Raw genomic sequence first — 72,089 nt, forward strand, 5'->3', positions numbered from 1 at the left:
AAAGTTTCAAAATTTTATGTCTATTTTGTATAACAAAGCATAATAATATGCCCTTAGACTACTTGTTAAACATGTCTTACACAAACGTATGGCAAATATCATCAAAAGCTAAACGAGTTAAAAATATTTACTATAACTTTTTTCTACTCCCGCAAGAAGTAAATTTAATGTTGTTCATTACAAAAATAAGATACTTATATTTTTAATTAAAAATATCTGTTTTAATACTAGGTACTACATACAATACTGGAAGTATAACATTTAAAATGAAAATAAAGCAATGATTTTATATTTTTATGATGCAATAATTTTATTGCATCTATAAGTAAGAGTCCTATGATGGATACATCTACACTAAATTTAAAATTAAGATTCAGTAGAAATAAACAAATCAAGACAAGTTATATACTACTATTAGGAGCACTCCCGAATCATAATTTACAATGTATAAACTTTGGAAATCATGATTTGGGATTTACAATGTATATACAGTAGACTCCCTTAAGTTCGGCCACCTCGGGACCGGACCCTAGGCCGAACTTAAAAGTGGCCGAACTAACCGATGCTTATCTAAAAAATGCCCATTTATTGTTTGTATGGATCTAGCAAAAACAAAACACTTGTACATTAAGTAGAAGACAACACAGAGGAATACTCTGACATATTTAACACATTTGAAAAGATAGACCGTTACAAAAATACTATAAAGCAATACTTACAGAACTCTAGGCCTAATAAAATTTAAAAATATTGCACATTGGTGGTTTGGCTTCTTAAACACTTAAAAAAAGTCAGTAATTTTTTTCTGAATTTTCTTTTCTAATGATTTTTGATGTGCAAAGTGTGTGACTAATGCTCAGAGAGCCGGCCGGACTAAGAGGAGACCGAACTAACCGAGGCCGAACTTATGAGAGTCTACTGTACATTGTAAATTATGATTTGGGAGTGTTCATAGTAGCATTTAACGTGTTTTGGTTTGTTTATTTCTACTGCATCTTGAATTTAGTATAGCATATTTCTGTAAATATTTAGGTAAATTTAAATACCAAAACAAAATATAATGTTATTACCACTGAATGTAAAAAAGATTTAAGTACAGTGAAAACTATTAAAACTGTCTATTTTGTGAAAAGTTACTATTCACAAACTTTATTTAGCAATAATGTATCAAACCCGGTATTACCACATCTGCGAAAGACAGTACCTCCGTAGACTAGGGTAGGTTTGTGACTATGGCCACTACTGTAGACACAATGAAATTCCAGGCTAATGTATGTAAGTGTACATAATATGAAATGGAGATTTATTATTTTTATAACAATACAATAATTTCAATGGTTAAACAGATTAGGTTAATCTTCATTGTACAGATCTATTTATTCTTATGAGATCTTTCCTTAGAACACTTAGAAATGAAATGCACATTGTTTCTCAGTGGCCCTGGGAATAAAAATTATGGTTACTATTGATTTGTACACCAAGTTACTTCAGGCAGGTAATATTTTATATTAACCATATACTTTGTTTCTATAAATGTTTAGATCAATTAAAAATGGTCTTCATTTGCCAATTTGTTAACATTTTTTTCCACTCATGTACTGAATGTTCCATTAATTTCACATCTTCCCTAAAACAATATCAATGTAAAATCAAAAATATTCCTTTCATGATTGCATTTATTTTTGGAACTTTACATACCTTATACTTACATTTAGCAAGAGTAGACATGTTTACATTTTCCACTATTTTCTGCTTTACAAGAACATAACATTTGGCTAATGCTCATGCCATTTGTGAAAGATAGGGTTCCTTTAATTTCGTGGGGATTGCACCTTACTGAATGAATAAACCATATATTTTGATGGTATGCTCAGAACTTTCCTCTATTTTTCCAGCCAAAATAAGATGACCAGAGTTTAAAACTTGTTTTCCTTCTAAAACTTCTTGAATTTTCAGTACCCAAGAACTTCAAATATCCCACGATACTACTTAATGTACTTAACTTCATGACTAAAAAATAGAACCAAATAGAAAATAGAACTTCAACAATTTTGAAAACAAAACCAAACAAATTTGTTTTTGGCAGAATGACTTGAATGACAGACGATTTGTGACGGAACGGAACAGTAAATTAGGCAACATTGTATTCCATCAGGGCGAGTTTTAACCGCAACTTATTTAACGGCTCGTTGTAAACTTTATAATTTGAGTTTGACAGTTGACACTTGACAGAATAAAACACTACATCATATAGTTTGTTTACTACAAAAATACGATTACGTCATTCAAGATTTTTGACGTCAGAGCATTGCCGAACCATTTGTCGCATTCCGGAGATGAAAAAGTGGGCTTCCGCAAAATGTGGGGAATTCGTTCTCTGAATATGGCGCTACTGGCGGAACGTGTTACGGAACGGTTACCATGACATTGGGAACTTTTTAATTCCGGTCCCTCTGTCCAACGTATGCTACTTTTGTGAATTTGTCAATAACAGACTTGTTGAAAGTGTCGTCAAGTACTAAATACTAAATATCAGTTGGAAAATAGCGCCGACGGTAAGTGGTGGCTTTCGGTCGTTTGGTTTATAGAGGATCTCATTAATTTATTGAGAGATTTGCAAATGAAGGATAAGTGGCTGTATTTAATGATTTTAACCGTATGAGTTTACATATCAGATTTTAAAGATTGTATTTTTTGTTTTAACCAAATTTTGAAAAAATGTGAAAACTTTGAATTATTCACGTCCGTCTGTCCCTCTGTCTATCTCTCTGTCTGTCTGTGATCACAACTCCTCCGTCATTATACTAGGTAGGATGACAAATGAGGTGTCAAATGAAAGCTTATAATCCAAGGATGGTACTAAATTTGAGAAATTTAACCTAAACTGTCTGTCCGTCGGTCCGTCCGACCGCGAATATAACTCCTCCGTCATTATACCAGGTAAAATGACAAATGAGATGTCAAATGAAAGCTTTATAATCCAAGGATGGTACTGAAGATGAGAAATTTGATCTAAACTCTCTGTCCGTCGGTCCGTCCGACCGAGAATATAAATCATCCGTCATTATACCAGGTAGAATGACAAATTAGGTGTCAAATGAATGCTTATAATCAAAGGATGTTACTAAAGGTGAAAAATTTGACCTAGGACTTCCGGTTTTAGAAATACGACCAGAAGTACTGTTTTAAAGTCACCGGAATAATATAAGCGATACATCATTTGATCAGCCTTAGCAAGATAAGAACAAATGTAAAATTTTGGTTTTATGTCATTTCCGGTTAAAAAGTTCTAACCACAAGTGTCATTATAGTCTCAGAAACCATGTAACACATCAATCAAAGCGTATTGAAACTTTGAATCTTTAGTTCCGGTTTTGAAGTGATTTCTGTTTAAACAATGATCACCCAAAGTTTAGTAACAATGACTCAAAATTAGTAAAATCGTATATACATAGGTATCAATTGACGCAAAGTTACACGAAGAGTTCAAACATCGACTTCCAGTTCTACTTTCCATTACTTTGGGTGAAAACCTAGGACTTACGAAGTGCAATTACTTGTTAACATTAGATTTATTAAGATTTTAAACAGAATTGGATTTTTTGTAATATTTCCGCTATCTCTCTGATGGAGTCTTGTTTCCGATGTTTCTTGTTATATTTGGAATTTCTCTGGTCCCATAAATTTGCATGTCTACGATATTCTTCTATCAATATAATGATTTCATCTTTGGGCAATTCCATTTTCGATAAATAATAACAATAACAAATACCGATAAATAACAATAAAAAATAGCACGTTGAAATAGAACAAATGTAATCTCAATCAAACTAAAGTTAAGTCGATTCGCTAATCTGAGACACAACTGTCTAGTGACGTTGGTAATTTATTTTTTGGGAAGTTAGGTTGCTAGACGTGACTGAAAATTACTACACAAGCAAACATACCCAGTCATAGCCAATATTACTAATAGTAAACAACAGACATAACTAACATAAACCTTACGCCAATCAATAATAATTATTTATTTACAACATTATAATGTATCGATAACAAATGAGAAAATATTTGTGTCAAAATGAATTTCGGCTGAGCGAATTCAGTATATATCCACCCTTTTCCTACCCTTCAAGCTCTGTTCTCATTATATGCTTATAATACACTGAGCGTCGAAAAAGAGGCCACCTAGAATTTTACAAGTATTTTTCAATAGGGCTTTTTAACGATTCTCATTTGTTTCGAGCTTCTGTCATATGTTGAATAATCCGTGTATATTATTATAATATTAATATAAGACATAGGTATGACAGAAGCTCGAAACAAATGAGAATCGTTGAAAAGCCCTATACATATTTTAAATTTATACAATTTATTCTATTGTAACTAAACCACACTAAGCTCCCACAACACAATGCAGAAACACTTTTAAGTTAGGCACCTCCAAACAGTACCGACAGGTTAATTTATTAATGTTAATAAGTTTGCAGAATTATTGATGTCAATTTTAGTAGGTACTTCGGATAATGCACGTCTTGGTTGTACCTTATTTTTCTCGGAATATGGCTGTTCTGGTTTTCAAAAATCTTTCTTTAATGTACCTTACAGTTGTTCAAAAAGTAACCTTGTGAATTTTTAAATTTAAAACTATGGATGAGAGATTTGCTCGATCTGATCAAACTGTTACTCTTATTCATAATGGCATATGAGTTAGAGAGAAATGGCCAGACAGCTTGGATTCAGTTGTCGTCTGGTTCAAAAAACATACAAACGATTCGTAGAGACTGGATCTCATAAACGGCGACCAGGATCAGGCCAGAGAAAAATCACGACGTCCAGAGAAGACCGTTCTTTACAACGAATTTCTTTGCAAAATCGGTTCTTTACGGCTAAAGCAATCCAAAACCGTTTTCAAAATGCTCACCGGTGGACATTAAGCACTTCTACCGTGAGAAGAAGGTTGAAGGAATTTGGTCTAAAGGCTCGCTGTCCAGCAACAGAACCTTTGTTAGCAGCAGCACATTGACAATGCCTACAACATTTTGCTAGAGATCACGAGCATTGGACGATAGAAGATTGGAAAAATATTTTATTTAGTGATGAGTCCAGTATGGTTATATGTCTCGCATCAAAACATACAGAAGACGTGGGGAACGACATGCTGCTTGTACTGACAAGCACGTGTTGCTTTTGGATGAGGTGTGGTAATGTTTTGGGCATACGTTTCATTCGAAGACCATACCGATCTCGTGTTTATTGATAGAGGAGCATTGAATGCTCAAAGATACATTACTGAAATTCTATACGAGTATGTAATGCCTTTTATACTGCTTTACTGGGTTTGTGGGCGAAAACTTCATTTTCATGCAAGACAATACACGACTACACGTAGCCTGGATGGTAACGCAATATATCTAAAAAAGGTATGTGTGCCAAAAATGATTGTCCGGATCAAAGCCCTGATTTGAACCCGATTGAGCATGTTTGGGATCAACTCAAAAAAAGAGTAAGAAACGAAATATCTGCTCCAAGAAATCGTGAGAAGCTTCGGTTGGAGTTCATGCATGGAAGAATGTGAAGCCTTTCCTGAAGGCAATATCCAGAATTTGATCAATTTAATGCCATATCGAATGAGGAGTGTAATTCAAAATAGAGGTGGTAATACAGAATATTAAAAATCACGACTTTATTGTAATAGGTCTGGATCCCGCGTATGAAAAAAAAAGTTGATTAATAGCAAGCTGAAAATTTGTTAGTAGCTTAAGGGTGTCTAGTCGGACAAACTTTGATGTATGGGAACACTGGAACAGGGGTAGTTTTAATTGTGGAAGAGGTTAAAAATTTGGAACGTCAGATTACGAAAACGTCCCATGTATTTTGTCGTACAGAACATCCAATTGATTTGTTACCCACATTCATTAAACTCTCATGCAAAAATCAGACTGCTACTACTAACCAACATGATTCCTGTCAATTGACATGTGCTTCGTGTTCCACTCATTAAAATGCCCAGTTGGTGATAAACACTAGTCTGATTTCCCTAACTATGGAAACAATGCGGAATAAAACAACAATATCCCTCCCTTTCTATGCTGCATTTTATTGTTGCATTTCATTAGGTACTGCATTCAAATGTTTAGTAGTTACTTGACATCTAACGATAACGTAAAATAAATTCGCGGTTCATTATCAAAATGAAACACAAGATAGTTGACCTACACCAGATACTTTCTAATAAACTTAAAGAATATGAAATAATCGACGAAAAAATCGGCACACTCACAGCACCAGGAGAACATTATGGATCCGTCATAATAAGCGTCGACTTAAAAGTGAAATCAACATATAACGGCCACGAAGAAAAAACAATTATTCTTGTTGCTAAACTGCTGCCCGCGAATGAAATGCTAAGAAAAGTGTTTGACGTGTTAGTGACATTTAAAAAAGAAGTTTTTGCATATGCCGTAGCTGTTCCCATTCCGGTTGCTTTTCAAGAAGAGTACCAAATACCAGCTTAGAAATGTTATGGTAATCTATTTCCCCAGTGCTTTGGTGCTCGTTTAAGTCATTTAAGTGTAACCTGTAACCTAAACCAGACCGACAATCTCTACAACCTACTTACTCTTCCGTAACCAGACAACCAACCGCTAATGTTTCTCCGTCAAGAAATCAAGCAATTGTGTTCGACGCAATTGACAACACCAAAATTGAAGATTACCTTTACAGTTTAAGTCGAATTATTCGACAAATGAATATTATTTTCTGTTGAAAGCTTTGTAACAACAGAATGTGCATTTACTTAACAAATGAAAAATTAGTGGATGATGTTCTTACCATCCACGGAAAAATCAAAGTTAAACAACAACTCTTACAAGCTCACGACTAATCACACCCAGTCAACGACTAGTACTCTCAAACGTATGTCCATTTATTCCACACTCAATCTTAGAATCCGAACTGCAAGTAGTATCCGTACTGCAAGTACTTGGTGTCAACCTTTTGTAACCCTTATCATTTCTACGTATAGGGATTTCCAAGTCCTGAATTCCAGCATATATTCAGCTTCAGGCGACAAACCTAAATATCCCCTTTAATCAACCATACCTTACCCGATTCTTTCATTATTACTCATGAGGAAACATCATATAGAATATGGTTATCTTTAGACAACAGGACTTGTCAAATATGCAAAAATTCCAAGCATTCAGCAAAGGAATCTGTGTCAGGCGACACCACTTTAATTCCTCACAATACAGAAGCAGGTGAGAACTCTATTGAAAGTAGTAACAATCAGGTGACTGAAGAAGTAACTAGTGACATCCCACGAAATTACACCGAACTGAACGATCAAGTTGTGCAAAATGAAACACTATAACGATCGGATGGACAAGGGGTCATGAAGGCTGAACCAGAGGGATCAGGACGATATTATCCTTAGATGGAATAAGGAATGACCGAAGATGAAAAGATCCAATCGCTTACATTGACGAAACAAAGGCCACGTTGCTCAGTCGGAAGAGATGTGGGCGTGGTTCTTTGGGTTGGGCTTCTGTTACAATGAAAGTTGTTAAATGAATAAAGAATGATATGCTAATAGGGCTACAGAAAAAGGTAATAGACAAAAGATGGTTAGATAACATTAACTGATGGTTTGACACTTGGATTCAAAGAAAACGGAAATACTGAATACATCAAACTAAAAGTCAGGCGCCAGGAGTTTTGACCGCTAAATTCTCAAAGGAATAATTAACGAAACTTAACACAACAATAGAAAAATTAGCAACACTGCTACGACAAAACACCAATGTTCTAGTCTTGAGCTGTAAATAATAATTAAATAAAATACAACATCGTACACTTTAAGACACTTATTAAAATTCTCAATGAAATCTCTCGATATTTACACAATCTTATGCAGTGTAAGACGCCAACAACAAAATTAAACATTCAAAAAAATTGAACAGTTAATCGGTAAAATAAATGTTGGTGAAACAAACAATCCTCGAATACATATTGTAATAATTTTTACTGTATATAGTTGGGTGTATTCACCAACACAGTAAAACCAAAAAAATGCGAAATGTAAGTTAACGAATATAAATTAGGTCCGGTCTTTTCACCTCCGAATAAATATTTATTAGGAAGTTTATCCGGCAGATTACATGTAAATCTGTCAAATAAACCTCCGAATAACTTTTATTCGGAGGTGAAAAGACCGGGCCTTATTAACTAAAAAAAAAATGAACTGAAGTTACTCAAAAAAAATAAAAAAAATCGATATTCTAAATAAAATCTAAAAATCTTAACGTTCACTTACAACGAAAAAAATGAAAGAGCTCTTTACTTAGATCATAAATTAATACTTAACAGTACTCTTAATATAAATTTATATAAAAAAATCTGAAAAGGTTACGCATATTAAACTCAAACTCAAAATGTCTTTAACTTACATGTTCATCTACTTTGAAATAAAAGGATAGTCAATATTCACGTAAATCAAATGAAACTGAATGTCCCGATAAGATTTAACCCTTGTCACAAAATGTACACTAAAATATTTACTAACCTCCCTCACTTTCAGAAACAGGCAATGTTCGACCATCTGGCAAGGTCGCTGGCCTCTCAGAAACATGAGGCCATGTCCACACAGGGCAGAAAAGTGACTGCAAAACATAAATCGGCACCAGCTTAGCCGGTACAGGTAACCAAAGATAGCGTGACAATAGGCCCCCACCGAAGCAAAACGGGGTGTAGATCAGCGTAATAGAATAAGAGGAGGAGGTGGTAGATCGACATGGAGTATGATGCGATCTTAGGTGAACCCTTTGAAAAATAGAAAACGCAATTGTACATACCAATAAACAATAATTAATACTATTACCTGCCTAATCGGCGGGGCCCACTATACACGATCACACTTGATCTCACATAATGACTAACTCTATTAAAACTCAACTTTATCTGAATCGAAGCGTCCTGACTTCGGACGTCAACAAAAAACTATTGAACTACTTAACTGCTCAAAAACTACACACACAATGCCAAGATTTCACAGATTTCTGCTTAAATAGGAACTGATGGCTTGGGTACGCGACTTCATCAACGGTCCTGAGAAATATGCAAAAAAGGGCCATAGTCGTCCAATGTCTCAGAACCATAATTCTCAAATTAGTTATGGCCATTAGTGGATTAAGTATTAATGATTTTTCAGTTCTCGATACCAATTCCCACATTGAATGAGAATAGACGGGTTTCATGGGGAATATGGCATTCGAATGCACATATGTTTTTCTGAGAAATACACGGCCCCAGAGCTTCTAAAATCTGTAGATTAAAATAAGTTAAAAACCGTGAAACGATGGGGACTGTATTAAAATCTACATTCAGAAAACTTAAACGTTACAACACTAAGCACAAAACTCCAAACTAACCAAATATAAACAGATCCAATATGACAAAAACGCACAGTTTCTGAGCGTTGTTCAACTCCTTCATCAGAACATGTTTTGAAGTACCAAAAAAACAAAGAGAAACATACTAAATTAAACCAAAACAATATACCAAAAAAGACGTTAGAGGAAATGCTGAAACCTACAGAAGAATTATATAGAGACCAAAATTTCAATTATCCCTTAAACTATGATCAACTAATAGATTTCTTCAATTATTTCATTCATAGGAGATTCTGACCAATAGAAAGCTACAGAAATCTGAATTAAATCGATAATTTTTGATAATTTCCCGTCGTCAAGTATATTACGTCAGATGCCCTTCGTTGCTACAAAAAATACATTCAGTGACATTAATGACCATTAATTAAAAATTATAAAAGTGATGACTTTCAACCGTCAAATTAATATTTATAACAACTGTTTGTTTAATTGTACTAATTTGTACTTACATAAATAAATTACAATAAAATTTTGGTTTTGAACAGTTTTATTCATGAAATAATCGCAACAAATTGCACTCGATCTCTAAAATTAATATAGAATTTTTGCCCTCGTGACATTTTAACATAATTTCACTCGCCTTCGGCTCGTTAAATTAAAACTGTCAAAGTGTCACTCGGGAAAAATTCAATAATTTTAGAGCTCTTGTGCAATTACTACTGATTATTTCATTCATAGGAGATTCTGACCAATAGAAAGCTACAGATATCTGAATTAAATCGATAATTTTTGATAATTGCCCGTCGTTAAGTATATTACGTCAGATGCCCTTCGTTGCTACGAAAAAATACATAGTGACATTAATGACAATTAATGTTGTAAAAATTATAAAAGTGATGACTTTCAATCGTCAAATATTTATAAAAACTTTGTATTTAATTGTACTAATTTGTACTTACATAAATAAATTACAATAAAATTTTGGTTTTGAACAGTTTTATTCATGAAATAATCGCAACAAATTGCACTCGAACTCTAAAATTAATATAGAATTTTTGCCCTCGTGACACTTTGACATAATTTCACTCGCCTTTGGCTCGTGAAATTAAAACTGTCAAAGTGTCACTCGGGAAAAATTCAATAATTTTCGAGCTCTTGTGCAATTACTACTGAAAATTGTATAGGCCATAGGCTATTCAGACCCACTAAGCATTGCAAATATGCGTACTAATGAAATTTCTGGAGTACAAAAATATACCCTAAACTTATTGACCGAAAAATTAAAAGTAGATGCACCCGAATAAGAAATAAAATTCTCCGACAAATTGATCCAGACTTCCATACCGAAGCAGAAAGCGACACTTCTACGGACACACATTCCTGTGTCTGACATGTGTAGAAGTGCCCTTACCGTAAAACATTGTTTATTTCAGTGTCCGAAGTATAAAGAGCAACGGAAAAGGTACAACATACCGGGAGTCAATTCTCGAGAATGATCGTTCCCTGAGCGTACACGCTCACGAACGGATGAAATTGAACGTATTGGCTCCGTGCGTCTCCCCTCTACTTACAGTCACGTGACACGCTGTCAGATTTTGTAAGGACGTTTTAACATTGAGTCTTATGGGATTATTTTGTTAAACTTGAATATTTTATTTTGTAGTGATAATAACCGAAAAAAATTGTTAGAATTCATTAGTTATTAATTTATACTGTAATTTATAGTGCAACAAAAATATTTTCTTTTGCGTTAATAAAGATTTATTGACATAAACTGCGATAGTGAGGTTATGTATACAAAATCGAACTGATAATCAATATTGGAAAGTGAACAATTTATATCAGATTAAGTGCGTTTTTATTTTCTGTTTATATTAATACATAATATCACTAGCGTGACACGGCATTTTTTTTAAATGTCTCATTTAAACATACACAAAGCGTCCTTATAAAATTTCAAAAATCCGCCACCATGAGCAGGTCGGTCGATTTTGCTTTGACACTTTGTTAACGCTCGGGGCGAATAGTTCCCGCAATGTTAATTCTCGATGATATTTTTAACTACTCGCTCCGATGAACGTACTCGCTCATTTTAACAGATCTATAGATTTGGCATCGTGGTAAATATTATTGAAAAGTTTGTGTTCCATGTGATAAAACTGTTTCGGTGTTTATTTAAAACCTGATTTGTCACATTCATTCACCAATATTGAAATATATTACATTATGAAAATGGAAAATGGTTTCAGTTTAATAATTAGCAAAAGTCAGTAAATTTTCAATTTATTTCTTGAATTGTGAAAATAATTCATAATAATATAACAGTACTAATTAAATCTTATTCTACTAATTCAGGGTCAATTCTCAGGCCATACCTTGTGGTATATTATAAATAAATTCTGACCTAATAGGTAAAACGACCTTGATCTTCAAAAAAGATTTCGTGGCACATTTTGGTAGTTGTAGTGTTTCCAAATAAGTTCATCATGTGTAGCGCCTGGATAACGTGTATTTACATTCATTATCTTATAATTACTACGTAGAACCCCGTAAATCCGAACCCCGCGAATCCGAACTTTCGGCAAATCCGAACCAACGGAAAGTAAAAAAAATTTAAAAATTCAAGACAAAAACTTAAAAACATGTTTATTATACAGAGTAAAGCCAGAAAATTGGACAATGTAGGATTACTAGCACTTTGACATTTAAAATTTCTTAAAAACAAATATTATACTTTAATATATAGGTTTATAAAGGTTAAACACAAACTTATTTTGGTTCTCTCGTAGTCAACTTGAGTCCAAAAATATTGTCCACACGCTTGCGAGAACGTTTGGCTTCTCAAAATCACAATGAAAGCTTTGAACTACTAGTTAAGGCTAACTTTCGGATAATCCGAACTTTTCGGAATCCGAACAGGCTGTCCCCCCAATTAGTTCGGATTTGCGGGGTTCTACTGTATATCTAAAAATAACTTATTTACTGTACCAATCAATTTTTGAAAGAATGTAAAATTACCAAGAATCTAACCTAAATCTATCATAAAAATGTCTTTCGCGGCCGTCTTCCACTAAAATTTCAGTTTCCCTCACAACACTCATCATATTTTCTAATATCAAATCTTCCACATTCATTTGCCCAAAATCTTATTTACAACAAAAAACAGAGTTGAGGTTAAGAAGAACGCCGTTACTATTATCGAACGTATGATGAAGACCACTCGTTGTCGAACGATCACTTTGAGCGATGATTTCGAACGAATCGTTCAAGATTCATTCCTCCAGAATTGCATTTTTTAGAAACGTTCGCTCATTACGTCACGAACGTATACGTTCAGCGAACGATCGTTCTCGAGAATTGACTCCCCGGTTCATTCTCGATCCGGACGTCGAAGAGTTAGGTCACTGCTTGCACACCCCACTCTTACCGACGAACAGCGAGAAGCCTGAGAGCACCAAGTGCTGAAGTAGCGGCGTACAGCTAGCCCTAAGCGATTAGTTTGGACACAGTGTGAAAAACCAACGACGCTTGGCCGTGTAAACCAAAAAGGTAGACGGATTACTGGGTTACAGAGGAATACTCTGGCCCTGGGCTCGAGTGGCAACGCTCGCCCCGAACTCTACCTAGTGTTCACATACGGTTCCAAGAACAAGTGCGAGTAAGGTAGACAAACTAATCACGAGAAAGGCTTACAGCGAGGGACCCACCAGCGGCAGGGTAAACTGCACCCATCAGGTAATTATAGCCATTGTCTAACGCCGGAAAAGCACGGAGGGGTGTACAAGCCACCTTTATCCCTGGGGTTTACCCCCCAGAACACCTTGAGGCTGAGGTGCCCTCCGATCGCCAGACTAGCATCCTCCCAATTGTCATGCCTTCATCAGTAAGGTCCGTCAGCTCCACCCGGTCGCTTCATCCTCGGACGTCGACCTCGACAAATGTTGCCACCACTATCACCACCACTACAGCTAACCAATATGCCTCCTTGCAACAGGAAGGCACGGTACCCCCACATAGCGGCTACGACCGGCTCCAGGCGGAACTGGACCTCGCGACGCTTAGCGCGGAGATGAAAATCGTCCGCGAGAAGTATCTCGAGGCCTACGGCCGCATCGAGCAGGAAGACGCCAACAACCCCTTTCTGCAGCGATATGCACGCGACTTTCCGCCTTTAACGCGACCAGCACAGGCTGGTCCTCAGCGTCAGAGCACTCACCTTAGGCAGGGTGCTATACCAAAAGTTCCCTCTCAAACATCCAAGCAAGCAACTCAATCATCTCAACAACAACCCACACCACAACAACCCACACAACAAAAAGCACACATCAGCGCCAACAATCCGCAACAATCCAACGAATTCGTCTTCCAAAGAAGACAACTAAAACAAATTTCATATGCCAATGCCGCAGCAAATCCTCGCCCAAAAAATCAGTCAAAAAATCAAAACGTCATCAATGCCATAAATGATCCGACTCTGTCCGAATATCTTATCAAAGATCTTCCAAAAGATCTATGCAACAAACGTACCTTCTTTCGGCAAATAAATGCCACCTCTCTTCTAGCCAATAAGATTCACTCTTGTAAAGTTCTCTCTCACGGCATCGCTCACTTGCGACTCTTTAATTCAATAAATGCAGAGGAGATAGAGAAAGCTATCCGAAAAGCAACTGGTCAAACAATGGTTACGGTTCACAGCCGTAGCAAAAACCCCAACACTTCCTCAAGAGAGCCCACTTACCTCCTCTGCATCACCGGAATCGATGTGGATTATTCTGAGGAGGAGGTCACAGCACTGCTCACCGAACAAGATTTCCCAGTTGAAAAACTGTGGAGAGTCAAGTCCTGCAAGCTAGGCAGGGACTCGAAGGTGATCAAGGTTGTGACTAAATCCTTAGAAAAATTCACAACTGCTTTGAGCCGAGGCATAACTCTCGACGGAGAAATCTACAATGCCGAACTTCCACATGGCTCCGATCCAACTATCCCTACCCCAAAATATTGCAGCAAATGTTGCATCAATGGACATTCTATTGACGAATGCCCTCAAAAAGCATTCGTCTGCCCCCACTGCGGCGGCAATCACAAATCCAGCGCCTGCACAAAACAGCAGGAACCCAAATGCCCGAATTGCAGCGGTGACCACCCTGCATATTCCAATAAGTGTCCACAAAGACACACTATCCCCTCCGCCCCACATGAAATACAGCCACTAACGATCGAAAGATCATTCCCGCCATTCGAACTCCCAACGGAAACGAAAAACATCCTGTCTATTCAGACTGCTCTGTTACTGAACTTGTTGCCCGAACTTCGCGAGCATATCGCTGCTATCACGGCTAATCTAATTAGCCAAGTCTACGACCACTCGACAGTGGTCCACGGGTACGGAAGCAATGTCACGGTGACATTCCGCTCCAACCACTAAACACCCTCCCTTTATGGATTTCACCCTAGGCACAGTCAACTGTCAGGGTCTCTCCAAAAAGAGACCCCCCATCAAGAATATCCTGTCGAAGCATAACATCCAGATCCTCGCACTCACAGATACTCTGTCGAAAAGCGATCCACACTTCGCAGGATATTCGATCATCCATCGAAGCCGTTGTCAGGTTTCACGCGGGAATGGTATTCTCGTTAAACACGGAATACCGCACACCACACACACATTCCCACAAAATTTTCGTCCACCTGATGTGGACTTCCTGGCAATTGACGTGCATATCCCCAATAACGAAACCCTCACGATAGTCTCTTACTACAAACACCCGGATCAACCACTCAACAGGCATTTGCTGGAGTATTTTTCGAGGCTCGGCAAAGCTGTGTTGATGGGCGATCTAAATTGTAGACACACACAGTTTGGTGATCACCGTCAAAACCCAGAAGGCATCCGCCTCATGGATTTTCTACTAGACCTTCCTATCTCTCGAATCACCAACACTGAATACACGTTTCTGAACGCTGCTGGGGCCTCTATTGTCGACCACATCCTAGTTACTAGTAACATTCTGGATCGGTTCGGGGATAGATGCCACATCGGTGACTCAGTGACGTCAGACCACGTACCACTTCTTGTCAACACTGACATACTAACTCCAAAACAACCCAATCCTCCAAGAACTATAAGAGACTATCGTCACGCTAACTGGACTGAATTCCAAAATTTCATCACTCAAAATCTCTCTATGTTAGGCGAACTTGATACTAACGACAGTATCGACACCAGTGCAACCGAAATCGAGAACCTCATCACCGAGGCGATCACGCACGCTATTCCACATAGATTTATAATACTCTAGATTACGCCTTACGATCTTAAAATGGGTGACGGTTGCGACAGAGATAAATGAGGCTATTTGGTCGGTAGTCTCTTTCTAATTCAAGGGGAGTATCGACGACGTCACTATCCTACTCTGTCGTCGAGTATTTTAGATGGTTTGACAGTTCGAGCTGATGGCGACGAGAACTGGTCGTTTGTCTTCGAACGTGGATAATCCTGGTTCGAATCCCATACCAATCTTTACTTTTTTAATTTTTTTTTTTTTTTTTTTATTGAAAATTTACCGCATCCACCAAGAGGTGATTAGCGGGAATACAGTGTAAAAGTACAGTTCCAATAACTTACAATCTATAATATAATTCTATGAGTTTTGAATAATTATCGATATTATTATCTATAATTACAGTATGTATCTTAAATTAAGAATACAGTGTAGGTATAACTTCCAGTAATTTAGATTCTATAATATAGCCCTATACATTTTAAATAGTTTGCGATATTGTCATAGTAACCATCTGTGCCTAAAAGTTTGTTGATGTTGTTAGGAATATTGAATCTAATTCGTTCATTTGCAAAAAGTGGACAGTCAATTAAAAAATGTTTTACATTATTTATTTCGTCACAAATTTCACATTTAGGGGGATCGTCTCTTGTAAACAGGTGAGAGTGCGTGTATCTTGTGTGACCTATACGCAGACGTGTGATAACAGTTTGAACTTTTCGGGCTCGTATTCTCGATAGCCGCGGGTAAACATTATCCTTGATTGTTCTTAAAGATGTCTGTGAATATTTCCATTCTTGGTTCCATTTACACGTGATTAGATTTCTAAAGTACGATTTTATGTCACTCGCGAGATTTCGACACTCCGTTACCTCTGTTTCGACACTTTCCGACACTTTACGGGCGCACTGATCTGCTGCTTCGTTTCCATCGATACCAATATGAGATGGGATCCATATGAAGGTAATGCGTCTGGAATTTTCTTGAGCCTCTTCTAGTTCAGATTTTACCATTTTCTCTAGGGGGTTTTTAGGATACACATGATTTAAAGTTTGTAAAGCACCGAGTGAATCACTTAGGATCAAGCATTTTGGTATTTTGTTTTTGTTGACATGTTCAAGGGCTTTGAGTATTGCATAAAGTTCAGCAGAAAAATACTGAAATATTTGGGAAGTTTTACCAAAGTGGCAACCCCACCAGAAGAATAATTACTATTACTTTTTCTGTCATTTCTAAAACAATTGAACTGCTTAGAATTGTAACTTGTGTTTGGACTAAGGTTAGTTTCTTGTAGGCAAATTATTTCTGGACAGTATTCTGATTGGATGATTTGAAGCATGGGTAAACGATGGAACAGTCCATCAATATTCCACTGTAATATAGAGTTGAAAATTAGGCATCGGAGGAAGATAATTCACTGTCAGTGATATCTTTACCTAGATAGTGATTCAATTTATTTTTAAGTCGGGTGAAGCGATGTTTCGTAGTTTTGTCTGATAGGTATGGGTAAGATATGGTTAATAGGTTTATTAAACCGGGGAGATCGGTTGTGTATTCCTGGATAATTTCTATAGGTGAATTGTTACCTTGGGTATTTTCAATTAGCATTATTAGCTGATCATAGTTTAATGGGAGTGTTGTGGAATTTTTATTCATGAAAAATTTAAGTGCGTCAGGAGTAGGTGCTGTGCGTTTAGGTTTTTTGGGCTTTTGGATGTTGGTTTGACGTGGTGTTTGAGGGAGAGCAAACGTTGGATTATTAGTATTCAGATTTTCGATGGGAGGGGATAACGTTTCGTCAATACTTCTTTTCACAGATGTACTGGATGATTCTCCTATGATTCCGAGTGAAGCTTGTTGATCCATTACTTCAGAGGTTTTTTCACATGGATTTTTAGTGGGAATGTTCTCTTCGGTGGGAATTATTTTGCTCGCTTCAGAAGTTGGCAGTAGGGTTTGAGGAGTAGAAGAAATTGAAGAAGGTTTTTGAATATTTATGTTGTTTGGATCACCGTCTTCAGCTTGATGTGATTCAGTATGGGAGAAAAGTTGTGTGTTCTGTTGCTGTGGCGTAGATTCGGTGGTGGTGGTTAGGTCATAAGAGATAGTAGAGTTTTGAGATAACACATTGTCTGTCACAAGTTGTGTATGCTGTTGCTGTGGCGTTGATTCGGTAGTGGGAGTTGGGTCATGAGAAAGAGTAGAATTTTGTGATAACACATTGTCAGATGAAGTATTGGGGCAATTTGACGCAATGTGTCCAGCCTGTTTGCATACGAAACATTCCATCTTGTCCGTTGAAAGAAAAATTCTATTATCATTGCCTTCAAATGAAATTAATAAGGAGGTGTGAAGCTCGAAATTATCAGAGGGTGAAAAGACATACACTTGGCGGCGGAAACTGAGGATGTGGGAATATTCATCACCTGGAATTCCTGCTCTAAGGAAAGACACTGGGGAGGCTATTTGAAGACCAAGACTCTTGATTGCATTTTCTGCAAGTTGGTGGGGAATATAAGGAGAGATATTCGAGATTAATATTCTTTTTGTCGGGGAGACAAGTTTCCTAATACTTAAAATTAGGGATCCGATTTGGATAGTTGGGTGGGACTTCAGAAGTTGATCAACGAGATTTGGGTTGGCTAGATATATGCAGATTCTATTATTTGAGATTCTGGAAGCAAAGGAAATATTTTTTGGTCCGATGACATCACCAATAGCTTTAACGTAATCTAGAAGTTTAAGGTTTTCTTCTGCGTGAAGGACTATGGCTTGCTCTTTTTTGGGTAGGGATGGTGGTTTCGGCGAAGATTTTGCAGCGTTTACGTACGAAATTGATGTAGTAGCTTGAGTATTTGTAGCACTTTGAAGGGCCATGGTTGAGGTAGAAACTGTAGGATTACTGTGTATGTTTGTACTTGTCATGCAGATACAGACAATAGCTTCGTGTTATATTTTTTCTTTAAATGGTTCTGGTATCAGAATTGCATTCAAAGCCATTATGCTGGATGGTCAGCAAGAACCAGCAAACTGGTGAAACCAGCCGCTGGTATGCACTTTTTATAAATTAAATACAATTTATAATGGTTTAATAATATAAAGAAAGCAATACGTACAAATTTTGTCCAGAAATCACTTTTTAAAATACACTATTAAATCGAAATCAAATACACTAATTACTACTGATAAGGTAAACTAGATTTTAATTATACTTGGCACAGGTCTTACTCGTATGAATGCTAGAACAAGAGGCTTTTTTAATTTTAATTTAATCAATATTGCGTTTATTAGATATTATTACATCTCTAAAATAAATCTATGCAAAGAAATATATAACAAATAAGAAAACCTGTGTAGGTACCTATAGATTTTTAAAAATATAAAAGCCAATGTTATTTTTTTTAATAATGGTAGAATACTATAAAGTAATTAAAAATATTCGTAAAAAATTACCAATAATTAATATCAACATAATGTACCATCGATTTATTAATTGAATCGGTCATTTCAAAAATAACACGAGTCACATATTCCTAATTTTACAGAAGAGCAAAGAAAACTTAACTATATAGTCGAAAGATGGATGAAATGGATGACATCAAAATTCAAAGTTATACTGTAGTTTTGTTCCTAATGTTTTTACTGGACTAGTGTCCTTTTTGCACACAACGTTTATCTTAAAGGAGTCTATTCCTCTCAAAAAGTTAGTTTCTCAAAATTGTGGACTTTGCTGTTTTTGAAATGACCGATTCAATTATAAGTAGGTAATTAGACATTATTTTTATTTATGAAACTATTGTTACAATTTTTTAAAAAAGTAGAAGCAAAACAAATATTATTCACATCATTCGAATAAGTACGAATTTATATTAATAACGAATGACTTTTATTTTACTATGCAGTTCACAAATTATGTATTCCAATATTAACTTACTAAACATAGGTACTACATTTATTATCTGCTAGATTTACTTAGGTCCATTTTTCAGAAGTAAAAATATCTAATAAACGCAATATTGATTAAATAAAAATAAAAAAGGTAAAGTTGGGTATGGGATTCGAACCACGATTATCCACGTCCGAAGACCAAAGACCATTTCTCGTCACCACCCGCTCCAACTTTCAACACATATTACTCGATAAAGTGGGATAGTCACGTCGTCGATATTCCCCTAAAATTAAAAAGAGACTACCGACCAAATAGGCTCATTTATCTCTGTCGCAACCGTCACCCATTTTAAGATCGCAGGGCGCAATCTTGAGTATTATATATCTATGCTATTCCACTTAAACAAATAACCTATACATCACCGGCACTTCCACAATACATCATTGCCAAAATCCAACAAAAAAGACGTCTTCTACGTCAATATAAGGCCAACAGAAATCCACTAATCAAAACAGAATACAACCGGATCTGCGCCAGGATAAAGAGAGAGATATCTGACCTAACGGCTCGCAGGTGGGAAGATGCTACCTCAAAACTGGACTACAGAGACGGTAGTAAATTCTGGCACAAATTCAAAGTCTTAACAAAACAAAAAGTATCTCAACCATCTCATCTGTTGGTCAACAATCACATAGTCAATTCCCCAGAAGGGAAAGCCGAAGCATTCAAAAATTCGCTTCAAAACAACTTTCAAACCCCAGACAACCCAAACTTTGATCACTTGTTTAAACTCAACACAGAATACATAGTAAATGTTACTCTCAATCACCACGTTCCAGTCTATGATCCTATCATGGACCCCCTCACAAACAGGGAAACGGAGAGCTTTTGCCAAATAGGTAAAAACAGCGCTCCCGGACCTGATGGCATCAACCGAAGATGCCTCAAAAAACTTCCAGAGAGTATCATCCCTCTTCTAACTAAAATATTCAATGCATGTCTCAAAAACAGCCACTTTCCTACTCCGTGGAAAGTGGCCAATACCATCATGCTTTTGAAAAAAGGCAAACCCCCAACCAACGTGGAATCCTATAGACCAATTTCTTTAATCAACACTCTGGGCAAAGTTCTTGAGCTAATCCTAAAAGAGAGGCTCAATGACTTTCTCGAAAACCATAACATCATACCAAAATTTCAATATGGATTCCAGTCAGGTAAATCTACCAAACATGCAATAACTGATTTCACCACTAAAGTTACTCAAACCATCAACGATGGTTCATTCGCCATAGCCACATTCCTGGATGTGCAGAAGGCTTTCGATCAGGTCTGGCACGACGGACTTGTTCGGAAACTTCTGGACATCGGGCTTCCATTGCAATTTACCAAAATTGTACACTCATACCTCCACAACCGAACTGTCAGAGTGAAAATAAGTGATCAAAAGTCCACCCCCTTCACTCCACAAGCTGGAGTTCCCCAGGGTTCAGTCCTAGCACCGCTGTTGTACATCATCTACAACAGCGATATCACTAACCAAAATATCCCAGGTACTCGGCTGTTTCTCTATGCAGACGACACGGCTCTGCTCACAACAACCTCTCGATACAACCCAAGACTCCTCTTCAGAAGAGCCCAGGCTCTGTTGGACGGTGTCGGCGAATGGTGTTGTAAGTGGAGAGTCACGCTAAACGCGAACAAAACAACAACAATTGTGTTTCGCGCCCCTTCTGTGTCACATAGAATCATAATTAATGAAGACGACCAATATCCTCTGAGATTGTTGGGAGAAAGGCTTGTTATTAGCCCGACTGCGAACTATTTAGGAGTTCTGTTCACCAGGACTCTTAACTGGAACGCAGATCTAAAGGCAACTTTAGATAGGGTAAGGAACAGGGCCAGACTTCTCAACTCTCTCTCTGGACGAATTGGCAAGACACACAAGAAGACTCTCATCCACACTTACAGGACCTTTATTCGACCCGTCATGGAGTACAAATCTTGCCTCTACTCTCTTTGCGCTAGAGCAAAACAAGAGTGGTTGTTGCGCGCTGAACGTAGAATCTTGCGTAGATGTAACTATGAGCACTGGCGATATCCCTCAAACGAAATCCATAACATCTCGAACATCCCCAAAATCACCGAGAGAATAAACTCTCTGAACAGGAACTTCACAATCAAAGTAATCAACGGCCCCCCCTCCGACACACAAGAATCTCTCAAATGTTCCTGTCCATCTTCCGGCCACGTACTCCACCGAAAGCCCAAACGCAAAAAGATTCATTTACCGTCCGCTCTAATGCAAACATGCATTGACGAACTCCCGGTGGAGTACGAAAACATCCTCGAGGCTACCCCGTTAGCCTACCGTACCCACCTTTAACATTTCCTCTTCCCTACCCCGAACAGGGAGAAGTTGGTTTTTTGCGGTTTCCCAACTTCATTGCACAATTATACCTGTTCGTCCCAAGAAAATAGCCGCAACTATTTTCTCCACTCGAACGCACACTGTCCACGCTGCGCTCAAAGCCACCTCCTGACCGCCGACGAGGGACGCAGGTTCGCCTGTCGTTGTACAATGGTTTCTAGGGAGACTGGTCGAGAGCAAAGCACGGACAGTACACGTAAATGTCTATGGAACCAACAACAATCCATCAAACTTTCTTCTCTGTTGACTTCTTAGCCTTCTGGACACCACCGTCCGGCATAACCCAGGATCCAAAAACACCAGGACACGGCGCTTGCCCCAGTGTGTTTTTCGGACTGTTTGCTTTTGCTGCCAACACTATACATTCACTACAAACCCTGAAGAGGACAAAATCCTAAACGGGGACAATCATTGATCGCATTTCCACATAGCAATTTATCTATACACGCAAATCAAACAATGATAGTAGTAGTACAACATACCACCAACATTAGATAGTGCACTTGGAGAAGACAGTGATACAAAAAACACTTTTACATTCTTCTTACAACCTCTTACCAAAGATATAGTATTTTAGTTTACTTGTTATATTTAGGGCTTTCTATAATTTCCTATTGTTATGTTTAATAATCCAATATTTTTAATTTATAATTTTGTAACACAATCCTTACACGCTAATAACACTGCGTGGTTGATGCGTAATGTAAGGGAAAAAAAGAAGTCACTTGTTTAATTTATTAGAAATATATATCCTTTCTAAACTACGGCAATGGTTGAAAAGCTTCCGACTTTTAAGTTTATTATTCTAATTATATTCCCTAACTATGGAGACAATGCGGAATAAATCAACAATATCCCTCCCTTTCTATGTTGCATTTCATTACTGTATTTAGAAGTTTAGTAGTTGCTTGACATCTATCGATAAGGTAAAATACATTCGCGGTTCATTATCAAAATGAAACATAAGATAGTCGACCTATACCAGTTACTTTCTAATAAACTTAAAGAATATGAAATAATCGACGAAAAAATCGACGCGCTCACAGCACCAGGAGAACATTATGGATCCGTCATAATAAGCGTCGACTTAAAAGTGAAATCAACACATAACGGTCACGAAGAAAAAACAATTAATCTTGTTGCTAAACTGCTGCCCGCGAATGAAATGCTAAGAAAAGTGTTTGACGTGTTAGTGACATTTAAAAAAGAAGTTTTTGCATATACCGTAGCTGTTCCCACTCTGATTGCTTTCCAAGAAGAGTACCAAATACCAGCTTCTAAATGTTATGGTAACCTATTTCCCCAGTGCTTTGGTGCTCGTTTAAGTGTTACTGAAACCAGTGATCAAGTCGATGATACCGGTGTTTTAATTTTTGAAAATTTAAAAACTCAAGGCTTTTTTACCCAAGATAGATTGGAAGGATACGATACAGAAGCAGTGAAAATTATCTTGAAAGATTTAGCCCTGTTTCATGCTACACCCATTGCCTTAAAATTGCTAAAACCAAAAGTATTCCAAGACAAAATTAAACCATGTTTAGTTCGTAATCAAGGTTTGGAACAGGTAAAAGAAATAGCAGAAGTTTTTCATATGTCTATCATTGACGGAGCTAAAGATTGTCCTGAACTAGAACCATATCTAGACAGAATAAAAAATGTGTGCAATCGTTTTACTGATCCAAATTTTGTCAGACCTCCACCTTCGGAACCATGGAGCACTATAGCACATAGTGATTTCTGGACAAGTAATTCCATGATGCTTAAAAATTCTGAGGGGAAATACCTACAAAGTAAGATTTTAGATCTACAACTCCTAACTTACAACTCTGCACTTTGTGACTTGGTGTTTTTCCTTTTCACCAGCGTTATAAAAGAAGATTTGGAGAAGAATTTTGACAATTTTCTTAAAATTTATTATGACAGTTTTATAAACACTTTAAAAGATTTTGATGTAGACCTGGAAGATTTTTCCTGGGATGGTTTTAAAGAAGAGTTTGAAAAAGCTGGAAGAAACGAAGTTTACCACATATTGGTCATGTTGAAACCTATTTGTACCGAACGGGGAATCGTACAGAATAGTCCCCAAAATTTTGTGAACTCTGATTGGACCAGAAAAGATTTACTTGGACCTAATCATCGACGAAAAATAAGAAACACAATCCTAGCCTTTATTGAAAGAAATTGGATTTAATTTATATACAGAGTGAGTTTTATGTGTGGAACGCTTCAATTCTCTCGGAAACGGCTTGCACGATTTTTCTTTATTTTAGTGAGTAAGAGTCTTCTAATGCAGCCGATATTATAGTGGTATTAACATTGTTGTCAGATCTTCCATTTTTCTGGAAACCTAATGAACTTTCTTATTTCAAATGGAATACTCTTTATTTTTTTTGTGTTTTCAAGTCTTTAAGAAATACTAATTATGTTTCATGTAATATTCCCTATACCTAAATGCCGTAATTTCGGATTTATTGTCACATTTATTTTAAAAAAATTAAAACAAATAAAAATCAATTTTTTCGGCCCTGGCCGACAATATTTTTGGTTCACTAAATCACTGGGAACAAAAAAAGGTATTTTGAAATTTTTCCCCAAAGTTGATCGTTTTTGAGTTATAGACAATCTTTAAAACTGAAAAAAAAAAAACAAAAAATTACGATTTTCAAGGCTCAAAAACACAAGTAAAAAGTATAATTTTTGAAATTACGAAGTGTTTAAATTCAAGTTCAACCTTGTTCCATCAGCTTCCCATAAGAATTTTTGGTATGTTTTATTCTAAAATATTACACATTAACAATTAAAAACAATGTTTTAGGATAAAACATGCCAAACAACATGGGCTAAACTTGAATTTAGGCACTTCGTATTTTCAAAAATAATATTTTTACTTGTGTTTTTGAGCCTTGAAACGTTTTAAGTTGTTATAACTCGAAAACGATCAACCTTAGAGAAAAATTACAAAATACCTTTTTTGTTCCCAGTGATTCAGAGAACCAAAAATTGTGTCTGCCGGGGCTGAAAAAGTTACTTATTATGATTTCTTTTAATTTTTTTTTTAATAAAGGTGGCAATAACTCCGAAGTTATGGCATTTAGGTATAGGAAATATTACATGAAAATTCATTAGTATTTCTTGAGAACTTAAAACGCTAAAAATATACAGGGTGCTCCATTTGAAATAAGAAAGTTCATTCGATTTCCAGAAAACCGGAAAATCTGACAACAATGCAAATACCACCATAATATCGGCCGCATCACAAGATCCTTACAAACTAAAACCTATAAAAACCGTTCAAGCCGTTTCTGAGATAATTGATTATATTTATATAATAATTCACATTTAATAATACAATTTTTGTCAAAATTGTTAGTTTTATTTATTTTTTTTCTTTTCTAACATATTTTTAAAATGGACTTGGAAATTGGTCAGATATGCGTGGTATAGCTTCTTCTTTTTCTTTTTTTAGGGGAGTGCATATAGATTTTCACTTCGGAAAAAATCAAACAAGATAGAATTTTTTGTAATTTCATTAATAAATGTTTAATAAACAACATATCAAAAAGTTCTACTCGAGATGTGGGTGCTTCATTTTTTATTAAACAAATGAACTACGAAATTAGATGTTTTTTTAAATAACTCCGAAAATATAAATTTTAGAAAAAAACTGACTTGACTATTGAAGAGTTCAGAAAATTTTACAAAAAAAACCTTATACAAAGAATTTTCTAAAATTAAATCTGTATCTTCTATAATTTTTTATTTATAACGCTAAAGTCACCCTTCTCACAAACATTGGCGCACTGTAAACTAGCGTACGGCGAAGTGCATGGTTGACTTATTTTAATGTAATTCTTTAACTAATGGATAAAATAAAATTTTACAAATTGAACATGAAAGAAGAATAATTAAGCTATCTTTTGGTTTTAATAGAAAGAAATAAAATGTATGGTGTGGGCGGAAAGTGAGCCTTACATGAATTTTGGTTATAAGTGATTTAAAAATGTGTAACTAATATGTACAATTAAGCATTTTACTAAATGATGTTTCATTCAAAAAAACCTCAAAAATTTAATTCAAATGATACGACTTCTCAGAAAATGTAATTTTTGAAATCTTCGTAATTTTATAGAATTACCACCACTTTAAGACGGTATTACTCAAGTTTGAACAGATCTATTACAGTTTTATAAGTACTTTTTTAAAGCTTAGGATGTAATCTTTAAAATGCACTGAATTAATTTACTTTAGAAATGAAATAAACTATTTCTTTTTGAGAAAATTAAGAAAGATAACAAAAATTTAATACAAAAACCGAAAATTACCAACTAAAAAATTTGTTTATACAAAGTGATCAAAACTTTTTTCTGTAAAACTTACCTAAAATACATTTAATAAAATAAGCTTCAACAATAATAAATGTTCAGTAAAAAACTTTTTTTTAGCTCTTATACAGTATGTCTGCGTAACTTGGAACCTATTGATAACTTTTTTAGTGTCAGTTTTACAAAAAAAGTTATTCTTTATAAAATACTCTGCATCGTATATAACCTATGACGCAATCAAATATCAAATTTAATTAATTTTATACGAGGTATATCAAAAAATATGAATTTCACTCAAGAGTAAAGTACCTTTACATTTCACAATATCGAAAAGTGTTATTAAGAAAAGTTGTTTGGAATTTAAAAAATTTGTTTTAGTGTTCAATTACATCCTTCTAATTAAAATATTGTGAATAATAAAGGCACTTCACTCTTAAGAAAAATTCATATTTTTTACATACCTCGTATAAAATTAAAAAAGTTTGATATCTGATGCTTGTATCTTATATTTTAGACCAGGGAGAGCATTTTATGAGGAATAACTCTTTTCAAAAAATTGAAATTTTTTTTCAATTAGAATGTTGTAATTGTATATTTAAACATAGTTTTAAATTTCAAACAACTTTTCATAATATAATTTTTTGATATTCTGGAATATAAAGGTACTTTACTCTTTAACGTAATTCATATTTTTGACATAACTTGTATAAAATTTATAAAATTTGATATCTGATGATTAAGTTTTAGATTTTTGACTATCCAGAGCATTTTATGAAGAATAACTTTTTTTCGTAAAATTGATAATAAAAAAGTTTTCCATGTGGTTCCTAGTTACGCATACATACTGTATCAGAGCTTCTGTATAACAATTTTCAAATTGCAATGCCATATTCGGATTCAGCATAATCAAAAACAAAATAGAAACATATTTGATCAAAGTAAAATTATGAATTAAACGATATTTTTAAAATTGTTTATACCAAACAATTGTTATTGTTTAAAAAATTAATAAACAATTAGCGGCCAAATCTGCGAATAGAACTTTTTACTTTAACAAGTACATAAACTAACAAAAAAAGTTTTAGAAAAATACAAGCTTGTCTGAATTTTTCCGAAACAATGCATGTTTTCGTTCTAATTGCACTCCCCTATTTTTCTTTTTCTTCTTAGTGTGCCTCATCCCTTAAGGTCATTGGCGGTCATCACGGCTCATTTTACTCTGTCTGCAACAGTTCTGTAGAGTTCTGTTATTGCTTTTCTACTCCGCTGCCTTAAAGTTTTCAAGTAGGACATATAGACCGGGCAGTATACTCGCCCCCGCTAGCGAAATTATTCTGATTCAATTTTTTTGCACAAAACTTACTCAAAAAGAGGTCCTTATAACATATCCACAGGGTCCGGGCGGTGCCGTGGTCGAAAAATTGTTTAAACAATTTTTTTTAAACAAATTCACAAAAATAATTTTTTCATTTCGAACAAAATTTTTTTAGATAAATTGGCTTATTCTGAGCAAAAAAGGTCTCTTGTAATTTTTTTCTAAAATTAATTGTTGTCGAGTTATATGCGATTAAAAATTTGAAAAATGCGAAAATGGCCATTTTCAAGGCTTAATAACTCGATTAATAGTATATTATTCAACGAGCATGTAATGATGGCTATTACTCACGATGATGAAGTTTGCGACACGAGCCGTAGGCGAGTGTCGTAATTCATCAGAGTGAGTAATAGCCATTACATGCGAGTAGAATACTATACTTTTTCTACGACCTTTTTTATTTTAATTAGTAAAAAATTTAATTCTCAACTACTCGAGATTTAAATTATAATAATTTACAAAAATTCCTAAATGCTATTTACCCCTAGTACGTGACTGAATAAGTGGTTGCCTACTATTACTAAATTCTTATTTATTATAAAAATACAACTAGAAATAGTCAATATAAGTTCTATTCGTTTCCGAAAAATTATAAGCTTAAATTTGTACCTACTGTAAGTGAATCTAATAAATAGGAAATGGCTGTTGTCGGTGGACGTATTTCATATATATATATATATATATATATATATATATATATATATATATATATATATATATATATATATAGTTATAATGTATATTTACATTTAACTATATATAATATAATGATATAACTATACATAATATATTATAACATATTTAACACAATATAACTTGAAACAACAAACACAATATTAGTTATAAATTCCAATTAACATAAACAAAATGCGCTAATGTCACTGTCACTAAATTAAATGATAAACGTCAAAATTTTAGTAAACAAGATATAAACGTAAAAAATATACTGACAATGTTACAGTTAAAATTCCTTTAAAAAATTTTCGAAGTTAATTATTGGTATAAATTACAATAATTATTGTATTAAATAAACAAGTTTAAGTAATTTTATTTGCAATTTATATACGATTAATATTAAAAGTGGCATGCGCCACTTGAATCTAACTTCAGCCCGTGAGTAATGACCCGTGAGTAGCTTCAGCCCGTGAGCATAGAGGTATATATTAACATAGAGGGAGACTACCTTCCGCGCTTCCTGACGACAAGATCTCATGGACTGGTTTGCTGCATCTCTTTCTAACACATTGTATCGAAAATCTATGATGACATTCAGTGTGAATATAGGCACGGAAGAGGAGGACAACTGTAGCAGCTTTACTATGCGTAAGAGTGAAACAGCACTAATCCAAATAAAAAAGATGGTGTCGTCACTTCGCTCTGAAAGACACTCTCTCTATGCTAATATATAACTCTATGCCCGTGAGTAATGAATTATTACTCACGTTTCCAGTAAAGGGTGCTATTATCTATGAAAAAATAGCGAATAATGAGCATGTTATTAAATGGTCGTAGAAAAACATTATTATTATGAGATTCAAAAAGTCACCAAAATCAAGTTTCAAGTCCCTTCTTCCAGGTACTGAAGAGATTTTTGTCATTATTTTATTAGAAAGCTGTTATTTTTCTTCAGTAATATAATCTCTTCAGTACCTGGAAGAAGGGATTTGACACTTGATTTGGTGACTTTTTGAATCTCATAATAATAATGTTTAATCGAGTTATTACGCCTTGAAAATGGCCATTTTCGCATTTTTCAAATTTTTAATCGCATATAACTCGACAACAATCAATTTTAGAAAAAAATGACAAGAGACCTTTTTTGCTCAGAATAAGCCAATTTATCTAAAAAAGATTTGTTCGAAATAAAAAAATTTTTTTTGTGAATTTGTTTTAAAAAATTGTTTAAACAATTTTTCGACCACGGCACCGCCCGGCACCCTGTGGATATGTTATAAGGGCTTATTTTTGAGTAAGTTTGTGCAAAAAAATCGAATCGGAATAATTTCGCTAGCGGGGGCGACGATACTGCCCGGTCTAATAGCGTCATCTCCTCGGTCTTCCTTTCACCTTGTATAAATAATCGCAATAACTCATTTTTTTAGTATGCGACCAAAGTAGCTCATTTTTCTTTCCTCATAGTATTTTTCTTTTGTTTTTTTTTTCATCTTTTTTACGGTGTTCGTGATTGTTACGCGTTATATTCAAAAAAATATATCACATCCTTTCCACATTCTTCCCACATATTAACACGACATCTCAAAACTAGCAAGGATTTTTCAGTTGGATCGTTGGATCTGTAGATTCAGTAGTAGTAGTAAAGCTTTAAAGTGACTAATTATAAGTGTTGATTCAATAATTTGTTGCTCATAAAACTGTGAAAACCCTATTAGACTATTGATAATGTGTTTTAGAAAGGAACTACAACGTTAACGGGGTTTTATTGTTTAATATAGTCAATGGACCTCTTAATATGAAAAAACCGCGGAGTGCTACCATTTAAAGGGGTGCGATTTTGAGAAAGGGGTGAATTAATCTCTAGGCACAGGGCGAATTAGGGTGAGTTCTATGCACTTTTGGTGCAAAAACGTCTACAGGAAAATTGTTCCAGGTTAAATTTACTATGGAAATATCATATTTAAAAGTCAAAAATGTTTTTTTTTACAAAAATATATTCAAAAAAAAGCAAGAAAAAAACACGAAAGATAGCAATTTTGTTCTTTGCCCCATAACTTTTTTCCACGTTGATATAGCTATAGGCATTTCTTAACAGAAAAAACTTCCATCTTTTCTCTTTAAAATGGCGTTTAGTAGAAGTCTTTATTATTTGTAGTTTCCAAAATATGATTTTTCAAAATTCGCCACTCACAGCGATTTTGGCCCATTTTCCTTGTTACTTCTCAAACATTGTTCTGTAACTTTTTTCTACGAAGCTTTAGGTAAATACATACCGTACCTATATGCAATGTGAATAGGAAGAAAGGTCAATTACCTTTAAAATGGTCTATTGTAGAAGGCAGTGTGGCTATTCTTAAGCAAAATTTGATTGTTTAAAATTTTATAGTTTTAATGATTTTTGATATATTATATAAATATTTTTAAATTTCTCATTATAATTTTTTTATTGTATATTTAGGTATATATGTACATTGTATAATAAAAAGGAAAGCTTATTTTTTTTACTTTAAAATGGAGTATTGTAAAAAATTTTAGGACTATTTTTAAACAATGTATGCTTAAATAGGTCCCACTAAGTTCCATATTATGGAAATCGTTTTTTTTTAAACTTTATGAAAAAAAATTATTCTTTATAAAATGCTCTGCATAGTCTAAAACTAAAGACACAATCATCAAATATAAAATTTTATCAATAGCGTATGAGGTATGTTAAAAAATATGAATTTAGCTGAAGAGTAAAGTACCTTTATATTTCACAATATCGAAAAGTGTTATTGAGAAAAGTTATTTGGAATTAAAAATTATATTATAATATGCAATTATATTCTTCTAATTGAAAAAAAAAATTAAAAAAATATATAACTTTTCTCAATTTACGGATACCCTTGGATATCTTATGAATATCTTGTTTAAAAATAATCCTAGAATTTTTGGCAAGACACCATTTTAAAGTAAAGAAAATCTTTTTTTATTCCATAATGTATATACCTAAATGTACAAGAAAAAAGTCATAACGAGGAATTTAAAAAATAATCATTAATAATATCAAAAATCATTAAAAGTATAAAACCTTGAAAAAGCATAATTTGCTTAAAAAGTTCCGTATAGTCTTGTACCGGGTATCCCCTTATATTCTCCCCCATTTTAACTGCCTATAACTTCTAAACGGCTTAAGATAGAAATATGAGGTTTTCGATGAAATGTTTTATTTTAGTAAAAGTTTTGTCTGAATGGATCGAAATTTTTATATCGCTTTTAAATACGACAATAAAAATGGCGGATTTTTTAAAAAAGCGTTGTTGACATTTTTTTAATGGAACACCCAGTATTTTTTTGTAAATTGAAAGAAAGGTCATTCACCTATCCAGCAATATAAAGTTTTTCAAAATTGGTGGTCAAATCACTGAGTAATTAATTTTTAAAATGAGAGGTGCAACGTGGATATCACATACCTAAATAACATAACTAAGCAAAATGATATTATGTTATGTGATTTTCACATTGCATCTTTCATTTTAAAAATTATTTGCTCAGTCATTTGACAACCGATTTTAAAAAATTTAATATCGCTGGATAGGTAAATGACCGTTTTTTAAGCTATAAAAAAATATACTGGGTGTTTCAATAAAAAAAGTCAAAAACGTTTTTTTTTCCAAAAATCCGCCATTTTTTATTTAAAACCGACAAAAAAAATGGTAATTTACCTAAAAACTTGAAAAAACGGTCATTTCCCTATCCAACGATATAAATTTTTTTAAAATCGGTGGTCAAATGACTGAGAAATTAATTTTTAAAATGAGAGATGCAATGTGGAAATCACATAACATAATATCAATTTGCTTAGTTATGTTATTTAGGTATGTGATATCCACGTTGCACCTCTCATTTTAAAAATTAATTACTCAGTGATTTGACAACCGATTTTGAAAAACTTTATATCGCTGGATAGGTGAATGACCTTTCTTTCAATTTACAAAAAAATATACTGGGTGTTCTATTAAAAAAAAGTCAACAACGTTTTTTTCAAAAATCTGCTATTTTCCTTTTCGTATTTGAAAGCGATATAAAAAATTCAGTCCATTCAGACAAAACTTTTACTAAAACAAAACATTTCAGCGAAAACCGCATATTTCTATCTTGAGCCGTTTATAAGTTATAGGCAGTTAAAATGGGGGAAAATATAAATGGAAAAATATAGGCATATAAATGGTACAATAGACCATTGTACCTAAGTATATACCTAGAAATGCGTAGAAAAAAGTTAGAGAACAATGTTTGCGAAATAATGTGGAAATAGCCCAAAAATGCTGTGAGTGGCGAATTTTGAAAAATCCTATTTCGGAAACTATAAATCCTAGAGACTTTTACCAAACTTCATTTTAAAGAGGAAAAGTTGAAGTTATTTTTCGCTGAAGCAATGCCTATACCTCTATCCCTGTGGAAAAAAGTTATGGGGCAAAAAACAAAATTGCTTTCTTTCATGTTTTTTTCTTGCTTTTCTTTAGAATATATTTTTGTAAAAGAAATATTTTTGACTTTAAAATGTATTATTTAGATAGTAAATTTAACCTGGAACAATTTTCCTGTAGACGTGTTTGAACCAAAAGTGCATAGAACTCACCCTAATTCGCCCTGTGCCTAGGGATTAATTCACCCCTTTCTAAAAAACGCACCCCTTTAAATGGTATCACTCCGTGGTTTTTTCAAACTTAGAGGTCCATTGACCATATGAGACAATAAAATCGCGTTAACGTTGTAGTTAATTTTAGCTCTCTTATTTTGAACATAATCAATAGCCTACTATGGATTAACTCCACATCTCAAAGCTAGCAAGTATTTTTCAGTTAGATCCGTAGATCCAGTAGTAAAGCTTTAAAATGACGAATTATTATAAATGTTGATTTAATAATTTTTTGCTCATAAAACTATGAAAACAATAAGGATTCTTGATTTTTAATTAATTTTAACAACTCATGTAAAAAGGAACGTATGTATTTCCCTGGAGTAGGCTTATTTCTCTAATCTGATGCTGGCTGGATACCGTGACATATTATTATTGTGTATTAGGTCTGGATCCCGCGTATGAAAAAAAAAGTTGATTAATAGTGTAACGTTACAAACGTCACATCTTTGATATTTTATTTTTAAATAATTATTTTACCTTATTTCCTTTAATATTTCATTAATAATTATCTTCTTCTATTTGGTTTACCCATTTCTCCTTTAAAAATTGGTTGGCGTCCGTTCTATAATAGGCAACCCTATTTACATTGTATCATCTCTTGTGTTCCATGTTCGTTATTTCAAATTTCGCTCCAACCCAGATAGCATGTAAACTTGTGGCAAGTTTGATTCTTCTTTGATTTTAAATTGCTGCGTCAAATATGACGAGGCAAGTTTGTGTCAAGTTTGCTGCAATATTGTTATGACATAGATGATGATTCAAGTTTGTAGCAACTTTGCTGCAAGCGTACATTTGCAAAGCCATGTCACGCGTGTCATCTATTACACGTTACGGTCGGTTCGGTTCGGTTTCGTCCGTTACCCTGACTGATGTCAAGCCCACGAAAACGAGAGTGTTGCCACCTGTGGTAAATTTCCCTTTCTGCGAGAATTTTCAACATAAAAGGGAAAAAGTTATCTTATCAGGGAATCTTTGCTCCAGTCCAAATTGTAAAATATTTATAAAAATCAAAATATTTAAAAATAATTCAACATAATATTTTCACAGATTTTTTAAATAGAAGCATAGGAGGGAATTTTATCATAAAAGTGGGAATTTTTAAGGTATCTACGTTGAGGGAAAAAGCTTACTCGACAGCTGGCAACACGGGAAAAGTAACCTGCCATCCTGCCGTGCCAAGCGGTGATAATTTGTGGTTAGATTGTTAGGTATATCCTATCCTATGTTGATATTTTTCTTTGATTTTTTTTACAACACTTACCGTACAATTATCCGAGACTATTACTTTAATTACTAAGCTGAAGCTTGTTTTCTTCATTTTTTCATAGACCCACCTGCTTGTGGTGATTAGGTAAGTTTTTTATGTCTTTCGTTAGAATGTATTTACATACATACTCTCCAAAATAAACATATTATAATTATTATTTATAAATAATTTTTAGGTTTTATTGTAAAATTGTTACTTTAACATGTTTTTATCTCTTTTAATAGCAAATATTAATTCTGTTCACACAGTAAGACTTTATAACAATTTCTTTTATTTGTTTCAGAGCTGAGAGACAAAACTGAGCATCGGAATCTGAAGCTAGCGGGTTTAATGTAAGTTCAAATAAATAATTTTAGACAATAGATTGTATTTTAGTTGAGTGATTACTGAATAAATAGTTATATAAAATGGTATTGTATTTTTTATTCACATTGTTTTATTCAAATTGTGGCTAGTATGTCAAAACAAACCTTAAGTAAGTTTGTATCAAGTTTGAAAATACAAACTTCATGCAACAAAACAAAAACAAACCTTCAGCAAGTTTATTATATCAAGTTTGTATCAAGTTTGAAAAAACAAACTTCATGCAAGTTTGTCACACACCAACTAGCAAGTTTGATTTAAACTTGCTGCAAGCTTGCAAAATTGCCATGGCAAACCTACAGCAAACTTTCATGTTTGATGTATCAAACTTGTTGCAAGTTTGAAACAAGTTTATATTGCTATCTGGGAAGGTTCGTTGTCATCATTTTAATGACAGTGACAACCCCCATATCTCATTCTCAAAATGGAGGGGTAATGTTTTAAAAAAGCAGAGCAGCTTCAAAAATAAATCATTTCTATTTCAACAAATCTTCCTCTTGGGGTGAGTTACATATAGTTTCTTTTAATAATTTCTTACAGTCATTATATTCCATCCATTCCATTCCTTCTTATAACATTTTTTATATCTAACCTTCAAATGTTCTATCATGTGTTTGGTTTTTATATTTTTTTTTTCATCTATTAATATGCACGTGTGAATCAAATTTTAACTATTCTCCTCATCTTAATTTCATTTAAGTAATTTGTTCTTGTCATCTGCTACTCTTTTTGATTATATCTTGAAGAATGGTAGACTGGCACACTTTGGTTATTAACTTCTTGATCGTTGATATGTGTTTTACTCTTCTAGTTTTTGGGATAAAAATCAACGTCCTCCCTCCGGGAGCTTCAGGAATCCTCAATCGCCGGCGATATAACAACGAGGGACATGTCATCTAGACTGCAACCACATTCCATCTTGACTGCAACCAACCAACACCTGTAGGCCTGGTGGCCTAGAACATCCACGTCTCCAGAGCCGGTTGCAGAACCAGCAGCAGTACCATTCAACATCAAGAAGATGCCATCAGCTACCAAAAGCCATAAGTATAATCCAGAATTGTTAGTTTTTGGCAAGAATTTGAATACATTTGTTAATGCAATTTACTAAGTCATGAACAATAAACATGATTAGTTAAAAATATTGTTTTGTTTGCTTCCATTCCAATTTTCATAGTTCATATCTAAGGTTAGGACAAGACGAACACACACCTGAGTGACTGAGCTAAGCTAAGGGTGTGACGATGGCTATCTTGGTTAGTTGAGGTAATATTTTCGAATATTATTTCAATTAACTGGAGTAGTCCATCGCATACTAGTTACAATAGCAAGCTGAAAATTTGTTATTAGCTTAAGGATGTCTAGTCGGATAAACTTTGATATATGGGAACACTGGAACAGGGGCAGTTTTAATTGTGGAACAGGTTAAAAATTTGGAACGGTCACACCACGAAAACGGCACATTTATTTTGTCCGACAGAACAGACTTAAACTCTCCGAATAGAGATTAAACTCTCATGCAAAAAATCAGACTGCTATTTATCACCTGTCATAATTACTGTCATTTGACATATTCTACATGTTCCACTCATTAAAACGCCCATTTGGTGATAAATAGCAGTCTGATTTTTGCAGGAGAGTTTAATCTCTGTTCGAAGAGTTTAAGTCTGTTTTGTCGGACAAAATACATGTGCCGTTTTCGTGGTCTGACCGTTCCAAATTTTTAACCTGTTCCACGATTAAAACTTCCCCTGTTCCAGTGTTCCCATATATCAAAGTTTTTCCGACTAGACACCCTTAAGCTATTAACAAAATTTCAGCTTGCTATTAATCAACTTTTTTTTCATACGCGGGATCCAGACCTATATCATTACTCCTTGTATGCCACTTTTTTAATTACTCCTAAAAATTTTTCTTTTACTGAAAGATTTCTGACAATTATTTGTTACTTATTTGCGTTTTCATTGCAATGGTGCGAGAACTTTCAGTACATGTGGCCTTTAGTGTTTATCTATTTGATAGCCTTGTTAGTTGTTGGTGTATTTTAAACTATTTCCTAGTTTCTAATTGGTGAAAAATTAAAAAGTAAACAATCTCCAGATATACAGTAAGCTAAAGAATAATAAGAGATTGATGTCAGTAAATATTTTTTTATGATATCCAATTGGATCATTGACGTCGCCACAATAGTAGAGGATCCTATATAGGTCGAATTCCACCGATCTGTTTAATGGATAAAAATGATTTGATATGTAATTTAGTATGTTAGCAATTATAAAACAAGGGGTGTCTGATGTATTTTTTTTCTGACTATATTTAATTAATAATTAACAAATGACTTTTTTTATAAATTAAAAAAAAATCGGCCCAGATTTTTGGATCATTTTAAACAAAAAAAGGTCTTTTGTAATTTCTTTTTTTGTTCTTGATAAGTATATTGGACTTATTTCGTTTTAAAATATTGTTTTTTAGTTGTTCTCCGATTAGCCAGATCGCCCGTCTTTGCTAAGGAACCTTCCGCATTAACAACTAAAAAAATATATCTTAGAATAAAATATGGCAAAAATTATTTTCGGGACCTGATAGTAGAAGGTTTGAACTTGAATTTAGGTACCTTCTTCTTTAAGTGCTGTCTTATATTCGGAGGTTGGATATCATCATCACTATCTTTACTCTATCTACCTCTGCTCTGAAGAGTTCTATAGAACTGCATTTAAACCAGTCCCTTAAATTCTTCAACCATGACACTCTCCTTCTTCTTATACTCCTTCCACCTCTTATATTTCCCTGTATTATCAGTTTTAGCATTTCATATCGCTGTCCCCTCATTACCTACGTGCCCCAGATATTGTAACTTTCTTATTTTTATTGTGTTTATTATTTCGCATTCTTTACCCATTTCTCGCAATACTTCCATGTTCGTTTTCTTCTGTGTCACTGTGTCCATGCTATTCCAAGCATCCTTCTGTAACACCACATTTCAAATGATTGTAGCTTATTTATGTGATCTTGCTTCAATGTGCAGCTTTCAAGTCCATATTGCAGTATAGAGAACACGTAGCATCTCAAAGCTCTTACTCTCAGTTCTAAGCTAAGGTCTTTGTTGCAGATAATTGTTTTCAGTTTTAAAAACACATTTCTTGCTATTTCTATCCTGGTCCTTATTTCTATTGTTTGATCATTTTTCTCTGAAATCCAGATTCCTAGGTATTTGTATTTCTCAACCTTTTTTATCGGTACATTTCCCAAATGTATGCCTGTTTGTATGTTTGTTTTCTTAGTTATTATCTGCATTTGGTCTTTTTTATATTAATTTTTAGTCCATATTCTTCACAGAAACTGTTTGTTTTGTTTAGTAGCAATTGGAGTTGTTCAGCAAAGCTTGCCATAATTACGGTGTTATCTGCATATCTTATGTTGTTGACTTCACTATATGCATTAAAGAGTAATGGAGACATAATACATCCCTGCCTAACTCCTCTCCTGATTTCATTTTCTGGACTGGGTTCGTTATCTATTACAATTTGTGCTCTTTGATTCCAGTAAAGGTTTGTCATTATTCGTAAATCCTTTTGTCTATGGTTTTTGTCTTTAGAATTTGGACTAATTTTTCATGTCTTACTTTGTCAAATGATTTCTCAAAATCAACGTAACAAACATGCACATCCACATGCATGTCCATGCATCTTTGAGCTAACACATAAAACGCAAATAACGCCTCTCTGGTTCCTAGTCCGTTTCTAAACCCAAACTGACTATCATCTGTTCCTTCTCCAGTTTTTTATTTATACGACCATGTATAATTTTCAAGAATAATTTGAGAATGTGACTTATTAATGATATTGTTCTGTATTCATTGCAATCTTTAGCGTTTGTATTTTTAGGGATAGCACAAAAGGTTGAGAGTAACCACTGTTGTGGTATTTTTTTTCTTTTGTACACCTGATGATTACAAAAATAATATGTTTTAAATGAAGTAAATGAAGTAAAAAACAGACGTAATCGCAATCGTTTATTGTTTAACTTCCGACGACCGGTTTCGCTCTTTACGGTTTGCAGAGCATAATCACGTCAACGGTTACAAGTAAACTAAAGTTAAACAATAAATGATTGCGAGTACGTCTGTTTTTTACGTAATTTAAAATGAACTAGCATATGCAATCCATTCAACATTTATAATATTTTTTACTTGTGTTTTGAAAATCGTCATTTTTCGTTTTGTTTTTTAGTTTTAAAGTGTTTATAACCCAGAAATGATCGACTTAAAATTACAAAAGACTTTTTTCTACGGCCGTGCCTAAACAGCCACTTTCCCGCACGCATTATGTTTCCGAAAGTTGCACTTTCCCGCACTAGTGCGGGAAAGTAGAATACCTTGTAATATGGCATTATAATATATTATAATATATGCAATAAACTAATATTTAGATATTATTTACTAATTTATTTCAAATTTATCTTATTGTGTTCATGTTTTAATGAAATTAACGCGAAAATTCTTTGAAATAGAATTATTTGGACATAATATTCATAAGTCAAATCAGTGGACAATCACAATGGTTTTGAACACGGTTATTATATTAGACTTTATTAGTAATGTCTAAGAACCGTGGGTTTTGAATAGCGTCGTCATTGAAACCATTATCGTCGTCATAGTAACCAATTTTATTGAAAGTTTTATTTTGACAACCTTGTCAAACAACGTATGCATTTGTGTGCGTTTCGCTGCAATTTTTAAAAAATTACATGGAACCAGTTAAAATGGTGTTAACGTCACTCTACCCTTAATTTATTTTAACCTTCACTAATTTGTTTAACGGATGAAAATTATTTCATATCAGACTGCACAGAGTAACAATTTACACAGTCTATATATAAAATAATACAAAAAAATACAATAAACAAAAAGACGGATATACAAAATATTAGCATAATTTACTGCAAACTTTTTAAATTTAAGTATTTACCATTTCGGTCTAATGCTGTTCGGCCTAGTGAGGTTTCGGTAAAGTGCTTTTCGGTCTAATGAGTTCGGTCTAATGCTTTCGGTCTAATGATTTCGGTCTAATTGTCGTGTACGGGATTCATCGGACAAAGAGATCCCGGAAGATGTCTTGATAGCCGCCGTGGAAGCAAATTTAAATTTGTTGCCTGCCAAATCCAAAGAGAGGTATCAAAAACAATTTGTCCATTTTGTGAACTGGTGCGAATCCATGAAAATAAGGGGCTATAAAGAGGAAGTATTTTTGGCCTACTTTTTAGAATTGAGCAAAGTGCTTAAATCAAACACACTTTGGTCACGCTATTCCATGATTAAAAGTTTAATGAAAATAAAGCACAATATTGATATAAGTAAGTTTAATGAACTAACAACATTTTTGAAAAAACAAAATATTGGTTTTCGAACACAAAAGCAAAAATTTTTAGTAAAGAAGATATAGCCAAATTTATGATAGACGCAAAAAACGAGATATATCTTATGATAAAAGTAGTTACCATTTTTGGTTTATCTGGGGCTTGTCGTAGAGCCGAACTTACGAAAATCACTCTCGACGATATTGAAGAGAAAGGGAATCTAATAATCGTCAAAATTACGGACTCGAAAAACAACTCTGCGAGATCATTTGTTGTCTCAGAAGAAATAAACAATGGAATGTTTTTGAAGCTATACAGATAATACATCAGTTTACGACCTTCAACCACAACTCATCGGCATTTGTTTATAAAATACCAGAAAGGAAAATGTACAGTGCAATATGTAGGAATTAATACCCTTTTTGCATCTACCCATCCTGAACGTTACACAGGACACAGCTACAGACGCTCATCAGCAACCTTCCTAGCCGATTCTGGAGAAACGATTACAAATATAAAACGTCTGGGAGGTTGGAAAACAACTTCTGTAGCCGAAGGTTACCTAGAAGACTCTGAAAAGCAAAAAAGAGATGTGTGTAACAAAATTTTAAGTATCGATTCTTTAGAACCATCTACATCTACGACGAGTGATCACAGCGAGCACAGGTCTAGGGAGAATACACAGTGCCAATTCAAGGATCAGCTTGCATCCGTTATAAATTTGCAGAATGCTGCGAATTGCTCATTTACCATTAATATTACGAAGCAATAAATAGACCGTTCTTCTTTTTCCACTAAATATTTTGTTGTATTTACTAGTAAATAAAAATTGATATAACTCTATTTGTTGTGACTTTTTTCCAAACATAAGGCCGTAGAAAAAATATTGTTCCTAACTCATGCGGAAAGTGTCTTTCCGCACTAGTTAGGAAAATAACTATTTTTGTTTCGAATGATCCACAAAAGCTAAAATAATATCTGCCTGGGCAGATATTATTTTAGATTTTTTTTAATTAATAAAAAAATCATTTTTTAATTATCAATTAATTATAGTCAGTACACAATTATATCGAGCACTTGTTGTTTTATATAATTCTTAACATACTAAATTACATATCAAATTATTGTTATTCATCCAAAATTCACGTATTCAATATTCTTGAAAAATCTGTCGAATGGAACCAAACACGACCCCCCACGGAGTTGAGGTGGGGGTTACTTTAAAACCTTAAATAGGAGCCCCCATTTTATTGCAGATTTGGATTCCTTACGTAAAAACAAGTATCTAACTTTTATTCGACACATTTTTTCAAATTATGGATAGGTAGATGGCGTTATAATCGGAGGAAACGATTGTTGGAAATGGAAAATTAAATTAAAAAATGGAAAGTTCCCACTAAAGTAGAACCCATAACTTAACTTTTTGAAGTTATACTTCTTTACGCGCGATATGAGGGTGAATTTTAATAGGATTAAAACCTTTGATCCCGGCGCAATCGCATTACAACTTTGTTCTGATTGGATGTTCAAATGACATGACAAAAATTATCCAATATGGCAAAACAAAAAAGTTTATAATTTTAGTGATTTTTAAATAGTTTTTAAAGCAACAGGTACGTAATAATTGTAAATGTATCATAGGTACCTACCAAAATACATAGTATGTAATATCATTTGAACTATCATTTGAACCTACCAAAATACATAGTATGTAATACTTTTATTTACATAATTTGATTACCATCAAAATTTCTATCAATATTCACCTAATATATTGTTTTCTTACTCTATGTTTTGTTGTATTTTTTCAATTCTAAATCATTTCAATTCAAAATCAAAATAATTTGATTTACATAATGCAAAAATGTCAAAAGTTTAATCCGTTTAGTTAGTCGATCTTCGCACATAACGACACACTGTCTCCGTGGCGAAGCGTTTAATGCGAGTGAACCCCAATACAACGCCAATACCAGCCGCGCTGGTAAGTTGGTTCAAATCCCAATAGAAATTTTTATTTTTTTATTTTTTTATACATTTTATGATTGTAAGTATATTTATTATATAATTTTATTTTCAGAAAATACGTAAGTTAAAAAATTTTCCGACAATTAATGTTCAGAAATCATTTGTGGCATTTTTAATGTGTTTGTGTGTGTTTTATTCTTTTATTATTTTAATTTTTGGCACTGCTTTAATAAAAATGTTTGAGAAGTAGTAAGTATAAATTAGTTTTATATTTAAATAAAATATAAATAAAAAGTATATTAATTTCGTTCATAATCATATAATCATATAATAGAAGTATAACTTCTTACGTGCGTACAAAGTACACACACATTCTTTTTTTTTTGGTTTTAGGACCTAATCTTCACAACCCTATAGGCCCCCATAACGCTTTAGTAACTGCAAATTTAGCATCCTTGCCTTCCCTACTATAATAAACAAATATATGAACTTATCAACCGGAAAGATATAAACATTATCTACTTTTGCAATTTCCTTGTGATTGCGTGTTCTTAGATGGAATTAAGGAATAATGCGATGTCATGTCCTACTTGTGAATGTAGTAAAAGTAACAGAAAAGACTTGCAGAAATACAAGAAACTTTCTCATGGTTTTTTAATAACTATAATATAATGGAAATGTGGGTAAATAGTCACAAAAATTTACTATAATCGCATAGGTAAAGCACAGTCGGAGACAAAAAGTATTTGAAAAGGTTCTTATAGTTAATTTGATAAATTTTTATAGATAACAGTCCATGTTGATATACAACTCAAGTTGGGCCCTGGCCTCCCCCAGTATCCTCCTAAAGCATCCCTTTCATTGGCCAACAACGACAACCTGATCTTAATAACTAACTATATTATGTAATTTAGGGCCTGCTGACAATAGGGCTTTTCATCGATTGTCATTTGTTTCGAGCTTCTGTCATATGTCACATAATATTAATATACCTACGTCATACGTCTTTGGTTTGTATCATTGGTATATACCAATACCGTACGACGTAGATATATTAATATTATGTGACACATGACAGAAGCTCGAAACAGATGACTGTGAATGAAAAGCCCTATTAGAACATTGATAGAAAAGGCAAATGAATATTAACTATCTTTATTTCTTGCCTTCGTAGACCAGTGGCGGATCCAGGGGGGTCACGGGGTCATGACCCTTCCCAAACGAAAATAAATATCAATTCAATAATCCTAAAAAAGAAAAACCGAGGGGTGGTAAGACTAAGTAACCTTGCATCAGAGAAAAGTAATTAAATTACCCTCAAGATCCATGACCCCTCCCCCAAAAAAAATTCTGGATACACCACTGTCGTAGACTATGAAAAGGCGTTTGATAGTATCGAAATGTAGGCCATAGAACAAGCTATTAATAATTTTAGAATAGATTCGAGATATAGGCAACTAATTAGTACACAATACATAAATATGAATATGCAATTATGATAGTGCAACTAGACGAAAATACAAAGCCCATCCCCATTAAGAGAGGCGAGAGACAAGGAGATGTAATATCGCCAAAGCTTTTCAACCCAGTCCTAGAAGACGTCTTCAAAACTACAAATTGGTCAACCTATGACATTAACGTTAATGGCAACAAACTAAACCACCTCAGATTCGGTGACGACATTGTAATTATAGCGAGCTCACTCGAGGAACGTCGACCTAAAAATGAATATGAGAAAAAAGAAAATAATGACAAACACAAATGACCCCAGACGTATAACTACAAATGACAGTGAGATAGAAAAAGTCCAGGAATATATACCTAGGCCAAATCCTGAAACTTGACAAAGAGAACCAAAGTGCGGAAATTACTAGGAGACTAGCAAGACTAGCATGGGCAGGATTTGAAAATCTTAGTTGGATACTTAAGAACCGCAAAATATCGCTGTGTCTAGGTACACGCTAACGTGTACGCAAATAAAAAAGTTAGGTACACGCTTAAACGTCATCAAGTCAGTGACGTCATTATTTAGCGTGTACTATGACTGGGTTTTTTGGTACACGCTAATTTGAGCCGCGTGTATGCTGTGGTATTAAGTATTTGCAAGTATTGCGAGTGTCAAGAGTGTGGTTAGAATTTGTCTAATCGCGTTTTGTTTACACTTTAATATTGATTTGTAAAGAGTTTCCTTATTTTTTACTTGTTTAGTGCTTTTTTTAATTAACTATATCGAGTGTGGACAATTATTTAGTTCTTTTAATGAGTTTAACAACATTCTAAAACAGTATGAGAAAGATAAGAGACAAAAATTCGTGATTAACGGTAGCAGAAGTAATAAGATAAAATATACGGGGCGATTGATTAGTCTGATAAAGCTCAGTAGATCCGCTATAGTAATAGATAGCAATAAAAGTTAGTATCAAAAATTTTAGCAAACTTTGAGCTTCATATTACAAAATTACTAAAATTAGTTAGAATGTTACAGGGCGTTCGATAATATACTGGCGGACCAAACTTATGTTTTTTAAATGGAACACCCTATATTTTATTTTATGTTCGAAATCTTCTTAACTTCCATATCACAAAAATATAAAGGTTTATTATGTTATACAGGGTATTTACAAAGTTATAACCAATTTTCTATGAAAATCGTAAAAAGTTCAACTCCCTGTATAAATAAAAATAAACACCAATATAAACTGGTATAATTAACTTACGTATAAAAATTATTTTAGCAGTATTTTGTATATATCATGTTAACTAATATTTATTTTGCTAACCTGAATATATACTTTTATATGCATATTGTTTTATTACAATTAAGTTTGAAACATCTGAATAGTTTTGCTTCCCTTCCCCTTCCCTTAATAAAAGTATTTTCTATCAAACAAACAACAAACACTAAAAATATCAAAATAGCGTGTACCAAAATATAAAGTCACCGCGCACGCTAAATAATGACGTCACTGGCTTGATGAAGTTTAATTCGCGTGTACCTAACTTTTTTATTTGCGTACACGTTAGCGTGTACCTAGACACAGCGCAAAATATCCCAATACTTGAGGAGCAAAGTGTTTAACCAGTTCATCCTTCCTACCATGACATATGGGTGTCAAACCTGGACCCTAAACAAGGCAAATATGAATAAACTAGCCACAATAGAGAGAGCAATGAAAAGAGCAATGTTAGGTATACGACTGTCAGATAAAAAGAGGAACGACTGGGTAAGATCAAAACCAAAAGTCGAGGACATATAACAACGAAAGTTGCCTAACTTAAATGGAGCTCCGCATGCCACACTGTTAGACAAAAAGACCAACGTTCGAATTCAACAATACAACACTGGGGAGACCTTACGAAAGTAAACGACCGAGAGGAAGACCGCATATGAGATGGGTTGATGATATTAAAAGACTAGCAGGGCTGCTTTATCCATTAAGCAATATAGGCAGTTGCCTAGGGCGGCAAATTGTGAGAGGGCGGCAAAAATACTGTACAAAAAATATTTTTATATAAAAATTAAAATCGAATAACAGGTATGTACCTATGTTTATTCATCAATGAAATAGAAGTCATTTCTAAATAGAATAAAACAAATTGCATTCATAACAAAAATAAAACAAACATAGCATTCTGTTATCTTAACACTATTCATTCAAAAAGGACGGAAGTAATAAATTTAGTGATTATTAGGCCGCCGGCAGCTGGGCAAAGACGGTGGGCCATTGAACACTTCAATATTGCACATTTTGCAGAAACTAAAGATTTGACTTGTCTACAGTAGGACATCGAGTTAGAGTTAGGATTTTCAAACTGTATTATTACAAGTAGATAAGGTTCGTGTCGTCGCACAGATATACTCCAGGGAAATAAGCAAGAAATAGACCATGTTCGGGACACTAAAATATCGAGGTAGCTGACTACTTTTTTAGTTATTGTTGACTGTTGACCTATAGGATGAAAACCTACATGTTTCTTGCCTAGAGTTCGCGTCCGTTTTTAATTATTAACAATTTAGTGCAATCAACGCGATTTTTTCCATTTTTTGCACTCAATTAAAAACCTAAATAGTTGACATAAAATTACAAAATTTATTTTTTTAGAACATTGAAAACCCTTCAAAATGACGATTTTTGAAAGTCAAAAAGTTAATTTGTTGCTTCGTAAACTGCAAAATAACTGAAAATCGTTAAATATTAATAACTTTTACTAAAACTAACTTAGAACTGTAGTGTTTCACTCAAAGTTGGGTATTGGGGTAAGTACATAACAAACCCTCAAAATTTGACAACGATCCATTTATTAGTTTAAAAGTTATTCTATTTGTTCATCCTAGAGACCTTAGTTTTGCAATAACAAATGACATAAATGAATATTGGGGTACATAACAAACCCTCAAAATTTGAGACCGATCAATTAATTAGTTTAAAAGTTATTCAATTTATTTATCCCAGAGACCTTTGTTTTGTAATAACAAATGACAGAAAATAATGAAGATAGGACAATTCTGCGTATGCCAAATGAAAGTAGAAAAGTGATACTATCAAAATGTATTAATAAAAGATAAAAAATTATCTAATATAGTAAAAAATCCTAGTTTATTAACATTTAGAATAACTTTAAAAATATTGTCTGTAGAAAACATCGTTTTACATATTCGAAAAGGTGATATTTTACTCGAATTTTTAAAAATGTAGTTCAAATGGTGACTAGTCATGGTAAGTGAAGGAGGAGCTACTGCTTTGATTGCACTAAATTGTTGATAATTAAAAAACGGACGCGAACTCTAGGCAGGAAACATGTATGTTTTCATCCTATAGGTCAACAATAACTAAAAAAGTTGTCAGCTACCTGGCGGAAGCCGACAAATGCACGAGTCAAAAACTAAAAAAGCAACTTAAAACTATTATCATTTTCTATATCTTGGGATCTACTCAATGGATTTTAATCTTTCTTCTTTTAATTTGTTTGTACTTTTGTGTACATTACAAATATGCAATTTGTCTTGACATTTATTAATTAATAAACAGTCTAATTTTTTAAACAATTTTTGAAAAAATTATTTTTTCTCAAAAATCCATTTTTTGTAATTATACTATCATTATTAATAGAACAAGTTAAGGTATACTTTAAAATAAATTATGTTCAATAAATAATTATTTAATAAAAATAATTTATTTATTAAAATATACTTTAACTCTTTCTGTGATCATTAATGGTATGATTAAAAAAATAGATTTTTGGAAAAAAATATTTTTTCAAGGAATGTTTAAACAAATTAGACCCTTTATTAATTAATACATTTATAATAAAATTGCATATTTGTAATGTATGTAGAAATTACATAAAAATTTAAAAAAGATTACATACAAATGAAATAATTGTTAATAATTTAAAAAAACGGACGTGAACTCTAGACAAGAACAGAAGAAAAAAAAACTCAAAAATTTAATTCAAATTATATTATGTCTCAAAAAAAATGTAAGTTTTGAAAACTTCGTAGTTTTACAGAATTACTACCACTTTAAGAGGATATTACTCAAGCTTAAACGGATATATTACAATTTTAAAGGTTTTTTTTTAATCTTAAGATTTAGTCTCTGAAATGCACCAAATTATTTGACTTTAAAAATGAAATAAACATTTTCTTTTTGAGAAAATTATGAGAGATGAAAAAATGTTATACAAAAGACGAAAAATATCAGTTAAAAAAATGTTTGTACAAAGTCATCAAACCACCTTTTTTCTGTACAACTTAGCAAAAATAAATTTAATAACAGGCTTAAAAATATTTGTGGAGGGGGGGGGCGGAAGGGTGGGAGGAGGTACAACGGCCTACTTTATTCAGATGGACTTACTCATATTTTGTCCCGTAGAACACGAATTTTTTGGTTAACAGTTGATCCGGATGTCGATAAGATTGTTATAAACAAAGAACTTGAGGAATTACATAACAGCGATTCTTAGCAAAACAAACCTTTTTTTCTATTTTTTTGGGTCATTCTAAGCAAAAAATGTCTTTCATAGGATACAAGTTTTTCGTAGGATGCATAGTTTTCAAAATAAACGCGGTTGAACTTTCATAATATCAAAAAATTGCAATTTTTGAACCCGAATAACTTTTGATTAAAAAATAAAATAGCAATTCTGCCTACCGCATTTGAAAGTGCATGTCAAATTATACCGGTTTTGATTATTGGCATTGCTAAAAATTAATTTTTTTATTGTTAAACAAAGCTATAAACACATAGTGCTTGAGTAATGTTTTCAATGCATCTCTCATTTAAAATCGAACGAGAAGGCGCGCCTACAAACAGGCAATTTCTACGTATCATGCATTAAAACGCATGCATTGGGCACAGGTCAAAACGCTCAAACATACTTATAATAGTAATATGTAACATTACGCCTGATGTAAAATAAAGAATATTTTTAACACATTTCCAAACATTATTTGAAGAACCTAACATTCTTATTTAAATAAAAAATTCTGCTTGCATTTTTTTTTCGCAAAAATGGTACATGTTTGAAGGGCGGCTACTAGAGAATTGCCTAGGGCGTCATTTGACCTAAACGCGGCCCTGAAGACTAGCTAGAACAAATTGGAAATATGTTGCTCAGGATAGAGACCTGGAAGGAGTTGGGAAAGGCCTATGTTCAAACGTGGACGATAGAAGGCTAGGAAGAAAAAGAAAGGGTCTATTATGAAATAATACATGGTGAAATTTTGTAATTATAAAGTGATTATGGAATAAAATTGTTTTTGTCCTTATTTTAAAAAATTTAAAAGAACGCTGGTGCATGTCAAGTTTTAAATTTAATTTTGCGCCTCGCAAATATGAATTTAACTGTACAAGATGAGTAACGCAAGTTTTCCATAGTCCATCATCTTTATTTTTAATGAACCACGCTGTATATTATTTGCTTTTAGAAGCTAGTTAACTCACAACAATCTCATCTCAAAAAAAATTGGAGGCACTCGTGGGAGTGCTGACAGAAGTGAAAACTAGAAGTAAATAGATGACGAGTTCAATGCTTCTTCCCCATCCAAAAAGAAGTGCTATACCTATATCATATACGCGATGCGTATGCCCTTAGCCCTATGCTATTTATGTATACATACACGTAATTTATATACGTACAAAATTTATTTCAGCGAAGTGATGACGGTCGCAAATTCAATACTTTCTCACCATCCAAGAAGTGCACAAAGTCCCTAAAGAAATTTTCAATTCAAAAATTTATTTTGTCGAAGCGATGACGCTCCCTAATTTAATACTTTTTCCCCATCCAAAAAGTGCACAACGTCCCTCAAGAAGTTTTCACTTGAAATATTTATCTCGTCGAAGCGATGATGGTCGCGATGACGGTTGCTAATTTAATACTTTTCCCCATCTAAAAAGTGCACAACGTCCCTAAAGAAATTTTAAATTCAAAAATTTATTTTGTCGACGCGATGACGGTCGCTAGATTAATACTTCTTTCCCATCCAAAAAGTGCACAACGTCCCTCAAAAAGTTTTTACTTCAAATATTTATTTCGTCGAAGCGATGATGGTCGCGATGACGGTCGCTAATTTAATACTTTTTCCCGTACAAAAAGTGCAAAACGTCCCTAAAGAAATTTTCAATTCAAAAATTTATTTCGTCGAAGCGATGACGGTCGCTAATTTAATACGTTTTCCCCATCCAAAAAGTGCACAACGTCCCTCAAGAAATTTTCACTTCAAATATTTATTTCGTCGAAGCGATGACGGTTGCTAATTTAATAATTTTTCCCCATCCAAAAAGTGCACAACATCCCTCAAGAAGTTTTCACTTCAAAAATAAATTTCATCGAAGTGATGACGGTCGCGATGACGGTCGCTAACTTAATACTTTTTTCAATTCAAAAAGTGCACAACGTCCCTAAAGAAATTTTCAATTCAAAAATTTATTTTGTCGACGCGATGACGGTCGCTAGTTTAATACTTTTTTCCCATCCAAAAAGTGCACAACGTCCCTCAAGAAGTTTTTACTTCAAATATTTATTTCGTCGAAGCGATGATGGTCGCGATGACGGTCGCTAATTTAATACTTTTTCCCGTACAAAAAGTGCAAAACGTCCCTAAAGAAATTTTCAATTCAAACATTTATTTCGTCGAAGCGATGACGGTCACTAATTTAATACGTTTTCCCCATCCAAAAAGTGCACAACGTCCCTCAAGAAATTTTCACTTCAAATATTTATTTCGTCGAAGCGATGACGGTTGCTGATTTAATAATTTTTCCCCATCCAAAAAGTGCACAACGTCCCTCAAGAAGTTTTTACTTCAAAAATCAATTTCATCGAAGTGATGACGGTCGCTAACTTAATACTTTTTTCAATTCAAAAAGTGCACAACGTCCCTAAAGAAGTTTTCACTTCAAAAATTTATTTCGTCGAAGAGATGACGTTCCCTAATTTAATACTTTTTCCCCATCCAAAAAGTGCACAACGTCCCTCAAGAAGTTTTCACTTGAAATATTTATTTCGTCGAAGCGATGATGGTCGCGATGACGGTTGCTAATTTAATACTTTTCCTCATCTAAAAAGTGCACAACGTCCCTAAAGAAATTTTCAATTCAAAAATTTATTTCGTCGAAGCAATGACGGTCGGGATGACGGTCGGGATGACGGTCGGAATGACGGTAAAAACATTATTTCGTCGAAGCAATGACGGTCGCGATGACGGTCGCCAATTCGATACTTTTTCCCCATCTAAAAAGTGCACAACGTCCCTAAAGAAATTTTCAATTCAAAAATTTATTTTGTCGACGCGATGACGGTCGCTAATTTAATACTTCTTTCCCATCCAAAAAGTGCACAACGTCCCTCAAGAAGTTTTTACTTCAAATATTTATTTCGTCGAAGCGATGATGGTCGCGATGACGGTCGCTAATTTAATACTTTTTCCCGTACAAAAAGTGCAAAACGTACCTAAAGAAATTTTCAATTCAAAAATTTATTTCATCGAAGCGATGACGGTCGCTAATTTAATACGTTTTCCCCATCCAAAAAGTGCACAACGTCCCTCAAGAAGTTTCACTTCAAATATTTATTTCGTCGAAGCGATGACGGTTGCTGATTTAATAATTTTTCCCCATCCAAAAAGTGCACAACGTCCCTCAAGAAGTTTTCACTTCAAAAATTTATTTCGTCGAAGTGATGACGGTCGCTAATTTAATAATTTTTCCCCGTCCAAAAAGTGCACAACGCCCTAAAGAATTTTTCACTTCAAAAATCAATTTCATCGAAGTGATGACGGTCGCTAATTTAATACTTTTTTCAATTCAAAAAGTGCACAACGTCCCTCAAGAAGTTTTCACTTCAAAAATCAATTTCATCGAAGTGATGACGGTCGCGATGACGGTCGCTAACTTAATACTTTTTTCAATTCAAAAAGTGCACAACGTCCCTAAAGAAGTTTTCACTTCAAAAATTTATTTCGTCGAAGTGATGACGGTCGCTGATTCAATACTTTTTCCCCGTCTAAAAAGTGCACAACGTCCCCAAAAGAAGTCCACTCCAAAAATTTATTTCGCCGAAGCGATGACGGTCGCGATGACAGTCGCTAATTCAATACTGTTTCCCCATCCAAAAAGTGCACAACGTCCCTCAAGAAGTTTTCACTTCAAAAATAAATTTCATCGAAGTGATGACGGTCGCGATGACGGTCGCTAACTTAATACTTTTTTCAATTCAAAAAGTGCACAACGTCCCTAAAGAAATTTTCAATTCAAAAATTTATTTTGTCGACGCGATGACGGTCGCTAATTTAATACGTTTTCCCCATCCAAAAAGTGCACAACGTCCCTCAAGAAATTTTCACTTCAAATATTTATTTCGTCGAAGCGATGACGGTTGCTGATTTAATAATTTTTCCCCATCCAAAAAGTGCACAACATCCCTCAAGAAGTTTTCACTTCAAAAATAAATTTCATCGAAGTGATGACGGTCGCGATGACGGTCGCTAACTTAATACTTTTTTCAATTCAAAAAGTGCACAACGTCCCTAAAGAAATTTTCAATTCAAAAATTTATTTTGTCGACGCGATGACGGTCGCTAGTTTAATACTTTTTTCCCATCCAAAAAGTGCACAACGTCCCTCAAGAAGTTTTTACTTCAAATATTTATTTCGTCGAAGCGATGATGGTCGCGATGACGGTCGCTAATTTAATACTTTTTCCCGTACAAAAAGTGCAAAACGTCCCTAAAGAAATTTTCAATTCAAACATTTATTTCGTCGAAGCGATGACGGTCACTAATTTAATACGTTTTCCCCATCCAAAAAGTGCACAACGTCCCTCAAGAAATTTTCACTTCAAATATTTATTTCGTCGAAGCGATGACGGTTGCTGATTTAATAATTTTTCCCCATCCAAAAAGTGCACAACGTCCCTCAAGAAGTTTTTACTTCAAAAATCAATTTCATCGAAGTGATGACGGTCGCTAACTTAATACTTTTTTCAATTCAAAAAGTGCACAACGTCCCTAAAGAAGTTTTCACTTCAAAAATTTATTTCGTCGAAGAGATGACGTTCCCTAATTTAATACTTTTTCCCCATCCAAAAAGTGCACAACGTCCCTCAAGAAGTTTTCACTTGAAATATTTATTTCGTCGAAGCGATGATGGTCGCGATGACGGTTGCTAATTTAATACTTTTCCTCATCTAAAAAGTGCACAACGTCCCTAAAGAAATTTTCAATTCAAAAATTTATTTCGTCGAAGCAATGACGGTCGGGATGACGGTCGGGATGACGGTCGGAATGACGGTGGCTAATTGAATACTTTTTCCCCTTTTAAAAAGTGCACAACGTCCCTAAAGAAGTTTTCACTTCAAAACATTATTTCGTCGAAGCAATGACGGTCGCGATGACGGTCGCCAATTCGATACTTTTTCCCCATCTAAAAAGTGCACAACGTCCCTAAAGAAATTTTCAATTCAAAAATTTATTTTGTCGACGCGATGACGGTCGCTAATTTAATACTTCTTTCCCATCCAAAAAGTGCACAACGTCCCTCAAGAAGTTTTTACTTCAAATATTTATTTCGTCGAAGCGATGATGGTCGCGATGACGGTCGCTAATTTAATACTTTTTCCCGTACAAAAAGTGCAAAACGTACCTAAGAAAATTTTCAATTCAAAAATTTATTTCATCGAAGCGATGACGGTCGCTAATTTAATACGTTTTCCCCATCCAAAAAGTGCACAACGTCCCTCAAGAAGTTTCACTTCAAATATTTATTTCGTCGAAGCGATGACGGTTGCTGATTTAATAATTTTTCCCCATCCAAAAAGTGCACAACGTCCCTCAAGAAGTTTTCACTTCAAAAATTTATTTCGTCGAAGTGATGACGGTCGCTAATTTAATAATTTTTCCCCGTCCAAAAAGTGCACAACGCCCTAAAGAATTTTTCACTTCAAAAATCAATTTCATCGAAGTGATGACGGTCGCTAATTTAATACTTTTTTCAATTCAAAAAGTGCACAACGTCCCTCAAGAAGTTTTCACTTCAAAAATCAATTTCATCGAAGTGATGACGGTCGCTAACTTAATACTTTTTTCAATTCAAAAAGTGCACAACGTCCCTAAAGAAGTTTTCACTTCAAAAATTTATTTCGTCGAAGTGATGACGGTCGCTGATTCAATACTTTTTCCCCGTCTAAAAAGTGCACAACGTCCCCAAAAGAAGTCCACTCCAAAAATTTATTTCGCCGAAGCGATGACGGTCGCGATGACAGTCGCTAATTCAATACTGTTTCCCCATCCAAAAAGTGCACAACGTCCCTAAAAAAATTTTTACTTCAAAAGTTTATTTCGTCGAAGCGATGACGGTCGCTAATTTAATATTTTTCCCCATCCAAAAACTGCATAACGTCCCTCAAGAAGTTTTCACTTCAAAAATTTATTTCTTCGAAGCGATGACGGTAGCTAATTCAATACTTTCAAAAATTTATTTCTTCGAAGCGATGACGGTCGTGATGACGGTCGCCAATTTAATACATTTTCCCATCCAAAAAGTGCACAACGGCCCTAAAGAAGTTTTCACTTCAATAAATATACGTTCAAAATTTATTTCGTAGAAGAGATGACGGTCGCGAAATAAATCCTTTTTCCCCATCCAAAAATAGGTTTTACATTTATTTTAAATTTAAATACTTCTATACAATTTATGTATACATGCACATAATATTGATACATACAAAATTTATTTCGCCGAAGAGATGACGGTCGCGAAATAAATCCTTTTTCCCCATCCTAAAACAGGTTTTACATTTATTTTAAATTTAAATACTTCTATACAATTTATATATACATACAAATATTATAGCATTAGCGATGACGGTCGGAATGACGGTCGCGATGACGGTCGCGATGACGGTCGCAAATTCAACGCTTTTTCCCCTATCCAAAAATCGCACAACGTCTCTAAATAAGTTTTCACTTCAAAAAATGTTATGTAGGGTCTATTATGGATAATTCAAGGTAACTTCAGTAAAATTCCTTCATTGTTCAAATAATTTTTCATTTTTTTCCAGTGCTCGATAATAATGTTCTTTTTTCAAAAGTTGTATGGCTATCTAAACATATAACCAGCCAGCAGTATTATAATAATTGATATTGCTAGTTCAACTAGAACGATAACAAAAGCCAAAACCCATCGATTATTAAAATTCTTTTGTTTTAAAATAAATTTTTATCTATAATACTAAACATGATAAAAATAATTATGGTACATACTTAAGGTGCATGACTAACGGAAAAAAAAATAAATAGGTAATTAGTTTTAGGAACTAAACATATCAGTAAAAGTAAAATTTATGGTATCTACTAATTGGTAAATACTTTGAACAATATCGATAAAAAATATATTTTGCTAATTATTTATTCCGTATAGACGCACTTATAGGCCAGGGTAATAAGACAAAAATATACCCTGTTCGTGACACTCGAGCAGCCAGGGTACTGAAGCGTTTTTTCGACAAGTAATACCTATAGGAACAAATTGTAACTATTTCCTGCGTAGGATCTGGCGGCCATTTTTATTTATAAACAATTAACTGTCAAAAAATGGCATTTTCCCCTTTTTTTTCAAATCAATGGAAAACAGTGAAACTTATGATTTTTTTAGTACAAATATCTTTGAGATTATGGAAAAAGCTTTAAAATGACATATTACAAAGTTTGATATACTCATTTATTGTTAATATAATTGCGAAAAAAGGTCGGAATTGCAAAAAAAGTTATTTTCGCAATAACTGCTGTAAAAACTAGTGTACAGGTTTGAAATTTTTGTCAAATGAGGGTCCTTTGGTGCTTAATATGTGATAAAAATTTCAAAGCGATTCATTCAATTGTTTAAATTTTATTCGAATTGTTTATCTCAGTGAGCATTTTTTTTGCACTAACATAAGTCAGATAAAACGAAGAAAACTCGAGTATTTGGGTCACCTGATGAGAGGTCATAAATACGCATTACTTCAAAATATAATGCAAGGAAAAATAGAAGGAAAACGGAATCCAGGCCGTAGAAGAATGTCGTGGATGCGGAATTTGAGAGAGTGGTTTGGCTGCACCACTAATGAACTTTTTAGGTCAGCGTAAACAAAGTCAGGGTAGCCTTGATGATTTCCAATCTCCGATAGGAGTGGCACAAGAAGAAGAAGAAGAAGTCAGAAAAAAGTGACGTTAGAACCATTCCACAGGTGTCAAATGGAACAGCATGAACTATATTTTCAACTTGGTTTAAAAAAGGCGAATAAAAAATGCATTTATTAGTAATAAATAATTATGCAAAAGTATCGTAAATCTTTCCTTATAAACTTTTTGAAAAACTTTTTCCAAAAAAATTAACTTTTTTACCCTGTTTTAAGTGCACAACTACCAAGTAATGTTATTTATATCATAATTGATAAAAAATTGTAATAAATATATATAATTTCTTATATAACAAAATAAAAAGTTTATAAGGAAAGATTTACGATACTTTTGCATAATTATTTATTACTAATAAATGCATTTTTTATTCGGTTTTTTTAAACCAAGTTGAAAATATAGCTCATGCTCTTTCATTTGACACCTATGTGGAATGGTTCTAACGTCATTTTTTTCTGACTTATGTTATTGTAAAAAAAATGCTCTCTGGGATAAACAATTTGAATAAAATTTAAACAATTGAATGAATCGCTTTGAAATTTTTATCACATATTAAGCACCAAAGAACCCTTATATGACAAAAATTTCAAATCTGTACACTAATTTTTACAATAGATATTGCGAAATTAATTTTTTTTGCAATTCCGACCTTTTTTCGCAATTGTATTAACAATAAATGAGTATATCAAACTTTGTACTACGTCATTTTAAAGCTTTTTCCATAATCTCAAAGATATTTGTACTAAAAAAACCATAAGTTTCACTGTTTTCCATTGATTTGAAAAAAAAAGGGAAAATGACATTTTTTGACAGTTAATTGTTTATAAATAAAAATGGCCGCCAGATCCTACGCAGGAAATAGTTACAATTTGCTCTTATTGGTATTACCTGTCGAAAGAACGCTTCAGTACCCTGGCTGCTCGAGTGTCATGGAAAAAACCTTATTACCCTGGACTATTAAGTGATATGAAAAAGAATATGCCTAAAAAGGGACGCAATTGACTAATAGTCCAGAGAAATAAGGTTTTTATCGGGACACTTGACCAGGCAGGTTGCAAATGTGTTTTTTGGGAACTACTAGGTTGTTCAATAAGTTTTGCGGTTCGATAATAGAGGGCCTTGCTACTAGCCTATTTATATATATATATATATATATATATATATATATATATATATATAAATATATATATATATATATATATATATATATATATATATAATATTATATATTTTTTTAATGATAATTGATTTATTTATTATTTATTATTTATTCCACGTTGGTTGAGCCAATTATTATATATTTTTAATATTTATACAACAATAGGCAATTATATTTTACTATTTAATTAAATATTTTAAATATTTTATTTTTTATAATATTTATTATTATTTATTATAATTAAACACTTTTTGTTATATCATTATTGAAATTTTTATTTATTGATTTGTATCGAATCTATTGGGCGCCATCTATTGAGAAATTATTGTACCTACCAGCTCAGTCAATGTCCGAATCCATATATTGCAGGAAACTCTTTTCTTTAGAGGTGTGGGTTGAAATTAATTCTATAAGAGGCATTAAGGACAAAACTGTAAAAATATGTAACCAAAAATAATTGAAGACCACACTATGATGAAAAATTTCGTAAATATATTTAAATGAAAGAAAAATACGCTTAATGCAACATCAATCTCGGTAAATACATAGAATAGTGTTAAATGTTTAATATTATAACATGTATATGATACATACTCTGGTTTATATATATTTTTAATTCGCCACATGAAAGGATATGAAAACAAAATGGAAGTTCAATGACTCCGAAAATTTGTGTGATTATGGAATATAAACCAATTTATGTAAGTAAGGAATATTTCTCTCTTAAATTTATTTTACCAAAGCGGTAAATGATACTAAACTTATTAAATTTTTATTTTTATTATGCATGCTTTTCTCTTTAAATTTTTGTTAATCATGATATCATGTTAAAGTTTTGTACTGTCACCTGATTATTGTCCATCGAAGATGTTCGAACTGTTTCAACACTCCCAGATGCTGCTATACGTTGAAATTCCGGATCTCCCCAGGTCCATTCAGCTTACAATCTTATTTTTAGTAACTTTCTAAAGTCAAATCTGCTTGGAAACACTTTCCATACGAAAAATAACTCTTAATGTTTGTTTTTTACTACTTTTTGATTACATTTTCCAAAAATTTATATTTTAAAATCCAAATCTTTTGGGAATAGCTTCACAAAGCGTCTGTTCCCTCTGAAAATCTCGAACCTTCTGCTGAATTCAATTTTTTAAGCTTGGCGTCGTTTTTACAGCCAATCATATTTAAATAAATTAATAATTCATGCTTTGGAAATTTAAATGAACCAATAAGATAATTTTACAAATTATGACATTTAGTCAAAATGGTATTTTTTATCTAAAATTTGGAAATATATGCCTAAATGGTGATTTTATTCTCTTATTTGAGTAAAATTGAATTAAAGAATTGAATTCATTGAACTTTATAGATTCTTTTCATATATTTTGCATATCTGAGGATACTCCCAATAAGTTTCTATAGCTACTTTAAGCGAACACTGTCCGTACACTTTCTATACCTTTCATCACTACCTCTACAAATTAAAGTCCAAATATTTTCACTATTAATACATATAAAGTACTGAAATAACTTTCATGTTATTCAGAAATAAATTACCAATCGATAGTGCATTAGCCATATCTCAGAAAATCATTTTTCTTTGTTAAAATTGATATCGAATTCTGACATTTCCCAAACCTACAACTTTAATGAGCTATTTTCAACATTTTGGTCAAATTAACATTAATAAAATCTAAAATTGATCTAACTATTATTCTAAATTTTTAGATTGGAGCCTCTTCTAAGATACTTTCATAAATTTACAAACTTAACCAAATCATGGAGACCGTAGTACATCAATGAACATTTTCTCCAAATGATCTTTAGAAAAAAGTAAATTTTTATGATTATTCAACAGAAACAAAGTCATCATGGAACAAATTTGTAAGTTATTCTTTTGGTAAGACTAAATTTCAAACTATTGCATGTTTAGCAACAAATTCATACATTCTATGCCTTTTAAATAGCTTCCTTTATATAGTACGGTCTATTTCAAACTTTCTTGTTACTTAAACTGTATAACTCTAAATAAATTCATTCTATAACTATTAAATCAATTAAAATGCAACTTTAACTTCAATTCCCTTTAGTACTCTCATTCTATTCAACTCTCCAAACCAATCACGTCTCTCGAACAAAACCTATATCAAAATATTAACTGCTTTGGCAGTGCAAAATCATTAAATTATTTATTATTTAACTTATTCTATCAATTTGGTATCTTAAAATCATGACAATATATATATAAAATCTTGTTAATTTTGAGGTTGCAGTCATAAATTTCTATATAAATATATATATATTTGTAAATATATATATATTGTTAAGATATGTAAAATTTGAATTAATATGGTTTCGATCTTAATATTTTAGAAAAGTTAAAACATATAATAAAAATATACCAAAATTCATTTCGAAGAAATGAAAGTCAATTATCTTTGGATGGCCGTAGGTAAACAAAATTTAAATAGGGATTAAGTATTTTCTTTGTACAGTTAGTATGATAAGAAAGTGGTTATGTGTTTGGACAATGAGACCGGGTTTCCCAAATGGACTTTTGCGGCGAGGGAATAATTGTATTTAGAAATTTAAATGAATGTAATCTTTGTTTAGATATTAAGAAAGGAAAAAAAAACCGATTGGCATGTAATTAGTTTTAGGAAATTTCTAATGATAGGGAAAATTGGTGTTTGTTATCTGAAAGGTAGATGGGGATAAAATTGAGGAACTCGGATTGGTGAAGAAGGAAAAAGGAGGGGCTAGGTATGAAGAATGGGAGTTTAGCGAAATGTTAGAGGGTGGAAGAAGAGTCAGTTGTTAAATGATCGTTAAGTCGACTAGTGGTGATCTCTAAGAGTCTCCTGAAGTAGTAAGGCAGATAAGTGAATAGTTGTGAGTTTGTTGAAATAAGTGTCCTGACGGAAGCTCATCACGTAAAGCATTGTAAGTTATATTGTTCTACTTATATTCCAAGAGTCACCGTTTGCATGCCGGAACGAGAAATAGATTCAGTTTATCGAGAGGAGAAAAGGCTAGCATTGTTTTTTGAAAGATACGTGCATCTGTAGGGGGTCATTAATGACAATAGGCTTGCAATAATTTGTTGCGAGATTGCTGACTACATAGGGGGCTGCTAAGAGTAAATTGTAGGCGACCAGAGACAAGAATTTGGACAACTCATCATCCGAGAGACAGTTTTATTTTTTTTGTAGAATTATTCATAACGCAAATTTCAATAAGTACTTTAGATAGTGGTAGGGTTATTTCAATAATCAGAATAGGAGATATTATTTTTAGAGGATATTTTGAGGGTGAATTTATTTCAATAGATGCTTTTGTACCATATATGTGTTTTATTCCGTTAATCTTTGACCTTATTTATCATATGTAAAGCAAAGGAGATATTGAAGCACGAGAATATAAAACCCTGAGATTAGAGCATTAAATAGTGTGATTAAATCATAAGTGCATCATTAAAATTAAATTTAATTAATTAGTTAATTATCTAATCAAGTGCTTTGAGCACACCGATCTTTGAATATCACATTAACTGGAGCCCAGAACGTGGTGGCTTAAAAATATCGCAGCTTTGCATTTGATGGTAGGGAAAGAGATAAGGAATAACTACAGGTGATCCAGAGATAATTTGACAATTTTTCCAGGTGTAAAAATAATTTTGATTTATGGATTGATCGTAGGTATTGGATATTTACTGCCATTGAATTATTTGATTTTTTTTTACCAATCGTACATTTGATATTTATTTTGAAATTTACTGATTGCATATTTGATATTTGTGGCGAAAATTTATTAAATTTGGGGAGAAATATTTGTCGTGTTCTGCAACTTATAGAGTGTTGTAAAATTTCACATTTGGCGGGGACAAAGAAAACAGTAACGAAAAGAAACAACATGTCGACCACAAGGAGGCAAAGCAAAATGCAAGAAAACAGAGAAGAGGAAAAAATTGTTGAAGAAGGATTGGATAATGAAGGAGATACAACGATTATGGAGAGAAAAGAACAGGAATTAACAGGAATAGAGAAACTATTGCAACTGATGCAACTCCAGTCACAACAAATGGATAGAAATCAACAGGAAACAAAAAGGACAATGCAAGAAAATCAACAGGAATCAAAACGAGCCATGGAAGAAACACAAAGAGAAATATCACAGAGAATAGAACAGAAATTGGAAGAGAATGTGGCAAATTGAAAAAGCGTTTGGAAAAATATGAAAATGAAATGAAAGCCTGTTTAGAAAAAGTTAGAGAAGAAACAGAAAGGAAACTGGAGATGCAACGAGAAGAAATAGAAACTAAAATGAGGATGAAAGAAAATTAAAATGTGGAGAAAACATGGAAAAGGAAGTAGAGAAGATTCTAGAAAATTATGGAGATTTGATTAATGAAGAAAGCCGAGTGGCTAAAAATTATGAACATTCTTTTAAAGTTAAAAACTTAGAAAATTTTAAATCCAAGACATATCCAATCCCGTATAAATACAGGCAAAGCGTCGGACAGGAAATTGAAAAAATGATCGAAGACAAGGTGATAGAAAGATGTGACTCTCCATATATCAACCCGATAGTATGCGTTAAAAAATCGAGTGGTGATTTGCGATTATGTTTAGATGCAAGAAACATTAATTCACACACAATCGCGCAATACGAAGCGCCTTTGAACATCGAAGCCATATTTGGACGAATCACAGGGTCACACATTTTTTCCAAAATCGATTTGAAACATAGTTTTTGGTTAATACCTTTGGCAGAGAAATGTCGAAATTATACCGCTTTTTCGATCGACGGAGTGGTATACCGATTTAGGGTGGTACCATTTGGCCTACAGAGTGCATGCGCTGCTTTGGTTCGCGCATTGAACACAATCTTAAATAGGCATGAAGAATTTGTTGTACATTACATAGATGATTTATTAATTTTCTCACCGGATATAACAAGCCATCTACGACATATTCACACTGTGCTAGAAGAACTGGATCAAGCGGGATTGAAATTAAATATTCAAAAGTGTCAGTTTTTCCAAAAGGAAATACTGTATTTAGGATTCAAATTAGACCCAAAAGGGATTAGTCTTGCAGAAGATAGAATCGAAATTATAAATAACTACGCTAGGCCAACCAATTTAAAAACATTGCGGGGATTTTTGGGAATGGTAAACTATTTCAAAAAACTAATACCAGACATCAGCACAAAAGAAATACCGTTGATAGCATTACTTAAGAAAAATGTTAGGTGGAAATGGGGAACGGAACAAGAAATGGCTTTCAAAAATTTAAAAGGAGCTTTCTCCACAGCTGTAAGAGTACACCACCCAAGATATGATCAACCTTTCATTCTCCGGACCGATGCTTCCATAACAAAATTCGCAGGGGTGTTATCACAGATCCAAGACGATGTAGAGGTGCCAATCTGTTTTGTCTCCCGTGTAACCAAAACATATGAGAGAAAGTACAGCGTTACTGAATTAGAGTTCGCCAGTGTGTTATTTTGTGTAAATAAATTACGGTTTTACCTACTAGGGGCAAAATTCACCGTTGAAACAGACCATGCAGCTTTGGTACATATAATGAAAAATAGGCTGGTAAATAATAGAATTCATAGGGGCATTCTTTTACTTCAAGAGTATGATTTTGAATTTAAATATATCAAAGGAACTGACAATATCTTGGCTGATGCGTTGACGAGAGATGAACAATTCCGCAAAGAGGACCACAAAACTCTCCACGTTGGCATGAACATAATGAGAGAAGAAGCAGGCTTATTTTCTTTGGCTCAGATCAGGGAAAATCAGGAACAACTGGATGAAAGAGAAAAGCAAAGGGCCGAACAAGAAGATAACTTATATTTTAAGAGGGTCGATGGTAAAGAACTATATGTAATCACGGAACAGATGGCAAAAGAAGTTTTAGCAAAATTACACTGTGACAACGGACACATTGGAAGCAGGAAGGTGTGGCTTATGTTCAGGGAGAACTACATTTGTCGACAGGACTATACAATAGCCAAAGAGATGACTCGAAATTGCGAGACATGCCAAAAGTGTAAAAGTAAGAATTTCAAAAACGAAAACATCACAAAAAACGTCATAGCTCGGAAGAAACTGGATATTGTCGCCATTGATATGTTGAGCGATTTAATAACAACAACACAGAGGAATAAACACATATTAGTTATGGTGGATGTTTTCTCAAAGTATTTAAAACTGTACCCATGTAGAACCACGAAAGGAGCTGAAATACTTCGGAAGATAGACGATTTTATCGAAACAGTGGGAAGACCAGACAATATTTTGTTGGACAATGCGACATACTTTAGGAATGACCGTTTTAAAGGGGAATTAAGAGAGAGAGGCATAAATACAAAATTTGTAAGCATCCGACATCCACAGAGCAACCCATCAGAGCGTTTTATACAAGAAGTCACAAAATTTCTAAGAATTGCTGCGGAAGAACATCATCGACATTGGGACAGAAAAGTGTTTGAAATAGAGACGTATTTGAACTGTGCACCAAATACGGTTACCAAGGAGACGCCTTTATATGTAATGAAAGGAACAATGCCTACGAGACCGTGGGAAGACACCGCCCCCAGACAATACGAAGAAGTGATCGAGGTGGTTCAACGAAGATTGAGACGAAGTGGAGAGAAATATCTCCAAAGGCAAGAGAGGACCCGAAGAAGAAGGCCGGTTACATTCCAGAAAGGGGATAAAGTTTTAGTGAGGGCACTGAGGGTGTCCAATTTACAAAATGGTATTTGTGCTAAATTTATGCCGGTATTTGAAGGTCCATATAGGGTCAATACGGAAAATGGGGTAAATAGTTATGAATTAGCGCATATAGAGACAGGCAAGATACGGGGTATTTTTAACATTCACGACATTTATAAGTATCATGAGTAGAGTTTGGTAACATAATGGAATAATTTGATCCTAAAAAAAAACTTGTGTCATTTAAATAAATAACAGAATTTTTTCGGCAAATCAAATGGCGGGGAGTTGTTAAGATATGTAAAATTTGAATTAATATGGTTTCGATCTTAATATTTTAGAAAAGTTAAAACATATAATAAAAATATACCAAAATTCATTTCGAAGAAATGAAAGTCAATTATCTTTGGATGGCCGTAGGTAAACAAAATTTAAATAGGGATTAAGTATTTTCTTTGTACAGTTAGTATGATAAGAAAGTGGTTATGTGTTTGGACAATGAGACCGGGTTTCCCAAATGGACTTTTGCGGCGAGGGAATAATTGTATTTAGAAATTTAAATGAATGTAATCTTTGTTTAGATATTAAGAAAGGAAAAAAAACCGATTGGCATGTAATTAGTTTTAGGAAATTTCTAATGGTAGGGAAAATTGGTGTTTGTTATCTGAAAGGTAGATGGGGATAAAATTGAGGAACTCGGATTGGTGAAGAAGGAAAAAGGAGGGGCTAGGTATGAAGAATGGGAGTTTAGCGAAATGTTAGAGGGTGGAAGAAGAGTCAGTTGTTAAATGATCGTTAAGTCGACTAGTGGTGATCTCTAAGAGTCTCCTGAAGTAGTAAGGCAGATAAGTGAATAGTTGTGAGTTTGTTGAAATAAGTGTCCTGACGGAAGCTCATCACGTAAAGCATTGTAAGTTATATTGTTCTACTTATATTGCAAGAGTCACCGTTTGCATGCCGGAACGAGAAATAGATTCAGTTTATCGAGAGGAGAAAAGGCTAGCATTGTTTTTTGAAAGATACGTGCATCTGTAGGGGGTCATTAATGACAATAGGCTTGCAATAATTTGTTGCGAGATTGCTGACTACATAGGGGGCTGCTAAGAGTAAATTGTAGGCGACCAGAGACAAGAATTTGGACAACTCATCATCCGAGAGACAGTTTTATTTTTTTTGTAGAATTATTCATAACGCAAATTTCAATAAGTACTTTAGATAGTGGTAGGGTTATTTCAATAATCAGAATAGGAGATATTATTTTTAGAGGATATTTTGAGGGTGAATTTATTTCAATAGATGCTTTTGTACCATATATGTGTTTTATTCCGTTAATCTTTGACCTTATTTATCATATGTAAAGCAAAGGAGATATTGAAGCACGAGAATATAAAACCCTGAGATTAGAGCATTAAATAGTGTGATTAAATCATAAGTGCATCATTAAAATTAAATTTAATTAATTAGTTAATTATCTAATCAAGTGCTTTGAGCACACCGATCTTTGAATATCACATTAATATATATATATATATATATATATATATATATATATATATATATATATATATGCGTACATTCTGGGTTCGGCAGAGAGCGCTGCCTAACGCTAAGATGTAAATACCAAATAAATAAAAATTTAAATAAATGGTAAAAAACAGCACACATCGTTTCTATCCTGGTTACGAGTTGGTGTTCAATAGGATGATACAGCGCTGTTTCGGACTCTCGTCACTCATCAGCCATCCGAGGAGAACACGAATTCGTAACCAGAATAGACTCGACGTGTCAGGGGAAATTCACAATTTCAGTGAGGCAGTACAAGAGCGCCATCTACTCTGATGGCAGTGCCGCAGGTCATCTCAAAAAGAGAAGATTCCTGCTATCTCTTGTACCGTATAGAACGATGCGTACATTCTGGGTTCGGCAGAGAGCGCTGCCTAACGCTAAGATGTAAATACCAAATAAATAAAAATTTAAATAAATGGTAAAAAACAGCACACATCGTTTCTATCCTGGTTACGAGCTGGTGTTCAATAGGATGATACAGCGCTGTTTCGGACTCTCGTCACTCATCAGCCATCCGAGGAGAACACGAATTCGTAACCAGAATAGACTCGACGTGTCAGGGGAAATTCACAATTTCAGTGAGGCAGTACAAGAGCGCCATCTACTCTGATGGCAGTGCCGCAGGTCATCTCAAAAAGAGAAGATTCCTGCTATCTCTTGTACCGTATAGAACGATGCGTACATTCTGGGTTCGGCAGAGAGCGCTGCCTAACGCTAAGATGTAAATACCAAATAAATAAAAATTTAAATAAATGGTAAAAAACAGCACACATCGTTTCTATCCTGGTTACGAGTTGGTGTTCAATAGGATGATACAGCGCTGTTTCGGACTCTCGTCACTCATCAGCCATCCGAGGAGATCAGCCATTCCGTAACCAGAATAGACTCGACGTGTTAGGGGAAATTCACAATTTCAGTGAGGCAGTACAAGAGCGCCATCTACTCTGATGGCAGTGCCGCAGGTCATCTCAAAAAGAGAAGATTCCTGCTATCTCTTGTACCGTATCAGAGTAGATGGCGCTCTTGTACTGCCTCACTGAAATTGTGAATTTCCCCTGACATGTCGAGTCTATTCTGGTTACGAATTCGTGTTCTCCTCGGATGGCTGATGAGTGACGAGAGTCCGAAACAGCGCTGTATCATCCTATTGAACACCAACTCGTAACCAGGATAGAAACGATGTGTGCTGTTTTTTACCATTTATTTAAATTTTTATTTATTTGGTATTTACATCTTAGCGTTAGGCAGCGCTCTCTGCCGAACCCAGAATGTACGCATCGTTCTATACGGTACAAGAGATAGCAGGAATCTTCTCTTTTTGAGATGACCTGCGGCACTGCCATCAGAGTAGATGGCGCTCTTGTACTGCCTCACTGAAATTGTGAATTTCCCCTGACACGTCGAGTCTATTCTGGTTACGAATTCGTGTTCTCCTCGGATGGCTGATGAGTGACGAGAGTCCGAAACAGCGCTGTATCATCCTATTGAACACCAACTCGTAACCAGGATAGAAACGATGTGTGCTGTTTTTTACCATTTGTTTAAATTTTTATTTATTTGGTATTTACATATATATATATATATATATATATATATATATATATATATATATATATATATATATATATATATATATATATATATATATATATATATTGTTAAGATATGTAAAATTTGAATTAATATGGTTTCGATCTTAATATTTTAGAAAAGTTAAAACATATAATAAAAATATACCAAAATTCATTTCGAAGAAATGAAAGTCAATTATCTTTGGATGGCCGTAGGTAAACAAAATTTAAATAGGGATTAAGTATTTTCTTTGTACAGTTAGTATGATAAGAAAGTGGTTATGTGTTTGGACAATGAGACCGGGTTTCCCAAATGGACTTTTGCGGCGAGGGAATAATTGTATTTAGAAATTTAAATGAATGTAATCTTTGTTTAGATATTAAGAAAGGAAAAAAAAAACCGATTGGCATGTAATTAGTTTTAGGAAATTTCTAATGGTAGGGAAAATTGGTGTTTGTTATCTGAAAGGTAGATGGGGATAAAATTGAGGAACTCGGATTGGTGAAGAAGGAAAAAGGAGGGGCTAGGTATGAAGAATGGGAGTTTAGCGAAATGTTAGAGGGTGGAAGAAGGAAGGACGGAAGCTCATCACGTAAAGCATTGTAAGTTATATTGTTCTACTTATATTCCAAGAGTCACCGTTGCATGCCGGAACGAGAAATAGATTCAGTTTATCGAGAGGAGAAAAGGCTAGCATTGTTTTTTGAAAGATACGTGCATCTGTAGGGGGTCATTAATGACAATAGGCTTGCAATAATTTGTTGCGAGATTGCTGACTACATAGGGGGCTGCTAAGAGTAAATTGTAGGCGACCAGAGACAAGAATTTGGACAACTCATCATCCGAGAGACAGTTTTATTTTTTTTGTAGAATTATTCATAACGCAAATTTCAATAAGTACTTTAGATAGTGGTAGGGTTATTTCAATAATCAGAATAGGAGATATTATTTTTAGAGGATATTTTGAGGGTGAATTTATTTCAATAGATGCTTTTGTACCATATATGTGTTTTATTCCGTTAATCTTTGACCTTATTTATCATATGTAAAGCAAAGGAGATATTGAAGCACGAGAATATAAAACCCTGAGATTAGAGCATTAAATAGTGTGATTAAATCATAAGTGCATCATTAAAATTAAATTTAATTAATTAGTTAATTATCTAATCAAGTGCTTTGAGCACACCGATCTTTGAATATCACATTAACTGGCGCCCAACGTGGGGCTTAAAAATATCGCAGCTTTGCATTTGATGGTAGGGAAAGAGATAAGGAATAACTACAGGTGATCCAGAGATAATTTGACAATTTTTCCAGGTGGTAAAATAATTTTGATTTATGGATTGATCGTAGGTATTGGATATTTACTGCCATTGAATTATTTGATTTTTTTTTTACCAATCGTACATTTGATATTTATTTTGAAATTTACTGATTGCATATTTGATATTTGTGGCGAAAATTTATTAAATTTGGGGAGAAATATTTGTCGTGTTCTGCAACTTATAGAGTGTTGTAAAATTTCACATTTGGCGGGGACAAAGAAAACAGTAACGAAAAGAAACAACATGTCGACCACAAGGAGGCAAAGCAAAATGCAAGAAAACAGAGAAGAGGAAAAAATTGTTGAAGAAGGATTGGATAATGAAGGAGATACAACGATTATGGAGAGAAAAGAACAGGAATTAACAGGAATAGAGAAACTATTGCAACTGATGCAACTCCAGTCACAACAAATGGATAGAAATCAACAGGAAACAAAAAGGACAATGCAAGAAAATCAACAGGAATCAAAACGAGCCATGGAAGAAACACAAAGAGAAATATCACAGAGAATAGAACAGAAATTGGAAGAGAATGATGGCAAATTGAAAAAGCGTTTGGAAAAATATGAAAATGAAATGAAAGCCTGTTTAGAAAAAGTTAGAGAAGAAACAGAAAGGAAACTGGAGATGCAACGAGAAGAAATAGAAACTAAAATGAAGGATATTAAGAATGTGCAGAAGATGGAATTAGAACAGTTAGAAAGCAAATTTGAAAATGCAATACAAGAAGACAGGCGAGAAATAGAAGAAAAATTTAAGCAAAACGAAAAACAAATTGCGGAACTCAAGAATCAACAGAATTGTGGAGAAAGAAGGGAAATGATTATCCATGGTACAAGCGACGCGAAAATACAATTTGGCGGGGATATTAGAAAAACACACCCAGTACCATTTGTTAAAAATTTGAGAACCAAATTGCAACATATTAGATATTTTGACGACTGCAAAGAAACAATTAGAAACCATCTGAAAGAAGGAGCAGCGTTATGGTATGAAAGTAAAGAAGATGAGTTTGAAAATTGGACAGATTTCGAAAATAAATTTCTCAACTATTTCTGGGGGAAAGTTAAACAGAGGGAAATCAACCAAGAGCTACAGAATGGAAGATATCACGAGAAAATGGGAATATCGGAGGAAAGATATGCTTTGCAGATATATAACAATTCCAAATATCTAGACTACAAATACTCTACCGAACAACTGGTAGAAATGATAAGCAGACATTTCGAAGAAACGCTGGAGGACCACGTGATTTTGAGAAACTATCAAGATATTGATAGTTTGTGCCAATTCCTTCAAGTAAGGGAAGCAAAACGAAGAGAAATGCGAAACAGAAGACAACATGAACAATATAATGGACCGACAAGAAGGTATCAATCAAATTATGACCAGAGAAACCGACATGCCCAATCAACAAACGAAGATAGGCCGAGAGAATACCAAAATTACAATAGACAACAAAATTATGATAACAGGAATCACGAAAAAAATAGAACATATGAAAATCACAACAGAAACAGAGATGCACAAAATCCTCCGACTAGGAATACGAACGAACAAAGGGACGGTAGAAACAATCAGAATTTCCAACGACAAAATAGAAGGGAGATGAATCATGTAACAATAGAAAACGAGGAAGAAGATATATGCAATGAATCCAGACAGGATTTTCAATAAAGCATCCACTGAACAAACATAAACAACTCTCCGGTATATTTTGTCATCCGAGAGAGTTTATACAGTTGGCGGGAAATGAAAGACAAAGTTCTAATTCCAATTTAATATTCTTAGATGCATTTATAAAATATAAAGCGATTAAAATTTTGATTGATTCTGGATCGGAGATATCGTTAATCGATAAGAAACTAGTAAAAGAATTAAATTTGGACAGATTTGTGTACAAAATTCCTAGGGTTGTTTTAGTGGGTGCAAACAACAAAAAATTGACGACAGTAAATGAAGGTTTGGGAGTGCGGATCAGAGTGGGAGACAAATACTATATTATGCAATGTGTGGTGATCGAAGATTTAAACCATGATATGATAGCGGGAATTGATGAATTGAGTGAAAAACACATCACCATAAATTTTTCGGAGAATAAACTGGAAATCAGAGCAGAACCAGACAACATAGAAGAAGAAACGGAAATAGAGAGGAAAATAATTGTTGAAAAGATAAATGAACAGGAAAAACATAAAGAAATCAATATGACTGTAGAGGAAAAACCGAAAGTACAAGAAAAAAATCAACCAAAAAAAAAGAAGGAAGAAAAAGAAGAAGAGTTCAAAAAGAAAGAAGGAAAACACGGTGGATACAAGAGAAAGACAGGAAATCGAAGATACGGAAGAATTGTCGGCAATCGACGATAAAACAGAAAGGAAGCAGGAAGAAAAGGAAGTTCTCATAAGAGAAATGAAAGCAGTAGAAACATGGTGCTCGGGATACCAAATGGAAATTGAAGATAAAAAAAAAACAGAAGAAGAAATAAAGGATGAGGACAGAGAAGAAATGGCAATAATGGACGAGAATCCAGAATTTTATGAAGAAATATTATGGACAGTGAACACATGCGAACAAAATGAGGATGAAAGAAAATTAAAATGTGGAGAAAACATGGAAAAGGAAGTAGAGAAGATTCTAGAAAATTATGGAGATTTGATTAATGAAGAAAGCCGAGTGGCTAAAAATTATGAACATTCTTTTAAAGTTAAAAACTTAGAAAATTTTAAATCCAAGACATATCCAATCCCGTATAAATACAGGCAAAGCGTCGGACAGGAAATTGAAAAAATGATCGAAGACAAGGTGATAGAAAGATGTGACTCTCCATATATCAACCCGATAGTATGCGTTAAAAAATCGAGTGGTGATTTGCGATTATGTTTAGATGCAAGAAACATTAATTCACACACAATCGCGCAATACGAAGCGCCTTTGAACATCGAAGCCATATTTGGACGAATCACAGGGTCACACATTTTTTCCAAAATCGATTTGAAACATAGTTTTTGGTTAATACCTTTGGCAGAGAAATGTCGAAATTATACCGCTTTTTCGATCGACGGAGTGGTATACCGATTTAGGGTGGTACCATTTGGCCTACAGAGTGCATGCGCTGCTTTGGTTCGCGCATTGAACACAATCTTAAATAGGCATGAAGAATTTGTTGTACATTACATAGATGATTTATTAATTTTCTCACCGGATATAACAAGCCATCTACGACATATTCACACTGTGCTAGAAGAACTGGATCAAGCGGGATTGAAATTAAATATTCAAAAGTGTCAGTTTTTCCAAAAGGAAATACTGTATTTAGGATTCAAATTAGACACAAAAGGGATTAGTCTTGCAGAAGATAGAATCGAAATTATAAATAACTACGCTAGGCCAACCAATTTAAAAACATTGCGGGGATTTTTGGGAATGGTAAACTATTTCAAAAAACTAATACCAGACATCAGCACAAAAGAAATACCGTTGATAGCATTACTTAAGAAAAATGTTAGGTGGAAATGGGGAACGGAACAAGAAATGGCTTTCAAAAATTTAAAAGGAGCTTTCTCCACAGCTGTAAGAGTACACCACCCAAGATATGATCAACCTTTCATTCTCCGGACCGATGCTTCCATAACAAAATTCGCAGGGGTGTTATCACAGATCCAAGACGATGTAGAGGTGCCAATCTGTTTTGTCTCCCTTGTAACCAAAACATATGAGAGAAAGTACAGCGTTACTGAATTAGAGTTCGCCAGTGTGTTATTTTGTGTAAATAAATTACGGTTTTACCTACTAGGGGCAAAATTCACCGTTGAAACAGACCATGCAGCTTTGGTACATATAATGAAAAATAGGCTGGTAAATAATAGAATTCATAGGGGCATTCTTTTACTTCAAGAGTATGATTTTGAATTTAAATATATCAAAGGAACTGACAATATCTTGGCTGATGCGTTGACGAGAGATGAACAATTCCGCAAAGAGGACCACAAAACTCTCCACGTTGGCATGAACATAATGAGAGAAGAAGCAGGCTTATTTTCTTTGGCTCAGATCAGGGAAAATC

The 72,089-nt window shown here is 33.8% G+C and overlaps 1 protein-coding gene and 2 long non-coding RNA genes across 3 annotated transcripts in view; 2 read left to right on the forward strand and 1 right to left on the reverse strand.

The window, feature by feature from the left end:
- The window catches only part of LOC114330683 (uncharacterized), a 2,561-nt gene extending 504 nt beyond the window's left edge, over positions 1-2,057 (reverse strand). The window contains exons 1-2 of the long non-coding RNA XR_003652516.2: positions 1,699-2,057; positions 1-1,627 (exon numbers count right to left, since the gene is read on the reverse strand). The exon at positions 1-1,627 is cut by the window's left edge and continues 504 nt beyond it. This is a non-coding gene — a long non-coding RNA (uncharacterized LOC114330683). The remainder of the gene's footprint in view (positions 1,628-1,698) is intronic.
- A 20,819-nt stretch (positions 2,058-22,876) lies between these two features.
- Positions 22,877-24,450, forward strand: LOC114324519 (uncharacterized). The gene has a single exon (XM_028272378.2). It carries the CDS (start codon positions 22,943-22,945, stop codon positions 24,176-24,178), a length of 1,236 nt encoding a protein of 411 aa, XP_028128179.2. The 5' UTR covers positions 22,877-22,942; the 3' UTR covers positions 24,179-24,450.
- Positions 24,451-31,573: 7,123 nt separating this feature from the next.
- On the forward strand, positions 31,574-35,783 carry LOC126886875 (uncharacterized). Its single transcript, XR_007698801.1, has 3 exons — positions 31,574-34,394; positions 34,594-35,175; positions 35,485-35,783. It is a non-coding gene; the product is annotated as an uncharacterized LOC126886875 (long non-coding RNA).
- The last annotated feature ends 36,306 nt before the right edge of the window (positions 35,784-72,089 follow it).

The sequence above is a fragment of the Diabrotica virgifera genome, chromosome 6, assembly GCF_917563875.1.
Source record: "Diabrotica virgifera virgifera chromosome 6, PGI_DIABVI_V3a".
NCBI lineage: Eukaryota > Metazoa > Arthropoda > Insecta > Coleoptera > Chrysomelidae > Diabrotica > Diabrotica virgifera.

Bases quoted from the DNA above. Each gene is read 5' to 3' on its own strand.
- LOC114324519 (XM_028272378.2), top strand. From the start codon at position 22,943: ATGAAACATAAGATAGTCGACCTATACCAGTTACTTTCTAATAAACTT.